The sequence below is a fragment of the Telmatherina bonti genome (genome assembly GCF_933228915.1).
Source record: "Telmatherina bonti genome assembly, chromosome: 13".
In the NCBI taxonomy this organism is placed as follows: domain Eukaryota; kingdom Metazoa; phylum Chordata; class Actinopteri; order Atheriniformes; family Telmatherinidae; genus Telmatherina; species Telmatherina bonti.
The window spans coordinates 10825629-10897717 of NC_136611.1; the positions used below are offsets into that span (position 1 = coordinate 10825629).

Here is a 72089-nt window from a genome sequence, read left to right on the forward strand (position 1 = left end):
CATTAAACTCTTACTGGTCTTATATAATACAGTCTTAATAATAACATGTCTTAAATCATTTAATTTCCTCCAGGTGGACAAACACAAGGCGAGCCTGGCCGCCATGATGATCACCTACCCTTCCACATTTGGCGTGTTTGAGGAAAATATCAGAGACGTGTGTGATCTGATTCATAATAACGGCGGTCAGGTGTATCTGGACGGAGCAAACATGAACGCCCAGGTGAGGAAAAAAAAAATGTCACTTTTGTTTTACGAAGCCCAAATCTGAACATTGTTAGTGGAAAGTAGTTGTGACAACCAAAGGCAGTAGGGTAAAGTTTATAGATGTCCGTTATCACTCAGTAAATGGATAACCGTTGGGCATTATAGCTTTTGTGCTGTCATCTGCAGTATTTCTAGCTAATCCAGTGATTTTTTTCAGAAAGATTACAGGATGTTTTTCTGACACTGCCTGTCATCACAAGCAGAATTTGTTTATTTCTGCAAATGATAAACGAAAGAGTGAGACTTCTTGTGCTGTTTTTTTTCCTTTTCTCCTGACTGATATTTCTGAAAAGAGAAGACAAAACACTTTTTAAAGCCATTAGATAAAGTGATTATTATTATCATTTGATAATTCTCAACGCAACTTTATTTACAAAGCCCTTTAAAACAACCAAAGTTGGGACAAAGTGCTGTACATCAGCAAAAATGACGAGCTAAATAACACAATAAAACAATAGATCCTACAAGGAATAAAATAAACAAAATAAAATAATAAAACAAAAAGAATTAATAGTAAATAATAATAATTTAGAGTAATGACTGTATAGAATTAAAAGCTTTGACTGTCTTCCTTGCTCTATGTTTCAGGTTGGTTTGTGTCGTCCTGGTGATTACGGCTCCGATGTGTCTCATCTGAACCTGCACAAAACATTCTGCATCCCTCACGGTGGAGGAGGACCCGGCATGGGGCCAATCGGAGTGTAAGTCCCAAAATAACCCACTCAAAGTGAGATTCAGTATCAAAATGTTTTACATCAGCTTTAGGCATTACCTTGGTGCTAATCATTGGTTAAATTGTCTTTTGTTTATTTATTTACAAAAACACTGAATTTGACTGTGTTTTCTCATTAGGAAAGCCCATCTTGCCCCCTTCTTGCCAAGCCACCCGGTGGTTGCCATGCAGTCAGTCAACAGCAGCAGCTCACTGGGCACCATCAGCGCCGCTCCCTGGGGCTCCAGCGCCATTCTACCAATCTCGTGGGCTTACATCAAGGTCCGTGCAGGTCATTAGTGAGGCTAACGTAATGGGAAGATTCTGATCTGGCTCCGGTTTTCTTTTCTTTTTTTTTTTTTTTGTAATTAAACAAAAGATAACAACAACAAAAGGTATGAAAAATATTCTTCCATCCAGGTGGGAAACAAAAAACACCAAAAATATACATCTCTATATAAACCCTCACATACACATACCAGACTTTTCATATACAAAAAACTTCCCTCTTGCCCTTTCCTTCTACACACATTTTCCCCTTTAGCTTTACATTTATTAAAAGTTAAGACTACTTATACATCCAAATCCACATATCTCCTATTCCCACTATCCCAAATATACAAAACTGTTATTATATCCCCCTACCCTTATGGTTAAGGACTCCAAACATATATAGAAAAAACCCTATACCCACATATACAGATACATATTTATATATTATGCACAATTGGATAATATATTTAGTAATTTATAAATGATAAATTCTCTTTTCATTGGTAAAACAAAACTAACCCAGTTTTTTTTTTTTTTTTTTTTTTTAAAGTTTTCTTAATGTTTGTATTTGTAGTCTATTTATGAAAGTAATCTTTTCCATTATAAAAATATTATACATTTCTGTAATCTACCGTTTTAGGCACCTCTATTTCCAACCTTTTCTTAGTTATTGCTTTTTTTTTTTTTTTAAGCCGGAGTTGGCTCCAGTTTTCGTCGTTTTAAGATTACCTAGTTGTCATGTCATCTTCATGCAAAAGTCACATGAAAGGAGTTAAATAGGTCAGATTGTTTTTGTGAAACTTGAGTTGCAGTTAGACTCATTGTCTCCTGCCTGATTTCAGATGATGGGATCAAGGGGACTGGTTCATGCTACAGAGGTTGCCATCCTTAATGCCAACTACATGGCCAAGAGGCTGGAAGGTCATTACAAAATCCTCTTCAGAGGCACAAAAGGTAAAGCGTTTCTTCAAGTAGTTTAACACAATTCATTTAAAGATGTGTAAGATTTTGGTAGTGACCTTGTTTATTTTTTTTTTTTCCTGAGCAGGTTTTGTTGCTCATGAGTTCATTCTTGACGTGAGGCCGTTCAAGAAGTCGGCTAATATTGAGGCTGTTGATGTGGCAAAGAGGCTGCAGGATTATGGTGGGTGGAGTTGAACACGTCTCTTCTCCACTGTAGCAAAAACTGTATTTGTTCCAGTATATGATGGACTTTTTTGTGTTTGTGCTGGTGTTTAGGTTTCCATGCTCCCACAATGTCATGGCCGGTGTCTGGAACACTCATGATTGAGCCGACAGAGTCTGAGGACAAAGCTGAGATGGATCGGTTCTGTGATGCCCTGCTTGCAATCCGCCAGGAGATCTCCGACATTGAGGAGGGGAGGATGGACTCCCGCATCAACCCGCTCAAGGTAATATGTGTAGCTTTATTTGAGTGAGGTGTAAAGATGCTTTACAGTGACAGAAAAGCCAAGCTGTGACTTTTGGCCTTTTGGGTTCCATCTTCGATCGTCATGCTTCTGTTTCTGTGCACAGATGGCTCCTCATTCTCTGGCCTGCATCTCATCATCAAACTGGGACAGGCCCTACTCCAGGGAATACGCTGCTTTCCCCTTGGTAAGTGTCTCATTCACACACTGATAGCGGTGGAGCAGTCACACAGGAGTTTTGAGCTTAGTATCTCATCCACAGACACTTAGGCATAATTAGTAAACAGGAATCAAATCACCAACCTGATCCTCCTGAGTCTGCAGCCCAAGCTGGAAAGTAGCCTAGTTAAATAAAACTTTGACTCTGTCGCCATCTAGTGTTCAAAAGGGGGAAATTAATCCATCGTGCGTTCAATGTAACGTGAAAAAAGAACACTTCCAAATACCACAATTATTCTGGTTTTATTACGGGAAAAATGTTAAAATGTATGAATACTGCACAGCCAATATCTGACAGTATAAAAAGTTTTTTTTTGGTATTTAAATCACAGTGATCAGCTTTAAACAAACCAAAAACAACTAGAGTACATTTTTTTCCTCCAGTTTATTCAGGATGTAATGCCAGGATGAATAGGGTTACATTTATTCAGTCAGTAAAGGGGGAAAAAACAAAACCTATTCATAAAACCTTTTCCTGATGAAGATGGATTGCTTGTTAACAGGACTGCATGGTATGCAATATTACTGAGTATTGTAATGATGTTTGATTTAGTACAGTGGTTCCTAAACTGGGGGGTGGGCCCCACAGGGGGTAGCCCAGAGTTATCACAGGGGGAGCGCGGCAAGGCCAAATAAAACTTAGTAGTTTTTACACTAGATGAATTTGTAAAAGTACTCATAGGAAATTATGTTAAATCAAATTGAAAAAAAGAGAACAAACTATGATGGAACCAATCTGTCCCTGCTTGATCAGTAAAAATATTAATCAATGGTGGGTAATAATGAGAATGCAGTCTTTTGCATGGACCAAAATATTATCATCTAATATAGTGAAGTATGAAGCCAAACAAGTTACAACACCACTTGGATACATTTCATCCTGAACACAAAGAAAAGCCTGCAGGTTACTTTAGAAATAAACTATCATATATGGAAAAGTTGTTTTACAAAAGCAGCATTGTCTCATAGTAAACTTCACTCACCTAAAGTTGTTTGCAGAGATTCGTAGTTTAAAATGTTTTATACTTATGCATAAGAATGGATAATAGTACTGACACGGTTTTAATTATAGATGCCTACAATAAAGGGGGCCCTGCAGAAAAAGTTTGGGAACCACTGAAAGATCAAATATCTCCAGAGAATAATGTCTTTAGTATCCCATTTATTGTTGTCCATTTAATCTTTTGCAATATTGATAATGTGCATATTTTGGGATGACGACAGTTTTCGATATATCGTGTAGCTCTTTTTGAAAAGGATCTTAAAGTATGTGCTCACTTTTAAATTGGAAGGAGATGAAAACAAAAGGTTTAGTCATGCTGGGGGATGTGGCCCAGTGGTTAAACAGTGAACTTGGGCCCGGAAGATGCAGGTTTAGTCACTGGATGGCAACAGAGGTGGTTATTTAAGGGATTAAGGCTTTTTAAGGTCTTATTAGGGTCCTCTCTTCTTACCCCACAGCCCTTCATAAGGCCTGAGACCAAATTCTGGCCAACCATCTCAAGGATCGACGACATCTACGGAGACCAGCATCTCGTGTGCACCTGCCCACCCATGGAGGTCTATGAGTCTCCATATGAAGAGAAAAGAGCATCCTCATAGACAGTTTGTAGCTCTGTCCCAATGCCCAGCCTCTCCTTTAGACATCAGCGGAGCGCTGAGCTGTCTCTCGTGTTCATGATTGTCTGAGGGGTGGACGTTGGGACCTGGCTTGCTACACCTGAAACTATTAAAACGGACCAAAAGGTGCAAATTCCCACTTCCATAAACAAGTGCACTCTCCAGCACAAAGGCAGCTCCATAACACACCTGCCCTTAGAGCTGAGTGCGGTTCATATAAACTCCCAACACTGATAAAACTGCCCTTTGTGCCTGTGTTTATTTTTATGTTTATTTTCTGTAATATAGCCAACTTTATTTTTGTTTGCAATTCCTGACAAATATAAGTGTTGTAGCTCTTTTAGGTTTTTGTTAATATGCATTTCTTATGTTTTAATGGATGTTGCTTGTAAACCTAGAAGGCTGTGGTGATTTGAAGTTTTCTAATCCAGTTTCCTTTGTAGGAAAAAAAATGTCTGCAATAAACATGTTTGTGTTAGAATCTGTGTTTGGTATGAAAATATTGGAGATGCACAAGTATAATAAGAGTCGGCGACACTGAAATTGAACATTTATTTCATAGATAGCTCCTTGAAATGCAACATTTTGTTTTCATGGCGGTCTACTGCCCCCTGGTGAGTTTATGCAGAACTACATATTACTTTTTTTTTCCTTTTTCACTTGATAGTGGTGAGGAAAATTTATGTTTAATATTTGCTCAAATGACATTTCTTCACAAGTTAAGAGTGTAAAGTCGATACAAATAAAGTGATCAGTCGGGAGTCTATTAAACTTCAGAGAATTATTCAAAGCCCACTTATCAAAAAAAAAAAAAAAAAAAAAAGAAAAACAAAGAATTGGTGCCTTTTATAAACCCTCCTAAAAAAGTTAGAGATGATCCAGAGAATAAATATGTAATTTTCTGACTGCATTGTAAATACAAGCAGACTTCTTTCTGTAGGCTTAGAAACCTACAGAAACCCATCGTCACGTCACTGGAGAATCTTTCTTTAAAAATAAAGGATGCTGTCATCTAAACCAAGTTTTGAGGTCACATGCTGTCACACCTTTTGCATATTTTCAGTGAAAACCAGTCAGCCGGAAAATGTTGAATCCCATTCTGCCGCAGGAGCCTGAATGCTGAACTGGTCCGACTAAAGTCAGTCACACTGAATACATGTCTCAGTATTTTTTAATGGACTGGTATGACTTTTCAAAAACTACCTTCATCAGAAATACATTAACTGTTGCTGTACCAGGTGGGGCTGTCTGAAGTATGCGAGTTGTGGTTTTCCTGATTCAACCTGCACTGCTGCCCTCCAAAATTCATTGACATAGCAGAAAAAAAATCTCAGGACTGCTGAAAGTCTTTTCAGACTCTATTGGAGCTCGGGGAAAGAAGTTAAAGACAGGCATCACCATCTGGCAGATCAGTGCTGACATGTCATAACATAACATAACTGTTTAAGAAAACACTTTTTTTTTAATCTATAAAAACTGAAAGAAAAAAAAAGTTTTCCTTAAGGCATTAATTTGCCTTTCATAGACTTGTTTGAGCTTCAGTTCAAAGTCTTCAGTCACATAAAACTTGCTGAGCTGTTTGCCCAACGCCACAGCTAACATTTGAGTAATTTGTACAGCACACACCACATTCTAAATATCCACATCCTGGTGTCAGTTTCACACTGGGGTGGGCAGTCCCCGAGGGGCCCCAGCAGGCTGCGTGTTACATACAGAAAGTACTCACAGTAAAACGTTTAAAACTAGTGCAAGGATTTAGTTTTGAAGACGGTGCATCCGACAGCAAGTTGAAAACGTTTCATATAATAAAACTTGAAGACTTCATTAGTGAATTCCATCTATAACAAACACAAAACTTAAATCCGATTCAGTAAAGTAGCACTGAATGCTTCAAGTATCACACAGATCTGAAGTTAACTTCAACAGTTTTAAGACCGTTTACGTTTCAATAGATAAAAATAGAAACCACAGGAGACAAGAGGAGCCAAATCAGCTGCAGCAAACAAAACAACCTGCTGGAAACCTTGAGGTGGAGGTGCAACACCCCTGCTTGAACAACACTAACCAAGACAGTCCTCATTACCCCCTCTGCTGGAATTCACTGACTAAGACATTAGGCTCTAACACACAGGTGTCAAACTCTAGTCCTCGAGGGCAGGTATCCTACAGGTTTTTGTTGTCTCCATCCTCCAACACACCTGACCAACATTCATGAATAGGTTGATGAGAAGCTGCTGGATCCATTTGATTTGAATCAGCTGTGTTGGTAGAGAGAAACAACAAAAACCTGCTGGAAACCGGCCCTCGAGGACTGGAGTTTGACACCCCTGCTCTAACTCCTCGCTCTTCTCCCATTTCTGCATGTATAAAACATCATGTCTCTTCCACACCTCCAAGGAGACATCAAAACCCTCCTCCTCCATTTTACTCCCCCTTCTGCTTTGATGTTCTCCGAGTCCTTCTGCAATGATGAGCGAATACTTCCTCCCACAAGAAGCCGAGGTTAGGATGTCTATAGCGGTCTCAATTCCTGTCTTCCTCTATAACAGGAGAAGATTGACACACTCCGATCAAGCATTGCATGAATCAGCCAATCATACCAGCTTAGTTATCAATTCCCTTACAGCCACGGAAAAACTGTGTTACAAAAAGTCTTGAAAAGGTACATCATATAATCTTAAATTATCCTAACCGCTTAGTTCAGTGAAAGGTCGCATGGAAGCTGGAGCCTATCCCAGCTGTCTTCGGGCAAAAGGCACAATCCTATTATCAACTTTTATTAAATTTCATATCATTGGCAGGTCAATACAGTTCTTTTATAAATGATTTTATCAGCAGGTTTGATACTGTTTGGGAAGCAAAATTTATTTGGACAGCACATTTAATGTACAAGGCAACTCAAAGTGCTTTACATAAAACATGAAGAGCATTGCAGCAGGGTGTAGAAGAAGGATTAAAAGCTATATAAAAATATAAATAGAAACAAAATAACAGTAAGTCATAATTAAACGTGTGCAAAAATCATAATAAAATAATGTAAAGTAAGTAAATGGGATATAAACCATTAAAAGGAAACAACAGTCTGGTGAAGCTGAGAAATACCGAGCAGATTTAATGCATAAGCACAAGAAAAAACTTTTAATTACGGTAAGACCGGTAGAAAAAGGTTTAGTTGATTCAGCCCTTTGTTCACTAAAACAGAGATGTTCTGCAAATCTTACAACCATTAAAGGCATCGGAAGTACAGCACATGAAAATAAGCAGCTACTGTCTCATGCTGTGATGATTGGGACATGACGGTTAAAGCTGGTTTTCCTGCATCTCGACTTTAAATGACTGATAGAAAAATACATTCTGAGTTACAGCAGTAAATAATGAGATCAACCTGAATTATCAGTTAATAAAAAACAGAAGAATCCCACAGTAAAAGAAGTCATTCTGTGGACAAATGATTAAATAAAGATAAAGCTGATGTTTTGGAACAGCTGGGTCAAAGTTCTGACTATAATCCCGTGAGGAAACTGACCGACATCCCAGAGCTGAAGCTAGTCGCAAAGGAACCAAAACTCCTCCAAGATGATGTGAAAGACTGATGTAGTGTTGGAGGGGGAAGTCAGTCATCAGAAGACGATGAAAGCAATCGCTCGAGTACTTTTATCCCTAACAGAAGCGTAATCGGATACTTTTCCTTATTAAATAAACGACAATACATAATTATTAACATTATGTCATCTGCTTTTAATTAATGTAAAAATCTGGTGAGCTTTTTGTCATACATTTATGCAGAAATATAAAAAAAGCTTCTAAACATTTCAAGTACCACTATGAAACATGCACTCAGCAGCCCAAACATGCCCCAAGAGTCAATGACAGCCAAATCATCCCGCTCCTGGCATTAAACCAAACACCACACAAACACACAACAGTCTAACCGCGTCTTACATAACAGTGTCTCATTCAACTTTTCCCGTTTCCCGCTCTTCTTGTTGGTCGACGGGCTCATGACTGTCAGCGTCCACCGATTTCCTCCTTTGCACCAGGTGGTCGACCAGGAGGACAAACACTGCTGATGAAAGAAGGCAGAAGCCTGCGAGGTAGAAGGCAGAGCTGTAGTCATCGGTCTTGTCCACAAGCCAACCTGCAGAAAATAAAGGAAAATATCACACAAAGTGCAGCATCAATGATTATTGTTCTTATTTAAACAGCAAAGTGTGAACACTTTTAATGAATGTGCATAAAAAGGATTTTTATGACTTCTGAGACTTTGCTTCCCATTAACATACATCGACAGGTATCCTACTGATGATGAAAAGCACATTTTTATTGTGGTGCAAAGAGCTGCAGTCAGCCAAACAACCTTTAAATGTGAGTTTCAAATGTGCAGATACCATTCACCTGACTGATATCAATCATTCATTTGGGTTATTATGTGACTCTTCTGGTCATTTTTCCTCCCATTAAACACAATGCAGCATCTCTTATGATATCACAATTATCACTAGGATATGCTGAGCTGTTAAGTGAATTGCTGGGTGACCAAAAAGAAGCTTTTTGAGAAGTGTCCTGCTGAAATGTGTGAGAAAGGAAAAACACATCCAATGTATTTATGCAACCATGAATGCAGATGTGGAAAAACAGCATACCATCAGCGCGTGACGTGATGTGTCCTTCCAGGTTCCCTTTCCCCTACAGCGTTCATACAAAGATGTAAACAAAAAGCTTTGCTCTGGAGAATGAGCTCTAAACAAGCCTTTCCCAAACTGAGGGTCCCAATCCCCACAAGCGGTAGATCATTTCAGGGAGTCACCAGATCAGTGCGTAAAGATCAGACTGTGAAATTAACTACTTAGTTTAGTGAATCAAATCCACAAAGAAGCATTTCTTTCTCCTTTTTTATGAAGTTCCTGAATTTCTATTATTGGGTGTCAAGAATTTTTTTCTGACAGGAGCTTTTAAAAAAAGAAACAAACAAAGTGGCCACATTTCGACAAGAGAAGCTGATTTTCAGCACATAGGTGCTCTGTCACAGCTGCTAACACAATCCACCAAAAACCACTTCATCCTTATTTATGAAGATTCTGACATCAACAACTCAGCCGCGCGTGACCAGCATATGTTATCTTGGGAATCATGGCTGAACGACGGCTCTGGATTGACAGGAACTGGCAACAAAAAGTCTTCTATTATATGAATATCACCTGTTTCAGGCGTCTAAAAGATCTTCAACCAACTAAAATACATCAAAACATGACCTTTGACATCAATATGTGAGTCCAAGTGAACTTTTCTTGAAAGAAATTCCCTCAAGGCATTCATGAAAATGGGAGGGTTGAATAAACAACCCAAAGTCATAACAATCTAGTCACAGCTGTGGCCGACATGAAGGCATTCTAAACAAAACATGTTATACAGAACAACCTCCAGTAATTCAACAATTCATGCTTTAATCATATCTAGATATATATATATTTTTTCCTCATGGCCGTGTCTAAGATCTGTCCTTTTACTTCAGTTTTTAATTCAGCTGTTTGCATTCATTTTAATAAAAGCGACACACCACATGATCCCACTTCATGGCTCCTTGTTTAGACACTATAATTTGTGATGTCATATTGATCATCATTTATAATAAACCAGTCATTGAAATGTTTAACATCAAATAACTGCAAGTCAGAGTGTACGTCCTTATTTATAATCATGTAATATAAACAACCTTCTGGATAATGGTTTCACATTATTTCACAGAAAAACAAACAATAAAACACAACAAAACAAATGACACATTTTTGCAAAACTATTGTATCTGAGTAAATCTTAAAACATTTAAACTCGATTAGGCTGCTGAATTCATGCAAAAGATGCTGGGAAGCTCCGCCCACCTGTCTTCAACACACTAAAAGTGTGTGTTGGCTTTTTTATTCTTTTTCTGCCTCTTAATCAACCACATCAGTTCCATATTAACTCAAATATTCCATGTTTTTACTTGTCTGGTGTGTTTCTTGTTGTTATTTGGACTATAAAGCAAAAACATGCAATTTAATAATTGTTCTTTGCATGTGCATTGATGAGAGGAGATGAGGTGTCTCTGAAGCTCCAGTTCCAAGTCATTTATTAATGAAAGATGCGAGGGAGCACGCATGCAAATAGAATCATACATCCTAGTATTTTTGGGCCATCAGTAATTTTGTTTGGTCATACGCCATCTTTCAGTATGAAATTCACACAAGTCTTTTGACCAGTAGGCTGCACACCTAAACAAACAAGCAAATCTGTTTTAATAATCTAAAATTTTGTAAATGATTCAGTAGCTAGATGAGTAAATGCTTGTAAAACCTGTTGGTGCAGTGGTTTTATCCACTGTAGATTTGGGTGTGTAGGGCTGCAAACCTTCAAGCTAGTATGTGGCAACGTTCGGGTTAAAATTTGTAAAGAGAAAGATTTTGTGACAACACATTTAAATATTCTTGATAAATTTTCCTTTAAACTGGGCGGTTTGGAGGGACAAAAAGGTATCCTGATGTGACATCATGCAAGCGACTGAAACTCAAGCCCCTCTGTAGGACGACAGTTTGTTCTCCAAATACAGCATCACATTTTCTCGTCCACGTGCCTCAAACACAAAGTCACCCCTTCCAGTATGATGAAATATGCATAAATAAATACAGGAGATGGGGTTTAGGTTTAGTCAAGCAGCTCATGAAGAGATAAAGCAGTTTTTTAATGTCTCTGCATGTGAAAGGCTTTAATCTTTGTACCCAGTTGTATCAATAACTGGACATTAAATGTCAAAACTCCTTTTCTTTTTTCTTCCTTTTCAGAAATTGTCAAATATAAAAAAATGAAAAAGATTTCACTGTATTCACCTTACTGTACAGGACTGTAAATCCTTTACAATTTAATAATTGCTAAACAAATTTTCACTCCCTATTGCACTTTTGCTAGTCAAGCAATCCACATAAACAAGGTGTCTCTGGGGAAAAAAAAGCCTGTAGAGAGCAGGAACTCAGACTTTCCAGTCTACCAAGTGTCGGCCATACTTGTTATTGTTTTCATCTGCTTCCTTCTTCCCCAGTCAGCTCGCTCTCTTTAGTGGCAACATATTGCTCCACGTCACAATCCGCAAAGCCACGACTCGGGAGTCGTCAGCTTTCCCCACACGCATGAAGATTTTTGGACATAAATATTGAACAAGTATAATACTTGCAATTGTCAGCCCTGACACGTTTTAACCCTTCACAGGGCACTCAATGAAATACCTTGAAATTAGACATTTTAACCTAAAATTGTCCTTCTTGTATGTAACAAGACTCCCATTCTGTTGTTACATTAACAAAAAAAAAAAAAAAAGTTTCATGTTCAATATGAAAGAAAACAAAGTGATTAAAAATCGTCACTTGCCCCATAAAGGCTTAAAGTGGATTGTCAGGACCAATTCACTCTTAACACACCTCAGATCGAAGGATCCTTATACTGAACAATCTAACAAGACTTCAGATAATCTGGTGTTTGCTGTCCATTGGTTAGGAAGGGAGAAAATTAGCACAAAAACTGCCAATAAGCCTTGTGTGTACCCAGCGTAAGCTTCCACTTGAGATAATAATGATACCTACAACCCTTCTAGCTGTGAAGATACAGCATATTTCATCATCATCATCATTTAAAATGGATTTGCTTTGGAATTTTACACAATGGGCCGACACAGCCTTTCCCAATACGTAAAGTGAAATCACTTTGCTGCAAATCCCTAAAGGCTTTGCAGCAAAGAGACTCGTGATCTGATTCTGCCAGTGTCACATGATCTTAGTACATGTGTCTGTTGTTAAAAGCCTCGGTCTGCAGTATCACTATGAAAGCTGAATTCTGACCAGAACAACAGAAAGTTGTTATTTTAGCCTCACTTAAGAGCAACACAGTAAAAAAAAAAAAAAAAAAAAAAAAGCAGCACCAACTACTTACCTCCAGCAGGTGGACCAACGAAGCCTCCGATGCTCCTGAACAGCATAAAGAGCCCCAATCCACTGTCGAATCCGTTCAGGGTCACGATGTCCACAATGGAGGTGACATGAATGGCCACCACACAGCCAAACAGGAAGCCATAGAGCGAAGCAAAAACTAGGATGGCCCAGTAGCTGTGGCTGATGGGTAGCAGAAGCAACACCACCCCGAGCAGAGTGGTGACAATGCAGAGCAGCTGCAGGTTCCTCAGAAACCTCATGTTGGCAAGCCACCCACAGAATAACCTCCCTACCAGGTCAGCTACCGCCAGCGCAGACAGGATAAAAGCCGGCCAGTACTTGTCTATCCCCAAGCTGTTGGCAAAGGGCACCAGAAAGAGAACGGGGATGAAAAACCCTGCTGCTGCAAAGATTGCAAACAGAATATAGATGAGAAATTCAGGCTTTTTCAGAAGGGAACACTGGAAGATCGCCTTGCTCTTTGATGCGAGCACCGCATCGCCATCCTCCGAGCTGTCTTTGTTTTCTCGTGATGGACCGTGGGACATCTGCAGGGGTCTCATGAGTGCACCACACACGCAAACATTAAACTGAAGGCCTGCAATGATGAGCAAAGCACCCCGCCAGCTGTACATCTCAATGAGCCACTTCAGGAGGGGGCTGAACATAACAGCGAAGACACACTCCCCTGAGCTGGCAATGGCGTGGGCAATGGGACGCCACCGTGCAAAGTAGTGGCTCACCATACTCATGGCTGGAACAAATGAGAAGGAGTAGCCTGTTCCTGGAAAAGAAGGTGAAAAAAGAATCAGTCAATTATATATTTTTTTATATATATATATATATATATATATATATATATATATATATATATATATATATATATATATATATATATATATATATATATTTAGGGCTGAGGTTTAATTAATTAATTTTGGATTTAATGGAGGCAAAGGAGGTGACAAAAGTAAGTCAGATTTATTTGTATAGCACCTTTAAACTCGTAAAATCACAATAAAATCCATAAAAATAAAAGCAGAGCACGTTATGACAGCAAACTGACAAGATAAATTTAATCTCTTTTAAAAGGATTTACTCCAGCAACACCATATTAACGAGCGTGTCAGAGCTGAGAATGATAGTTTTACACTATCAGTAGATCTAAAACTGGCCGGGAGAGCATTCCTATGTCTAGGAGCAGTAGAAAAAAAAAGAAAGCTCTGTCCCAGCAAGCCTACAGGTGGTGGGTGCAGGGGATAGATGACAGTAAATGGTACAAAAAAAAAAAAAAAACAGCTGGAGGAGCAGAATGCATCTGATCTGGTTCATCTTTCCGCAGGTCAGTAACATGACTGTGTTTACAAAAATCCCTGTTGAGGAGTTTTTTTTTTTTTTTTTAAAACAAAAATGGCAAGAGACTCAGCAATTTGCAAAAACAGAAAACAAAACAAAAAACAAACAGAAAAAAAAAAATCTTCTAGGAACTGGCAGCAATTTCACACAACTGCAAAATGGTGAAGACTTTGACTGTTTCCCCAGTTTCCCCTACAGTGTATAATATCATCAAAACATTCAGATCATTTGGTGACATCTACACAAGGCACAAAGCTATAATCCAACATTGAATGTTGATGATCCTCAGGATCCTTAATTGCATTAAAAATGGCCACCGTTCTGTGGCATGATCATGCTTCAGAAGGACACGGCTAAAACAAATAGGACATCTGGAATAACAGCGTGAACTCAGAGTAAATGAGTCCAAGTGCAGTAATGATTGAGCTGCAGTCGAGACTTTTCACCAGCTGAAAACATTTAGTGCATTATAACACTAAATAAAACAAGAACGACTCAGAACTCGTGAGTAAGTAGAGTTCTGTCAGACAAAAATCTGTCCAGCAACTTCTTTTCTCGGCGACTAGACATATACAGGCTGTAGTTAAAGAGCAAGGGATGCTATGCAGTGGTATAAATGACCCCCCCTACATTTCTGAGATGCTTTCTCGCCATTAAAACTGAAATGTGAACATATTTTCCATCACATTGTGTTTCACTTTCAACATTAGACATTTTCTATGTTGCATTTCAAGTCTTGGATTATATGATGTTTCCCACTTCCCAGTGGCCATCTTTTTCTGTTGTCTGAATTCATGTTAAATGGAAATATTTGGCTTTACTGATTAAACTGGTGGGCATCTGTGGGTTCAGGTTTTTCTAAGGGATTGACCTACATTTTTATAGTACAGCTGTAAAATGTCAGGAAAAAAAGCACTTTTCCTCAGACATTTAAAACAAATACCTAATATCAGTTATTTGACATGTTTATAATCTTGTTTCTTTATAAAATATTGTTTTAATCTATGCTATGAACTTCATTTTCCATTTTGTTTTGCTTTTGTTTCTTTTCTCTTCATTGAATCTGCAGACAAGTGCAGCTGCTTTCGATTATTTAACTAATGGGATTCAATTAAAAGAAAAAAAAACTTGTTTTGTGTGTAAGAAAGAATTGCATCATTCTTTCCAAAGCACTGCATGTTCCAAACTGCTGGTGATATGTCACAAAGAGCACATATGAATCATTCACACTTTAGAAATCTGGGAAAACAGAAACAATAACGATATTATATTGTATCAGTGTTGTGAAACCAAAATAAATACCTTAGAAAACTGTCAATGGGAACCATTTTATATTTACATTTAACACTACATTTTACATTTTCTCCTATTTATTTATTTATTTTATCATTTATTCTATATTGATTTGAAAACGAAAGAGAAATAAACATTTTCTTTACACATCTATAGCTTGTAATTTTTTTCTTGGATACTTTTTTTTTTTTTGTATCATTCAGAAATGTGTTGTTACTTAAAAACTGTATCCATTGACCAATAAAACAAACAAAATTAGACAGGGCAGATGAAAATAAGAGGACTGGTGCTACCTTCCAGGACGCCCATTGTGAGGTAGAGCCAAGGCAGACTGAGGTTGAGAGATGCCAACATCATCCCTGTGGTACACAGCAGACCTCCAATCATGATGACCACTCTCTGAGAAAACCGTAAAGTCAGAGCACTGGCAGCTGGAGCTGAAAGAAAAAAAAAAGCACTGGAAAAACTCCCTTCAATTTAAAACTGATAAGGTCTTTAAAGTGGATAATAACATCTTTACCTCCAATGTGAAACATGGCAATGGTTGTAGACGACACCCAGGAGGTAGTGCTGGCCTGGACTCCAAAATGACTTTGAATATCCAGGAAGAAGTGGCCGTAGTTTTTGAGGACAGCAGCTGTAAGGCCCATGGTGACAAAGGCTGATGCGACCACCACCCAGCCATAACCCCCGTCAGGAGGTCCGGCTCTCCTGGACTTCATCTTCAACTAACTCAGCAGACTGCTCTCCTGCCTGTACTGAGAAGCTGTTATGTAATAACCCCCAATGTGGGTAGGACTCGTGAAAATGCAATGCACACATGCACAGCAGCTGGAAAAGCCAATAATGCAAATATAGTTTTAAGGACATATTCCCTCATGAATGTTATTGGAGGAAGAAAAAAAACCCCAAAACAAAACAAAACACGTGCACAGAATTTCCACTTGTTTAAAGGAGCATTTTCCAGTAAAAGCTGTGCAGGCAGCATGTCATACAACATATAATACAACATTCATTGACTCGGCTTCCAGGGTGGTAGGAGGTAGACACACAGAGTGAGAAAAAGAAAAGAAACCCCGCATAAAATAAAGTGAACATTTCAGCTGAAGTTTAAACATTATTGACATTTGACTAAACGTTAAACACTTACACGCAGCTTCAGAAGGGGGGTATTTCAGGCTCACATCTTCTCTTATCGCAGCCAGCCCAGTTTTCTGATGCCTTCTTATAGTAAGCTTCTTGTATATTCCGCAAACTCCTTTCGTTTTCCAGCGCTGTCAAATTTAGATGACAATCTGAGTGCGCGCGGCGCGCTAAGTAGTGCGCGTGCCACGCGGACGTTTTAAGGTCGAAGCGCCTCAGAGAAGCTAGCATCACCATCAAGTGCAATACATGCCTTTAATTTCGCAAGTTCCGAAGGTCATTTAGACAAATGTTGGAGGATTCAATTATTGTTATTAATTAAAGCAACAGCAAACAATTTGTTTGGGAATATCTCAGCTAAACATCACGAGCTTGATGAAGCTCAAGCTGTTTCGCGCGACCGCAACTTCCGGATTTTAAAAATCATCGTTGTTCAATTATTAAAAAAAAAAAAAAAAAAAAAAAAAAAAAAAATCAGATTTGAAGTTTAATGAAAGAGGATAGGTAAAGATTTTGTAAAAGAACAAATGCCTACAGTCTTTTAATGTAACACACAGGTTGTTATTTATATATGCTCAAGTTAAATGTCCCAAAAAAGACGAAAATCTGTTGCAGTATGAAGATTAAATACTGACTTAAGTAGGCAGCAAAATATGGCAACATGTATAAGACAAAAAAAAAAAAATTCAAATAAAAAAATGATTTTGTAGCATTTTACTGTTCTGACAAAGATCATTTTTAGTTGCACTGAAAATGTCAAGAAGTAATTAAAAAAATAACCGTGTCTTTATTAGGCTGTAAAACTAAGCAAAAATAACCAGAAATGTCACACAACTAATATTATATTGATTTATGACCAATTTATGCCTTTACTTGCCACACTTGCTGATGTTTTTCATGTGATCAAGTAGATTAGATAGACACCTGCACGCTTCTTACACCTCATCTTCTTTAATAAATGTCTTTTAGTTTTCTTACACAGTATATGCATTTTGGCTAAATAAATATATAAATAATTCATGTTTTGTTGCCCATCTCAAGATGTGTTAACATAATTTGAAGACCTATAGCACGTTGATTATTTTTTTGAACTGTTGTGCAGCATTTATGAATGCATAGAAATCTCAAATGCTTCCAAAGCATGTTAACAAATTGCATTGACAGATTATTGTGCTCATGTTAAAAAGAATTTAAGACTCCATTCACAACATGGGCGTTGCACCCTGGGGATGAGGGTGTCTTAACACCCGCTATTTTCCTGCTGAGACGCACAGGCGCCACTTGTCAACGGCAAGCGAGTCAAATGTTTGAGTCCCTAGCCAGAAGGAGGCCCTCGAGGGCTGACCAGTCTTGAATCACTGCAGTGCAGTGTAGAGAATATGCAATGAAAGTGGTGGGCCAACGCAGAACTTCCTCAAAGCACCCCAACTCTGGTTCTTGCTGCAAGTAGTTGTGCATCTTGCAAAAACCAACAGGTGAAAGCAGATTTATCAAAATTAGGAGAAGTTATCTTTCTGGCAGGGGGAAAAGAAAGAACAAAAAGCAGGAAGGACCAAAAGACAACAAGATAGTGGTAAGTCATGCAGATAATACAGAATACAGCTCAGAGCAGCTTGATCAGTCATGCTACCATAGAATACATGGGTGTGTGATCCTGGGTATCACAAAGCTGAAAATAAAAACAGATGGAACAACAGTCTGTTTATTCATCGAATTCCAGTTGTGTCCAGAAAAGCTAAACCATCAAGCTAAGAATGTTAAGGTACAGAACTTATTGGCAAGAAATCTGGACAGACCTACGGTCAATGGATGAACGTTATTGTGTGTTGTGTGCAAATGGTGTTTATATTTTATCTTCCAATGAATGCAGATAAGCTTTATGTTTCTGAAAACTACATGCATTTATCATGTTGCTAATATAATACTAGTCATATGCTAATAAAAGATTCAGCATATGGTTTCATCTGATGCACTGGAATCATATTGCCACTGTTTAATGGAAGTTGGTTTATAATGCATTTTGAATAAATAAATAGATTAACAGTGAAAACTGCCAAAGATCTTTGAAAGGTTACATTTGAAAATTTAATGCTACTGTAACAACTGTAATAATATTTTAGTCAGGGGAAGCCTGGAATCGATCCCCAGTTGAAGGACGACTGCTCTTCCTCCTGAGCTACAGCCTATTATTTGTTGTGTAAAAATACACATACGTTTTGTAATACTTTCATTCACTTGTTAAAGCATTTTGACAGTTTAACATGAATGTTTTTCAGTTCTTCAGACACCTACCATGCTGACAGGAAGAGACAGAACAAACACCGTATTTGACTTTCCTTCAAGATTAGACACAATGTATTAAAGCCCTTAACACACATGACAGCATTCATTCATATACAAAATGTTTGCTTTTCTAGTTGGACATGTCCACAGTCCATATGGGATATATGTGTACTGTGCAATACTGCACCAATTCTGAAGTGTGTTTTACAGTCTGCACAGTTAGTTTCCTCTCAACCATATGCCATATTACCACTACAGTGACTATTAGCGGGCTAAGCATGGTGTGCCTGTGTAAAGCATAGAGGTTATACGTAGATGGCAATCTCCTTTCTACACATCTAAGCTTGTTGATCAGTTGTTGTGATACACGTGAAGGTGGTCCTGTTCTAAAGTAGGAGTACAGTACGTGATGTCTACATCCAAACAAACATCGCTTCCACACAGTGGAAGATCTCATAGCTACTGTATGGTTTACGAACCCAGGTTGGAGTGGCCCCCCTGTGAAATTTGACCTAAACCCCGAAGAGACTAGAATTGCCTCTTGGTGACATGGTTCAACAACACCCACATTTTTTAAATGGTTTTCCCGCCGTAAGTACTGTCTGTCTTGTTGAGTATTTTACACACCTGTAAAATCTACGAGTCACAAAATCAGTCTTGCACACATCTATGAAGATGGATCAAGTTCAAATATCTATTGAAAACAGCTAAATGAAGCGAGGGGAGGTCTTCTCTAAATCATAGGTGCTGTGCAAATGTTCGATACACAGGACTGATCATTTACGGTGTTTAGAGAAATTACAAACAGGTTCTGAGGTCCAAGTCAGGAGCAGGACACATCCCTTACAAAGTAATTTACAAGTGGTAGAAAGGATTTATGGCCCGTCTTGGCCGGGTCTAGAAATGTTTTGATGGGGGTAAGACCTTGGCACTGACCAGGAAAACGGTGACACAAATGAGACATTGTTTTTAAAGGCCAGATCGGGAATGTCCAGCTTCAGTCAGACACACCAGACTTAAATTAATGAATCATTATGCAGAACTTCGCAGTCTGTCGGAGCCATTTAGTTTGAGTCATGTGTGTTGATACAGTGAAAACCTGCAGGAGAGCAGCCCTCGAGGACTGACTAGGGCACCTCTGGGCTGGATTTTATTTATTTTAAATTAGCAGTTGTTTACTTTGGTTGATCCTGCATTATATCACTGCTCAAAGATGTACACACCAATGACTGATTGATTTCTGGAGTCAAGTGATAACAAGGCAATCCAAGGGATAGCACGGTAAAGTCTACGACTAGTTTCCAGCATGGTCCTTGGGGTTAAAACAAAAATATATCAAGTGACGAAAAGAAAAATATGTTTTCAGTTAGATTATTGGTTTGATCAGAATTAATCAATATTTGGTGTTTAACTTCAGTCATCACATCTAGTGGTTTTATGACAAATATTACTATATATGTTTGATGAAATGAAGCTGTATAAATTCTGCATTTTGATCTAGAACATGGTAGAGATGATGCAGAAAAACAGATATGCTGCATTTACTGACCCATGGACATCTTGGCTTTTTCCCAAGTTTAACATGTAATTTGTTCGCATTTGTACGGTAAAGGAAAAAAAAAAAATCGACAGCATTTTCTTTTGTTCAATAAAACATTATGAGGAAAGCGATGATGCACCACAAGAACGGGCTTCACAGATATGTTCTTTAATTTTTACACCATCTCTCACATTTAAAACAATGACAAATTTTCAGTGATCTTTTTACGTACTTAATTTACAACTCCTTGGTGCTGTTTCAAATATCGTATTTACCATATTTAAAATGTTTATAAAATTAGAAAATTTTTCTGAACATATGTACACAAAATACTGTAGTAGTGTTGTCCATTTCTCCCCAGGTAAAAGCACATCGGGAATGGCAAAAGCTAGCCCAGCTAGCTATTTGTATGGACACACATTTTTACACACACACACACACACACACACACACACACACACACACACACACACACACACACACACACACACACACACACACACACACACACACACACACACACACACAACTTGTTTACCACAAGCTTCTTTAGCTTCAGGTCTGGCAACAATCTTATCACAGTTACTACAAAAGTCTTCAAGTCTTCAGTAAAACGTTGACCAAACATTACAACAACATAACCTTCAACAGTTTGACCATCCAAACATTTCCTATCTGCTCCAGGCCACTAGACTGCATTGGAAATGTGCCTTGCTGAAAGGCACCTCGGCAGTAGTTTTTGAGCAGATCCTCATTTCTAAATGACCACGTTTCCAGTCACGCTGCTTTTCCACATGCCGGCATCCAGTAGGGAGAGGGACCTCGCTTTTCCCTTTGCCACAATCAGGGCAAAAACCTTTAGAGTGTCTTGGCTGGACTGGAGCAGGGCACTTCAGGCAATTTTAAAACTCCTTACTGTCCCTGAACAGGTCGATACGCAGCGCCAGCTCCTTGAAAGAAGGACGCAAAGTGGGGTCTTTATCCCAGCACTCCTCCATGATTTCTTGTATCTGAGGGGGGAAAAAAATGTCAGTAAGAACAGACTTATAAAAGGTTACTGCACAGGACTGGATTCTGTAGAATCTGGAAACATTTAAAGCAACATCTCAGCTTGTGTAAGGTGACAAAACACAGACCCCCTTTGAAGAGCCTCTCGGTTGATGAATTCTTAAGCAGAGCCAACAAAATTTTTCTCATTCCTGGTGGTTACAAAAGCTTTTAAAATCCGACGTTCCATGAACCGCACAAGCAAGCCAGCCGGGTTACAGCTGCCGTACGCCACAAAAATAGCAACTGAACCGTCAATTTAGAATAATTCCACCTGATTTTAACCCCCAAAATATATATTTTTTTGTTAAATTGTCAATTTATGAACCGACCAGAAAAAAACATTTAATTTGATCAAACTTTTTTTCTTTTTTTTCTTTTTTCTTAGAAAAGCACTTTTATACGAAAGCAGCGTAAAGTAAGAGATCTGAGTTTTGTCAGAGAACAGTTTTGGTTTGTTACAGTTCACCTTTGTGACAGTTAACCAAGCAGTTTACGGATCTGATCAATTCACTGTGATCCAATCAAAGTAAATCCAAACAAGTCAAATTTATGAGGCAAGTTTATCTGTATGGCACATGTCATGTACAAAACAAGATGTGTAATCTTTTCAATATGAGCAAATCCATAAAAGATAAATGCCTAGCTTTAGTGGCTACTTCGAACTCATCTCAGTGTGGAAATGCAAAAAAAAAAAAAAAAATAGCAACCTTAAGAAAAAAGCAAGGACAACTTTATTTGTGTAGCACATTTCATGTACAAGACAGTTCAATGTGCTGAATAATAAACACTGAAAGCACAGTGTGGTGCAGAATAAGCATTAAAAGTATGTTAAAAACCAATTTAAATGAATTGCAAGAAATAAAAGTTCAATTTTCAGAGATAACCAGTAGTTTTGATAACGATAAGAAACAAATAGCAAAATTTTTTTAGCCTTCACTTCAAACTTCAAGAGTTTCAACAGACCTGCCCTTTTCAGGGAATTTGCATATTAGTAAATTACCCAAATTTATATTTGTTTATACTGAATTTATAGTGTAATTTGTGTTACATATATGAATGTATTATAAACTAAACATTGAACAGAAAGCAGCAATGACCCTGATGACCTGAGGGATCTGTTTGGCTTATAATGAACCAGAAGGTCCTGAATGTATTTAATCCATGAACAATTTAGTTCTTTTTAAACTAACAGATGGATTTTTTTTTTTATATCAATTCTTTGACAATCAGGAAGGCAGAGTATAAATCTGAAGAATCCACTTTCTTGGTCTTAATAAGGATTCTGGCAACAGCTTAGTGTACAAGCTGCAGCTGTCTGATGGACCTGTAAGAACCAGTGGCCAACAAACCAGGGCTGTCTGCGGTAGTTCCTGACTAATATAAAAAACAAAAAAAAAAAACAAAATCAAGGGACTGTGCATTCATTTCCTGTTTCCCATCCAGGGATCATAGCTTTATTGTAGACAGCAGTAGGAGAATTATGACGACTTCACAGAGGGAGCAGAGGAAGCATCAGGCAAGCAACTGCACTTCAGCAAACAAGCTACTAAAACTAAAAAAATGCACAGACAAGTTTTTCTAAATCCTGCTGAAACATCAGCTACCGGATCTTTGATATGTACTTTAAGACTAAACAGGCTGACTTCACATCTGTCTTAACACAACTGCTGAAATTCAGGTCTGAGTGTGTGACTGCTCCCAGATCTCTGGCACGCCAACACCACACAACTCCCCAAAATTACAACATAGATAAAATAAAAAAAAAAAAAAAAAAGAAAACCAAAAGGAACAACAGATGAAAAACAAACAGGACAGGACAGATAGATGTTTTTACCTCCGTTGGACAGCCAAGAGGTTGAGGCAGCCTGCTGCCTGACTTGAGGAGCTCGACGAGGTGATAAACAATCAGTTGTCCCTGCTTGTCGTTGCCCATCATTGACATAAAAACCTGAACAGGACATAAAGGTTTAGCAAAAAAAACCCCAAAACACATCATTAAGCCATAGACAGATGAAAGCATTGGAAGCAAAGTGGAAGCATTTCCACTTTACTGAGCTCTGAATGTCCCAACTGGGACAAACACAAATGATTATTTGTTGTGTAAAAATACACATATGTTTAGTAATATTAGTAGTTTCATTCACTTGTTAAAACTGTGAAATTCTGACAGTCAAATGACTTTTACATGAATGTTTTTCAGTTCTTCAGACACCTACCATGCTGACAGGAAGAGACAGAACACACACAGTATTTGCTTTTCCTTCAAGATTAGACACAATGTATTAAAGCCCTTAACACACACATGACAGCATTCATTGAGACACACAATGTTTACTTTTCTAGTCGGACATGTCTGTGAAAGTGACAGAAACAGCAACAGTCCATATGGGATATATGTGTACTGTGCAACACTGCACTAATTCTGAAGTGTGTTTTACAGTCTGTTAGTTTTCTCTCAACTATATGCCATACTTGACTATTAGCGGGCTAAACATGGTGTGCCTGTGTAAAGCATAGAGGTTGTACGTAGATGACAATCTCCTTTCCACACGTTTAAGCTTGTTGATCAGTCGTGATACACGTGAACACGGTCCTGCTCTACAGCAGGAGTACAGCCCAAGCAAAAACCTGATGTCTACATCTAAACCAAACACCGCTTCCACACAGTGGAAGATCTCATAGCTACAATATTCTTAAAAACATTGATTTTCATTAAGATTTGTTTTGTACTGTGTGAATTGTTTTAAGGTCAGAAAGAAACTTTTTTTTGGATTAGACACAGAAAAAAAGAACAGAAACAAAGAAACGTTATTGGTGATTCAGCTAAATATTGTTCCTAAAAGCACGGCAGAGAAAAGCTTGAACATCTGCTCGATCACATCAGAAAAACCATGGCGGCTGACCACATCTGTCTGTTCATGTGACGAATGTTTCCACTGAATTTCATAACAGGCTAACGTGCACAGCAGTTGCACCGCATACACCAACTGTGGATGCTGTTAAAAAAAAAAAAAAAAAAGAAAGTATTTCTCCACATTTAAACCCACAGAATAGATTAAGTGAATAGATTTCCCACTTCCTGTTAAAGTTTTACTGTCAGATCTCAATAAAATCTAATCTTTAACCTCTTTGGGTTCAACATTTGCAAACATGGAACCCCTGTCTCTGACGGCTTTTACATTTTTTATTTATGTTGCTAAATGACTTGAGTCAAACATGTTTCCAGTTAAATGCATTTGGAAGACGGGGAACAGTCTGTGCTTTACAACATGTTCAGTTGCTGTCAGAAAAATGGAAAGGAGTGCATGTCTGGAAGGGGCTTATGGTTAATGGTCAAGTCAAAACTGATTCAGACTGAAACATGGGTTCAACAAAGTGTTCTCAAGCAAACATGCTTGAAATGTGCACATGCAGTCAGAAATACTGAAGAAATACATCATGCACTCAGGTGAACATCATGAATTAGGACGTACCAGTAAAGTGTGTTTGTGTGTGTGTTGGGGCAAAGGATGCTGCCTCCCCCAAGGCAGTCAAACAGTCTTCTAACTGCATGGTTCATGTGTCAGGGCTTGTTTCTCCGCCTTACAGAACATGACTCATAAACTCATGCGAAATACAAATACTGTCTACACTGACAAGTCAAAGAGACAAATTTCTGATTAATGTATTTGCTCAGCTCTTTTCATGTCATGAGCTGCTTTAAAGAACCTCACTGAGTTGGTTTGCTTTGATAGACTTCTCTGTTTAATCAGTTCACACAAGAGTTATATCAATAAATCATTAAATATAACAGTCCAGAAGCAAACAGGTGATACTAGTAAAATCACCACTAGATTTTCTGTCCTGTTTAGGCCAATTCAGGGTTGTGCTGGGGTGGAGCTTATCCCAGGAATTACCAGGAAAGAGGCAGGGTACAACCTGGACAGGTCTCCAGTCCATCACAGACAAACTACCAATCTCAGTCACATCTAGATTCATGTTTTAAGTAATTTCTGACGGTGACGGTCTCATTCACTCTCAGATTCAGGGCAACACGGGGGATTTACACAGACTTGAGACTTAATCCAGGGTTAAGTTGTAATGTGATTTGGGCTGACTTGTAATTAAACAGTATCGTGCTCCTGGGCAGCTGCAGTGTGCATTATCCTTAGGAAAGCTAATTGCCATCAGCAAATCTGAAAAGGTGCTTGATCCTGAAAAAACTGCAGAGTTTGTGCTTCTTGATGCTTTATTTACTATTAAAAAGCTCCATCAAACACACACGTGGAGTAAATAGCTGCTCTTGTAGTCCCCACGTGACACAGCTGTCTGTATGGTAACCCTAATGTACCGAAAGGCTTTCACAGAAGTAGTAAATCAGTTGTGGCAGTGCGTACAGTCAAAACTCTTAAGTCTCTGTACATAACTGCTTCAGGCTTTGTGTGTAACTATAACACAGATTTATAGACCCAGGTTAGAGGTCATCGGCAGAGTTAAATGTTACAGCAAAGCCATTTTGAAGCTGTTTCGATTAATGAATGGGTTTCTATTTCGTTTGCATGGAGGCATTGCAACACTTTATACTGACACACACTGACAGTACTTCAACTGTTGTATCAGACACTAGTAATTATTACCGAAGTGTCTTATTGCATGTTTTTCATCGTCCTCTTTATTAAATGCACTGAAAATGGCAGTGAAAGAAAAACATCATTTTCTGTTTGACAGAGCTGCAGATGGCACCCTTATAATGATGAGATCTTTTGTGCACCTGTGATCTTCACATCACGAGAAGCTCTACAGCCAGCCAATGTTTATTTAGAGAGGTTTCAGTAACATTAAAACAAGTGCATCCAAGTAGGGATTTGATATTAGAAAGCCTAAATGTCCCAGCATCCTGGTGAAAACATTTTGATTCGTAAGCTCAATGAAAAGGTGCTGAAATAGCTCTTAAAGAGCTCATTGCTTCTATTTGAAAGATTTACATCAAATAGGTGGTGGCCAGTCACAAAAAAAAAAAAAATCTCTAAACTCATCATTATTCTTTATTAGTGTATTACATTATAAGAAGGCTTAAACTATCACAGTAAAGTAAAAATAAAGATCAGCTATGAAATTGTTAAAGTGGAACTATTATGTGCATTTCAGGCCAATTTATTTTTATTTCTGAGACCAGAAGGGCTGGGATTGATGGAGTTATAGTCACAAATCGCTTTATTTACTTCAGACCGACCCTCTCCGTAGGCTGTCAGATCAGCCTGTGGGCAAAACGAGTGGATTGAGACTCTTCCGCATTAAGCCCCGCCTCCCGCCACTGCACTACATCGGGAGCGCGCACCGCACCTGCTTTCACCGTCATTGTAACATCTCATAAACAGAAGGATTAGGCTCATATGAACTCAATAAAAAAACAAAATACAATGTCAACACATAGCATACAGCCCTACATGTTGGAACCTGAATCAGACCCTGAAAACGAAGTGGAAAACAGCAACCCACAGCAACGAATGCAGCAGGATGTCTCCCTTTGGTAAACTCACCAGCCATCGTTGGAAATAACTTTATCCCACGTTTTCCACCCACCTGATGTATTTGTACACGCCCTTGTTAACCAGTAGAAGGTAACCAATCACCGAACCTTATTCCCTGGAATGTCACAAGAATTCCAAGTAGAAAAAACTCTTTAAAACGAGCGTTTTTCGTTGCCATGGAAACCGAACGGAGAGAGTGCTGGAACTCAAACTCAAACATGCGTTTAGGTGATAAAAAACAGTGCTGTTCACATGTCTGATGAGGATTCAGCACTGTAACACTGTAGAAAGCTCAGAAAACTTGAAATACCACAATAGCACCCCTTTAAACACAATGATATGTACTAGAAATAATTGTCTGTTAAAACTTTATAACCATGACAACCATAATGACAGTGGTAAAGTTTAAAATAATGCAGTGATTTGCCCACAGAAACACTAAGATATCTGCAGGCTAGTAAACAGATTAAAACAATGCAAATCTCACTTCTTCTTTGACACATGTTTATTGACAGTTAAGTCTCGCATGGAGGCACTGAAAGCAACTCGTGGAAAAAATGGATTTTACAGGTCTGCTACTTGCCACCACTAGCAATTGTGGTAAGGTTATTTGATTGGTTCGTTGTAGCATGTGAACCACACTTTTACAAACACTCCTGGTGTAAAACTGCACGTGTGTGTCTTTTTTATTATGACTATTTTCAAAATATGCCAGGAAGCTTGGTCACCCAGGAGGTGCTCAGAGCAGAGTTACTGTGGATTGAGAAGAGCCAGATGAGGTAGCTTGGGAATTTGGTTAGGATGTTCCCTGGATACTTTCCTGGTGAGGTATTCCAGGCATGTTCCACCTTGGGCTGGGCAATATGACCTTGTAGTAATATCCCAATATTTTTATGGCATGTCACAATATATGATATATATATATCTCGATACTTACCTTAGCCTTGAATGAATGCTTTGGTGCATACAATCACATCAGTAAGATGATTTTGTGTCTACATTAAAACATAATCGTTCATACTGCATTAAGATATGCTGATTTTAAACATTCATGCCAAAAGGGTGAAATTGTAATGAAGCAAAATTGATCAAACCGTATTTATTGAACAGTTGAAGCATGGCAGAAACATGCCATTTTATATTTGTGGTACTAATATCTTTTGTGGCAACACTTTTGCGACATACTTTGCATACGGCAATTGTTTGGTCAACATCCTCTCTCCGGTATCCAAACCACCGCCAGGTGATGGCTCCTGTACTATTTTTCTTTGGAACAAATTCTTCCTTCAATTTTTGTAACTCATGCTGCTACCGCTACTGCTACCAGAGTTCTCTGTTAGAAAAAGCTGCTACAGGCTGCCTCTCATGACGTAGCTCACGTTATGTACGTAACTAGGTGTGCTTGATTTAACTCTCTGTGCAAAGCGGTGCAGAGAGTGAAGGAGGAGTGAGAAAATCCCGCCCACAGCTAAAAACAACAGCGTGACAACAGGGCTACTTGAATATGACGAATATAGACATTTTCTATATCCCACAGGGGACTAGCTATGATATCTCAAGTATATTCGATATATCGCCCAGCCCTAGTTCCACCGTGTTCCCGAGGGAAGACCCAGAACACGCTAGAGGGACTATATCTCTAAGCTGGCCTGGTAATACTTTGGGATCCTCTTGGATGAGCTGAACAACGCTGGGAGAGGGAAGTCTGGGCTTTCCTACTTAGGCAGCTGCTCCCATTGAGCCGACCCCGGATAAGCAGCAAGATAATAAAGGGATTTTTTTAAAAATGATTTCTTCTAATTACCCAAATCTGTTACATGTGAAGGATGCTCACAACTTATCATGGATAGGTACTGTCTTACAAGTGTTATGTGTGTCATATGGGCTCGATGTTTTGCCATCACTCCTCAAGACGTTTACACACAGTTGTTAAACGAAGTAAACATCACTCTGTAACAGCTATAACGAGATGCATTGCTGCCATCAAATTCAAAATGGAGCTAATATTTTCCATGAAATGGTGAATGTTTGTTTCAACATCTTGTTTATCTTTTATGGGGAATAAAATCTGGCTTTAGGAGACGTGCAGATCAATGCATTGTGTTTTTATTTACAGTTTACCCTTTCTTTTTGGTATCCAGGTTGTAAATTTCATGTATTTCCCCTGTGTATTCTACATTTAGTTTTGATAGCAGTGCAATTCAGTTAAACATTTAAAGCTAGTGCATGCATCCCAGAGGGTTTGTTACTTACTGCAGGAGGACTGCAGTTCTTGTCGCTGTGGGTAAAGAGCTCATATAGCACCACTGCAAAGCTCCAGATGTCTGAGGCCACAGAGAACTTGCTTTCAGTCAACGACTCGGGGGCATACCTACAAAACACACATCATATGACTTCCGGTGCAAGCTCTACTTCTCTATGGTGGGTCTATCATGTAGGTATCACAGTTTTAACTACAGAGCAATATCAAAAAAGCAAACTTAAAATAGAAGGAGTATGTCACTAAATAATTCTTAATTACATTTTGGGAATGACATGATAGCTGCATTTTTGTTATTAAAACGCCACTCCAGGGGCAATGATTCTTATTTATTACTGATCATACAGAGGTTAGTATAGTATTCTTAATTTGTATCGATTTAAATAGAAAAGCAAAGTTTTTATACTAAAACAAAACTTTCACTTTGAACTCGCTTGATTTAAGTACATTTTAAGAGAATAAATTACTACAATAAGAAAAATGTCTTAATTTTATAACAGACTGGAATTCTTACCAGAATATGGGACTTTCTCCCGGCTCTTTGACCATGTAGTACTCTTTGTCCTGAGGCAGAACTTTGGTGAGACCAAAATCACCAATCTTCACTCTCAACTCGCTCTCTACAAGGATATTACGTGTTGCCAGGTCTCTGTGGATATACCGCCTACTCGATAGGTACTCCATTCCCTTTGAAAACATAAAATATACAAAATATTTTAATCAGTGGTCAGAAGCTCCAGATAGCATTTAGTGAGAGGGCAAGCCGCAGTACCTTGCAGATCTGAGAGGCATAATGGACAAGCATTTTGTGGTCAATCCGCTCCTTGTTTTTCATCAGATAATCTCGCAAGCTTCCAAAGGGAAGATATTCCATGATGAGACGGAGATTTCGTCGACCTGAGAGAAAACAAAAACTGTTAAGTACTCTATATATAAATATATATCTATATATCTATATCTATATATATATCTATATCTATCTATCTATATCTATATCTATATATATATATCTATATCTATCTATCTATATCTATATCTATATCTATATATATATATATATATACACACACACACACACACACACACAGGATTTTAAGGACTTTAAGGGATGGCATTAGAAAGTTGACCTTGTCTGAAATTTAAAAAAAAAAAAGAAAAGAAAAAAAAAAAAAAAAAAGGCTAAAATCCACCAAAGCTGATATACAGTAAAAAAAATAAAATAAAAAAAAGTTGAAAAAAAAAAAAAGAAAAAAAAAAGGATTTTTGCCATTTCTTTTGAGGATTTTAAGGAAGTTTAAATAAAATAAAATAAAAAAAAAGTTTTTCTGGTTTACAAAAAACTTGGATATTCTCGGAAATTGATACATGTACTAGAAAATACACTCCAACCACTAAACACCGGGACAGAGACAGGGTTAGGTTTAATACAGTAGACCTCATCACATTTTGTCCTGCCAGCAAATTAATCATGCCAATGGGATTTATCAAAGAGGAAAAGCTTGTGATTTTAGCTCAGCTCTATCACACCTTTATACTTAAAGGATTTAGATTTTAATTAAAAAAGGAAGCTGCTATGCCCCATTTTGCAGTTGTTTCCTACTGGTTGTGTACTGTTGTACAGAGTCCCCTACTGGTCATCATGCCAAAACACTCTCCACCTTAAACTAAGTCAGGGGTGGCCAAGTCCAGAGATGCAACCCATGTCCAGCACAGCTGAGTCAAAGAGCTGAATTCCTTTTCTGTAGGTCATTCAGCTCTGCAGAGGCCTGCTAACGAGTCACTTATTTGATTCAGGTGTATTGGAGAAGGGTTGCACGTAAAAACAGTAGATCTCGAGGAGCGGACTTGGGCACCCCTGAACTAAGTGAACTGCTATTCTCTTCCACTTAGCAGAGCCAAACGCCCCCTTTGTACTGATAGTCAATCTCTAATCAGAATCAGACATGACTTCTATTGAGTTTTGACCTCCAGCACAGTAATGCTACAATGCCTTTATATGAGACTATGGTGAACCTTTTGCTGTTGTCAAAGTCACATCCCAATCCTCAAACTAAAATATCTTATTGCAATTTGATTAATTTTCACCACTGAACTCTTAAACACAATTAGATTTAGATCAATATCAATTTCAATTTAACAAAACTGTGAGTCTTAAATCCAACAAACATGGGTTTGGTTCAGTGTCACTATTTATAAATTAATAGGGTTATTTTTGGACAAATATCTGTTTCGTTTGAATATTCACGAAAAGGTCATTTTTTAATATTGTTGGGTGAAACTGGATGAGCAGGTGTGTGATTGTGCTACTGCTGTCATTAGTGGAACTAAAGTGAGGCTGGATCAAGCCTCTTTTGGTGCTTGGGGGGTGTTAAATGTTCAAAATGACAGCATATTGTAGTCAGTTTTTTCAAGCAACCTATCAGCTATGTGGCCCCATAATTTAAAATGCAAAGAGATTTTCTACTTGGAGCTTTAAACAACAGGCCAAAGGGCCGTTGCTGGTCTCATTGGCCTGACAGTATAAACATAGCTAATGTGTTGCCTCTCTGATTTGAACTTTTTAAAAACAAAAACAAATAATAAAGAAAATAACAAAAACAAAAACAAACAAACAAAAAAACCCCACAAATGAAACCTGGAAGTGGAGTTACATAGACCAAGCAGCCAGATTACTAATTTACAGAGGTCAAACTTCATAATAAAAGCACATAATATCTAGTGTTTCTATGAAGATGGTGTTTACTGTTACGGTCCAGATGCATCAAAGCCATAAACACCTGCTTTTGCTCAAAAGGGAATGTCTAAAACAAAATGACCCATCATTTGGATCCGCCCTGATCTACATACACTGGCTCATTGGAATCAAAGTGAGAAATTAATTGGAACAGCAGAGGGCTTTCATTCCTGACCTTTCTGAAGAACACTAAAGCTAAATACATCATTTGGCAAAAACAAATACATAAGGAAGTGTAAAAACTACTCTGGTTTGCAGGATTCAGAAGGAAAACAGTCATCAAAACAATATAGCTAAAATAACAGTGAGAATCACCTGCGCTGTAACAAACACCCTTGTACTTCACGATGTTTTCATGCTGTAGAGATTTTAGAATCTCGATCTCTCGCTCAAAGTCTCGAATGTGCTCTGCAGTGCTGTGCTGGAGTTTCTTCACAGCGACGACCTCTCCTGTGTTGTCCTGAAGCGGGTCGTAACGGCACAACTCCACACTGCCAAAGTTTCCCTTGAAGAGAAAACCAACCTAAGTTAGCCAGCATTCCTTTCTCATTGTTCGATATTATATATATAATTTGATTACTTTACATTTTTCTGATAATTCACTGGAAAGTATTAAAAACACCCATGATGGCTGACATACTGAGAACATGATAAACAAATACTTACGTTTCTGTACAGTATTTGATACAGACTGTAAGTGTTAACTGATCTTTCTATCTCACAAAGCTGTGAGAAATTAAAGCAATTCCATAAATTTTTTTAATGCTCCACAATTTGTTTTATACCTTTCCCAGGAGTTGTAAGAAAATGAGGTGTCTCTCTTCAAACTGAACTGGATCCTGGTTCTCAAGTCCCCCAGTTGTCCAACCAGAGCCCACAGTCCTGTTTGGCAGGATGTCACTATCAATAATCAACTCATAATCTGGAAACACAAAGTGAAAAATATCATGTTTGTTAATGAGGTCATTGAATATCTCAAGTAAACCAACATTGTATTAGCAAACTTTTGAATTTAGGTTGACATTAAAAACAGTGCATTACACAATTCATGATTTTCATACATATTACAATGAAAAACATCTGTCCATTTCCAGGGTGGAAAAATGAACTGAATAATGAATAACAAAAATCCCCCAAATTGTATCCCTATTCCACTAATGACTACATTTTTATAATTTGTAAATAACATCACAAAAACAGGAGTTAATACCACTTTTTTCCAAACAACATCATGATGAGTTGGAATTTCATTTGAGTGGGTGTGTCTGAAGTAATCTGATCTCAGACTTATGATCAAAACATCACAAAAATAATCTGACTGGTTAGGGGGGAAATACCAACCTGGTGTGAAGAGGCTGTGAAGATCACGTATAACTGCGCGAAACGTGGGCCTGAATGTGGGCTCGTAGTCCATGCAGCTGGTAATCAGATTAGCCAGTTCAGTCCACTTTGGTGCAGGAAGATGTTGACCGTCTTCATAGAACAGAATTTTCTGTTGATGAGATCATTAATGAATTCTTGTGTATGTAAACTCACTTTATAGCATGTCAACACCACCCTGACACCAAAAGTTGAAATCTGAGAATATGTAAAAATGGGCTTACACGAAGAGGGCTCAGCAATTAAAACATTATTACACTTTTAATTAGTTTAATTATAGTTTAAAGTGAAGAAACTCACATTTATTGTTTTTTGAGTAGCTTGCTTTTTCCTAGTCAAACAGTAATTATCAATTAATAATCATACTGTGATTACAACTGTTACATTGTGTTTTAATAAAAAAGAAAAAAAAAAAAAGAAATCAAGAAAACAGATCTAGTATTTCACTTGAAATAAACTAAAAACCAAAAGATTCCCACCCCTTCTTCATCTCTTATGACATCACACCAAAATACTATACGCAAAAATAGTAAATTAAACATACACATTATATACACACACACATCCTTGTGGCCATATTGCACAATAATACCTTAGAGCTGTCGAGTGTTGCTAGAGGTTTTTCTCCACTGCTGCAGATTTCCCATAATGTGGTGCCAAAGCTCCACTTATCTGCCGCCAGGCTCAGTTTGACAGAGTCTTTGATATATTCAGGGGGCACCCAAGGGATCCTTTCAATCAGAACTGATTATGAAATATAATGAGAAATGCTTTACTTATCCCATAGGGAAATTTCAACACAGAGGGAAATTTAAAAAAAACACTGAGATTATAAAACAATACAACAAACAAAAACATTTCAAAATGAATTCTTTAATTTTCATGATTTTTTTTTTTTTTGAGCCCAAAGACTTTAAGCACAACATAAACAGTCAAATAATTCACCTTGCCTCATGATGCAGTAAGTAGTAACCTACTGATCCCTGCTGATTAAAGGGGGTTATAACCTTTTCAGTAAAGCTTAGACATAAACTCACTTTCTTTTGGCAGGACAGTGACGCTGATACCAGGGTCACTGAGTTTGATGAAAGGGGGGTTTCCAGCCCTGCGGTCCTCCTCTCTGATCAGCAGAACATTCTTGGCACATACATTCCCATGAACAAGATGCTTTTCTTCCTGCAGGCACAAAAAAAGTAGATTAAATCCCTTTCCAACACTGAAACATTATTAATGTTCCCAATGATTCCATTTAGTGTTCTTTATCATGAAATTCTGTATACTCAGATAATGAAATGCGTTGACTTAAAGGGACCATTACTGTACATATATGCAATAAAGACATTGCTATTGATCTGATTTGACAGAATAGGGATATGCACCAGGAAGTTCATGGCCCAGGCCAGCTGCTTTGCCACTTCAAGCTTCCACAGAATGTTAATAGAGTTCTTGTTCTTTTTCAAGTAGGTGTCCAGTGAGCCAAGCTTCACATATTCCTGCACCATGATGTCTGAAAAAGAAAAAGAAAAAAAAAAAAGCAGTTTTTAGATTAAAAAACAAAAACGTTTTACAATACAAAGCTTGAAATGCATTAATGTAGTATCAAGCACAATGTTAGACTGAATGTTATTTTTTAAATTATTTTCTGCATCATATATGTGCAATTTATCATCTTTGCATTTTATTCAAAACTCGTCAAAAATTCTGAATGACAAATGCAAACATTACATATTAAAAAAGAAGAAAGTCTAAGTGACACATGCACGTCAGCTGGGGCAGATGTCAACATTATGCCGTGCAGCAGCAGAAGTCTGAAAGTGTGTAGGCAGTGGTGCATGTGAAGGAGAAGGGGACACTGGTAAAGGGTATTATAATCCTTCTAAGAATAGCCCACTACACAAACAAACTAAGCACTGCTTTCAGCTCTGGGTTACAGAGGATGGTGAAGATTACAGAAGAACATGGTGAACTGCTAACACCATGAGATCACAATTACTACTGCGCCTATTTACTGAAAATGAACTATACAAGGACATACAGTATAACACACTGCTGTGTGTCTCTCTGCAGCAGACTTACTTTCTTCCCCACATACACACACACCATAGTTGAGGATCAGATGCTTATGGGACAACTGGCTCATCATGCTGGCGGCTTCAAAGAAAGACTGCAGGACAAGAGAAATAAAACAGATTATAACCTAAATTACTTTAACTCAAGAAAAAAAAAAAAAAGAAAAGAAAAATAATTAAAAAAGCAATGTTATTACTTCAAAGATGGAATAAATGAATATGCAAAGAACTATGAGACTAACAGAAAAGCACAAGGACCCTTTCACTGACCCCAACTTTTTTCAGTTAAATTCACTTCCTGCTTTTTAACACTAGCAGCTGTTCCCAAACTTAACACACACTCTTGTTTGTTACCTGTGTGTGCGAGAACATTGCTGTCTTAACAGTTTCAGTTTCTCCACCTTTATAATTTCCAGTTCTTTTAAAATCTAAAGCAAAGCATTTCTTATTAAATATGTACCACATAATGACCCTGCACTTGGATAGATGGGTGGATGCCTGTTTGCCGTTTTCATATAAACTTTATGAAGTAAAATGTGCAATACATGCATGAAGTGTGGAATTATGTTGCTGTATGGCAGATGTAACAAGCATGGACAGCAAGGCATGAGAGTTTTCTTATCTAAGCCCTGACTTTATACTTGTTTGACCACATGTGTTGTTGTCAAGTTTTATACTTTAAACGCCCAATAAAATTAAATAAAACATCAAATCAATAGAGGTGTTAGATATATCAAAATATTGCAATATTTTGAGTGAAAATATTAAATCAATATTCAAAAGCACTGTATTGATTTTATCAAACAACCAACATTTACTGATACGGCAGGTTTTTTATTTCTTTATTTATCTTGTACATAAATATCAGTGTTGTTATTTATTCTGCAGTGAAATGAAGATCCTCTGTTCTTATTCAGTAAGTTGATGTCAAGCATGCAACAGGATTCAGCGTTTACTATCAGTAAAGAAAAATAGCAATATATTGTCTTGCTCATATTATCCTGATGTATTGCAATATATCATATTGTTGGCCTGTATTGTGATACATATTGTATTGCCAGATTCTTACCAATACACACCCTTAGAAATCAAAGATAATTTCCACCTAGTTTTGGAATTTGTGTTACTGTCACATCAGGGATGTTGAGTCATTCATTCAGCACTTCTGATATCCATTTTGACATTTCTACACACCAGTTATACTATTCTAGCAACAACTGAAATATCAAATCAACATGGAACTGAATTGGGATTTAGTCAGATGTTAGCAGCTGGAGAGATTCTGACCAGTCTAAAATGGGCTTACGCCAGGTTTGATCTGTTTTCCAGCTGCAGCATGGCTTTTAGGTCTGTTTATTATTCCAATCTGCAGTAGAAATGCAAACAAGACAAAAAGCTTCTAATAGTAACTCTTCATGGAGCTACTCAGTTTACCTCTAGAACTGTTTTGTCCCAATGTGGGTATTAAAAAAAATAGTGAAGGAGTTACACAAGTGATACATAAAATTCATTATGACTATAAGGGGAAATCTTTCAAACCACCATGAGTCAAATGTCATTAGAATAAGTGGGTAGATCTGTGGATTGCCTATCTTCTAAAATCCCTTACAATAAAACATTTGCATACAAGTAAAAAAAAAGTATCACACACCTCAGAGTAATTCCTGTGTGCTAGGTCCAAAACTTTCATGACAACTTCTGTTTGGTGCACACGTCCGTAGTCTCCAAGCTCCTTTCGGACCCCTTTGAATATCTTTGTAAATGTCCCTTGACCAAGACTCTCCATCTGGGAGATAGATCACAAGTGCATGAAGTTTAGAATAACTTGGAAGTAACAGCCTTAATTCAAAGCTTTATTTATACCAAACTGTATACAGATGGTACACTTAAATGTTACATCAATCATGATTTGTAAAAACAATACAAAATTTATTGAACCTGAATATAAATACAATTTACAGACATCACTGATGAACATAAAACTAAGCTTACAAATTCCAGATCATCTTTCTTGATCTTGTGGAACACCATCTGGCTGATGTTGTGCCGTTGTGGTGACGGAGACAGAGGCACTTCTGAGCCCTTGTTGCTCCTGCACACCAGAAGGCCGGACTTTTCTGTTGGTAGAAAGAGAATGTTATCTGTCTCAATATGTGCCGATTCACATTCATGTTAAAGAAAACAAAACAAAAACGTAAGTATCACATAGAAAGAAAAGTGTAAGAAATGATGATGACACAGTATGAGTTAAGAGTTTAGAAAAAAAAAAATTGTGCAGTTATTTTGTCATCAACAACATTTGGTATTTTCCTTTTACAGAATACTAAGGTTTTAAATTAACCCAAAGTGGAGAGGATAACATTTGTAGGGACAGAGGTGAAGCAAATAAATAAAATATCTTTAAATAATATTTTTAAAAAAAGCAACTAAAGACAACAGAAAGACTCATATGATGGATGCCAGTAAGGTTTGTTTTATGCTGAAATGAAGGTTCAATAACAACATGCACGAAAACACAAAAACACTGACAAATCCTGGAAAAGCCAAACAGTAGAAAAAAGCTGCAAGTTCAGAAAGAAATTATAGAACTGAAGATCATTTCAACTGTGATGTAACCTCGGAGTTTCAGGGGAAAAAAAAAAAAAACAGACTGCAGGTGATCATGAATCTTTTGGCCTCACTTAACTTGCATAATTTCATGTTATTTCAATATTTGTTCAGGTTAATACCCGATCAAGTAGTAAAAGGCTGTTTTACCAGCACTAGTTTGATTGCTCCACCTGAACAATCATCCATTTTGCATGTCCCATTTTTACAGTTGTGTTAAAAAAAACCATTGTAAATAGAAGATAAATCACATGAATTGGAAGTGATTGAATCAATAAATGGAGATTGACACTGGAGTTATTTAAATATTCATTTGTGACATTCACAAACCTAATGCCACCAAAAGCACTTGTGTAATGCCTGCCCTGTACGTGCTTTCATCTAATGCTAACAAACACTTGCAGGTCTAGTGTAATGCCAAGGTTGGTTTTTTTTCTCCTTACCTTTGGACAGAGGAGGACAGCATTTGCTGAACTGGAAAATAATACTGTCTGAGCGAACGGTTTCCTTTTGGTAGCAGCTGAGTAGTTCCTGCAAGCTGCTGAAGTTTCTTTTAGTTCCACTGAGATTAAATTCTCCAGCTGCCGACCTGGTAATCTGGCAATGCTTGTAATCTACTGCATCATACACCTAGGAGAAAGAAAGAGTTCAGGCAGTGGAAATGTACGCTAATTCAGGTTCAGTGTGGAAATGAACAATATCAGGCCTACAACAAGTCTCATTTAAATATTAAAAAACATCTCTGAATGTTGAATCATACAAGAAAATAGTTATATTTGCAACTAAAAAACCTTGTGCAGCAGAAACAACTGGTCACTTCACTTGGTACTACTTCAACAGTGACAAAATTCAGTACTTTTAAAGAGGCAACAGCAGACATATTCCTCTGATATACTAAAAGAAAAACAGGCCAAAAACTCAGCTGAAGTACAAATTTTATGACTACTGAGGGTCTCAATCAGCTACGGCCACAAATGACAGAAAAATGTATTCGAAAATTTATTGGCATCATATTGACAGCAATACAGAGAGGCAATAATGCAGATTCCCTAAACGGCTGCCCTCCCTGAGCCGGGTTCTGCTGGAGGTTTTTCCCTTCCAGTTGAAATGGAATGATTTTGTCTTTCCAGTGTTGCCCGCCACCGGTGCATGCTTGGGATAGGGAACTGAATTCATCACAATCCACTGGTTTCCTTTCATGAACTATTATTTGTAAACATTTGCTTGTGTGAACACAGTTGTTATAAACTGGACAAATGTGGATTTGCTTTTATCGAGTCTCAACAAATTGGCTTGAATTGATTATATCTGTAAAATGCCTCGAGATGATTGAGGAATTGGTGTTACATAAAGATCAAATGAGTTGAACTGAATTTAAATGAAAGTTAAAGCATTGTAAATCTTTAATGATAAAAAAAAAAAAGATACAATTAAAGAAAAATATTTATTTTTTTAGTTATATTGATTAAAAGATGAAATAACTCCACATCAGCGAATGATACTCACCTCCACCGGGAAAGTCAGAAAATATTTATCAAAGTCTTTGGGGCTGCATCTCAAAATGTACAACCCCCGTTTGTTTCCACACTTTTGAAGGCGGTTGATGGCAAACTCCATTCTGAAAACAAAAAAAGAAGCTATTATTTTCAGAAGAAATAAAGTATTAACTAGTAGCAGAGGACCTGTGTGAAAACCACAACAGGACTGCTTGTTAGCAAGGCTGCATTTTGAAAAATAATGATGCATTCCTAAAAAACAACCATCTGCTCAAAGCTGTGTTTCATAGAACTGTAGACTGCAGGGTCACAGTGAGGAAGCATGACATATCCATCCACTTTCATCTGTAGCAATAAGCAAAGTGAAATGCTTTTCTATACCTACTGTATTCACAGGAAACTTTTTCTGTGGCTACATGGTGGGTCATCTGTTACACCCTGGGAGAGACTCGCTTCCCACAACATACACAGAGATTGGACACAAGGCCACCTCAGACCAGGCAGTCGCCTGAAGCTTTCTGCTTACACATATCAGACTGTAGGTTCTGTTCATTTAGGATCCTCTTGTGTATGTATCATCACAAGAGTTTTACTTGTATGCAAGCTCCTGTTTCCAGCTCTATTTGTGTCTATCATGTTTGTAGTTCTTGTTATTATGCTATGTGTTTATTTAAGTTTTAAACAGATACAGGAAGTTGATTTGAAACACATATATGCAATTTAACAGTGAAAGAGCTCAACAAAGCTGTAAGTATAAAAATAAAGACAAGTAACACCCCCATCCCATATTGGATTCAAGTCATTCTCAGGTTTGTAACGTTATCGTCCCTCAACACAGCAAACCTTGCAGGTTTACAACTTAGTTTAAACAACTTTAACCAGATAATCCAAGCAGAATAAGTTTACAGTCATCAAAAATAAAATAATGCATATTAAGTCTTCAGATCTCATCTTCTGTCTACGTTTAGGTTCACTTCTGGAGCCAACAAAGGTTAAGCAGGAGCTTTCTGCATGTGTCTAAGAAAGCTTGGTGTTGATAGAATAGGTTCTAGTGAGGAATAAAACTGGCAGACTTAAAGGGAGCTGCTCTTTTTGGCACAAATAATGCAGTCGGTTTCCAGAAACATAACTTCACTCTCACTTTGCTATTTGTGTAAAGGCTCTCATACATCAAGCTTTGGGTGTCTGGAATGCCATTAAACATCAGCTGACCATCTCTTTATGGAGCGACACCTTCAGCAGTGTCAAAGTTAGTCCATCTTTCTCCCCAGCTGATTAAATGTGTGGATTAAACAGTAAAACTGACTGGATCTATAGCATGCTTTCACACAACAAGCCACACTCTGCATTCAGAGCTTTTTTTTTTTTAGTCTATGCAGTGTTTGTTCTCATAAACACACTCATACACTAACGCTTTGGAAATAATGTGGGGATCTTCTTGCCCAAGGACACTCTGACATGGTATTTTGATTGGGGAAGCAAAAGGATCAAACTACCGACCTACTGACTGAGAAAATCTCCACTACTTTCTGTGCTGTGAGAGGAGAATTAACTGTGTTTTCTCTTCTGCCATCTTTATCTCTAAAACAAGCAACATTTTGCACAACCACATGACATCGCAGACTTAAGAAACTGAATACGAGAAATCTACAACTCCGTAGACCAACTTTGAACCACTTACCAATGCAGTCTTCTAGATACACCTCACAATATCTAAAACTAGCACCAATTCTGTGATGGCTGGTTATGTTCTCATGTTCATACACAGGCCAAGACTTTATGTCCAAACTGCTAGTTGGACACAGTTCACGCATTTATGTTTTTCAAATGCAGGAGTTGTGCATCTGTCCTCAAACGGCCATCAGCTGAGGTGAATTATACATGTTACTTATTTTGACTTCCTACCGCTCAGAGAATGAGAACTGTTAAAATCTTAATGATGCTCTCAACCAGAATGTGCATCTTTCATTGTTCTTGCTGTATCTCAGAAAGAACTGGCTATCTTTTAAAAACCAACGTTCAGACACTTAACATAAACATTCTGCTCCATCTATTAAATGCATTTGTAAACTGACAAACTCTCCTCATATCTTTGAGCTTTTTGTTACAACTATAAAATTAGGAGAAACTGTCACAGTTTCTGTGGTTTTATTCCAGCGCCATGACTCATTGCAATGACACAGTACATGTTAGATGGATGCAAGTATCAAACAAACAAAACTAATGGGGTTTGGAGCTGGTTAAAGCCTTGCACAAGCAAGATTAGTTTACTATAAAAACATGGAAACATGGTGTGGAAAGACAATATGCATTTCAAATCTATCAAAGAAACGTTTAACAAAACTTTAAGATATTTTATACCATGTCAACTAATTAAGTAAATGAGTAACATTTTACTAAAACTTACGAAATGGGGCCGTGGCAATGAGAGTTTAAAGCCTCAACAAGTCTAGGAGGAGCCACTTCTTTACAAAGGTAGTGATGTGCATCTGTGGTGAGCCGATAGTAGCCATCGATCAGGGAAACAAAGGACAGGGCTTCAGACAGCTTGGGAAACTCAAGCTCCTAAGCATGAACAAAGAAAGAGCAAAACAATTAGAATCTCCACATTTTCTGTTAGATGTGATCAAGTGAGACTAATGTTTCAAAGTGACACGTGAAAGACGTTATTTTGGAAAAATTACCAGATTTTTGCCATCTTGCTTACTGATGGTGACCATCCGGCTTTCTGCAGCATCCTCTTTGCTTGCCTGTTTGATGTTGATGTCAGTGACATCAGGGAAGTCGCACAAAGTCTGCAGCTCCTGGACAAATAACAAAAGTAAGTTTTTCTTTTTATAATAAAGAGCAGTAATAGATAATTTCATTTTCCAATCCAATCCACTTTCTTTATTCAGCAGATTTTATAAATGTAAACGGTTTTTTAAAGTGCTGCACGAGTAAAAGAAAAACAATGTTAAAATACTAAAATACAAGCAATAGATACAAATAAGCATAAAATAAATCACAATAAACAGGCAATAAATAATTTAATAACATTAAATTAAAAAAGACACAGAGGACCACACAACTCACGCAGTGTTAAAAGCCAGAGAATAAAAGTTAGTGTTACGACGAGACTTAAAACACTCCAGGGTGGCAGCCGTATTGACATGGAGGGGAGGAAGGGCATTCCACAGTTTAGGTCCTGCCTCCTCTTCAGGACGATAAGCTAGCGGTGCTCTTCTGACCTCAGAGCGTGCGGCGGAGTGTACATTTGGATGAGGTTAGAAATGTATTTAGGGGCCAGTCCATTCAGGAGAGATGTGCTCATGGTTTTTGTTTCCTGTTAAAAGGCGTACATTGACATTTTGGACGAACTGCAGTCGATAAAGTGCGCTGTGATTAATTCCAGAATAAAGTGCGTTGCAGTCGTCCAGATGCGAGGAAATAAAAACATACATGACGCACTCAAAATCAGAGGATAAAAAAAAAAAAAGGTTTAATTTTAACTAAAAAGCGAAGATGAGAAAAAACTACTTGTCACAACCTCATTAACTTGTCTATCAAGTTTAAGTTCCGAGTCCATCATCACGCAGTGGCCTTGCTGTACTGACTGACGGCCCACGTCTGACAAAGAGCTGGCACTGACACTGGGCCCAAACGTTATTTCCTCAGTCTTGATCTCATTCAGATTTTAAAAATTTTAGGCCAACCAGACCATGACATCATTTTGAGTATAATTACTTGGGTATGAAAGGCTCCCAGCTGAGTTACAATGATCCGTATGAAAATCAGCTTAATATGATACAATGCATCACAAAAACTAAATGACAGGTACCAACCTGGTCAGAATCTTTCAATTTTTCTCGACACCACTGTATTCCAGTGTCCGCTGCAACCAGGACGATGAGCTGTTCGCTGGATGGATCCTTGACTTCAAAGGTTTCTGTATAGAAGGCTGTATCCAGCGACTCTATACTGATGAGGTATTTAAGCTTCAGATCACGGACTGTGGTTCGACACTGACTGAACTGCTGGATGAAGCGCTTGAAGCGGAAGCGGATTCGTTTACGTGTTAAGAAATTGCAGTCCTGGATCTGAGTTCTCATGTCCTTTGGCAAGAAGGACTTGTAACTGAAAGAGACAAGCAGATTCCTTTGTCAGCACATATCCATATGCCTAAAATTCCTGAAATATTTCAGATTATGGCATTCGTACACCAAAAAGCATAGGATGAATGGGTTTGTTCTCTTCCATTTCTTTGTTCAAAAGATATGTTGACTATAACAAGGTTAAAGAATACAGGGTCTATGCTCCTCCACATAAACAGACAGAGAATTAATCTGGTAATTGCACTCAACAATAAACACAACATTTAGTGTAGAGCTTGTGCAGATGAACAAACCACCCATCCCACCATTTATTTTAGAGTTTAGACTGTAGACAATTCAATTACTTTCCAACTAATTAAATGAAGTACATTGAAGTTTTTTTTCCTGTTTGTAAGTACCTTATAGTGTGATAAATGTCCAGAGGGGACATCTGTCTCTCCTTAGCCGTTCTTGTCATGTCTAGCACAGCCATACCAAGGCACTCTTCTTGTGTTTCATGAGAGTTGGGAATCTTCACCAAACCATTCACAAAGTCATTCCTCCACTGGACAAAAAAAAATTAGAGGAACAAAATGGAGTTAACAAAAACAATCAATGTAACTTGTCAGAGTAGACATACACCAATCTGCTTTTTTGGGTTCCATTCTGATTATCATATCTGTAATTTGGATATTGGCCAATATTAAAATAATTTTACATCAACATAATTGTGATTATTGTCAGTATAGCTGTGATTGCATAATGTTTTATTAGACTGGAGTAAAACACAACACTTCCTAGTAAGAGACTGAAACAGAACACGTCAGCAAGTGTTTCCTGCACTCTTTTCTCTTCCCTTATTATCTGAACAACTTTTTATCCTGGAAACCTTGGCTGCAAATACAATTTAATTTACTGCCTTGATTTGTTATTTTTCCAGACAAAAAAAAAAGTATCATTTTTGACTTGCTAAATTAGCAAAGGCAGCTCATTCCCCATCACACTCACAAGTGCAGGTATTTGGCAATGCTGTGTCCTAACTAGAAACTCAGAGCTAAAAAACTAAATTACATGTAATTATTTATCTACACAAGTTCTAAAGTAAATATTTTATGAACCAATTCTGCATCAACATATCTTGTTTGGCTTAAACCTGCATACTACTTTTAATTTCTAAACACAAAACAATGAGAGGTCCATCTGTACAATGCAAGGTGGATCAGGGATCAGCAGGATGTATGATCAATGAATCACGTCAATATCGGAACTCAATACAGACACTGGATGGAATCGGCCCCAACTCTAAATTAAAGTTCGAGAAAATGTCAGTCAGCATTTATGTTGAAACATGCCTTAACAAAACTTTGTCTGAAGTCTTGGGCTTCCATGTGATTTAGGCCAATTTTAATAAAGCGTGCATGGATAAGATGTTTAGCTCACCCACAGTTACAGGATAAATCTACAACCAAAAGGATTTTCATTCATTTGTAAGCATGTAGAATTTTTGAGCTACAACCAGAAAAGGAATATCATTAGGTTTCCAAGTAAACCAGCATGGATTTGTTATGGTTAGTGCAAAGCAGGTTGCTTGACTATGTGACACTTACTGTATACAGATACAATTTAAATGTATTTAAATTCATTGTTTATATCTTTCCTCACACTTTCACTTATTCCTTCTCAAATAGGGCAGATGCTCATGTAAATTCAATGTTTTCTCAAACTCTTTGCAGCCTCAAGTGTGACTAAATAACAGCCTAAAGGAAGTTAAACATGACAAGCTCGCAGTAACATATTTTTCTTTTCTTGCAGGCCCACATATGTATAATGATGCACGATAGAAGATCACAAATAAGCAATCAATGACCTTTCTATCTTGCAAACCTGACGTGAATCTGACGTCAGGTCTGCAACTCTTGTTTTGACTTTAATAAGTCAGTGTGAACACAAAACACAACTGATTTACAAGGCAACGCTGGGTCTTTTTTATTTTCGCTTTATTTATTCATTCACTTATTTAGTCTTGCCATGAATGTAAGCTTGCACAAACAAAAATAACTACAGTGTATTATTTATTTAAAATAATTACAGTGTATTATTTATTTAACTTTGTCTTTGACAGATTTCTTGAATAATGGACATTTCTAAAAAATATGGAGCATACTTAAATACGAGCAAATACCCTATAATTTCTTACTGAAAATGGAGACTTTGAATTTCCTTTAGCTCCTATTGCTTAGTGTCCTCAAAAGATGCAGAAATAAACTCCTGGCAAGAACACACAGTGACTCAGTCCGTGATTAAACTATAGTTTATTCCAAAGCTTCCTTCAAAAAGTAAAAACAACATCTGCCCAGCATGAATGTTAGCATGTGCACTGGCTCAATAGCTGCAAATACAACGTACTTAAATGACCCCCTTGGCACCGCTTTCTTTCTCGCTTCTAGGTCCAAGCCACAGGCATAAATCCCCATAATCCTTCAGTTCATGAAAAGGTCAATTCAAGTCTTAGTTTAGAGTCAAATACACTGCTAACGTTTCTATGGCAATGAAATTCAGTTTATTTTTGCTAATTTGTGTCATGCCAAACCTTAATGATTTATTTAAAGGGGTGCTATTATGGTATTTGGAGTTTTCTGAGCTTTCTACAGTGTTACAGTGTTGAATCCTCATCAGACATGTGAACAGCACTGTTTTTTCTCACCTAAACACATGTTTGAGTTTGAGTTCCAGCACGCTCTCCGTTCGGTTTCCATGGCAACGAAAAACGCGTCGTTTTAGAAAGTTTTTTCTACTTCGAAATCCTTGTGATGTCCCGGGGGATAAGATTCGGTGATTGGTTACCTTCTACTGGTTAACAAGGGCATGTACAAATAAATCAGGCGGGTGGAAAACGTTGGATAAAGTTATTTCCAACGATGGCTGGTGAGTTTACCAAAGAGAGACATCCGGCTGCATTCGTTGCTGTGGGTTGCTGTTTTCCACTTTGTTTTCAGGGTCTGATTCAGGTTCCAACATGTAGGGCTGTATGCTATGTGTTGACATTGTATTTTGTATTTTTCATTGAGTTCATATGAGCAATGACGGCAAAAGCAGTTGTGTTGCAAGCTCCCAATGGAATTCAGTGGCGGGAGGCAGAGTTTAATGCGGAAGAATCTCAATCCACTCGTTTTGCCCACAGGCTGATCTGACAGCCTATGGAGAGGGTCGGTCTGAAGTAAATAAAGCGATTTGTGACAATAACTCGATCAATCTCAGCCCTTCTGGGCTCAGAAATAAAAATAAATTAGCCTGAAATGCACATAATAGTTCCACTTTAAACAAGCTGGTATCTTCCTTCACCTTTTTATCCTGTGCAGTTATTTTATCACTAGTACAACAAGGAAAACACTCTAAACTGAACACATTGCTTTGAGCAAAAACACAGGGACACATACTAAAGTCGAGTAGGGAAAGGCAATTTTTAAAATTTATTGACTTTTAGGCTTTCCATGAGATGGGGTAGATTCCCAAAAGCTTACTTCCACATAATCCCTTTGTTCAAAAAGAGGTCTTTACTGGCTTGAGTTGCATTATACATGTATAATTCTACTGCAAGTAGTAGCCATTATTAAGTTCTGACACCTAAGTGAAGGGAGCTCTGATGATTTGTCTGAAAAGGTTTCTGGTGTAGTTTCTTTGTCCATACTAAATGTTAGTACGTTTTAAAACATGTTAACCTGGCAACACTGTGGGGCTAAGAAGACAGTCACTTCCATCCTCTGTATCCAGTCTATATATGGGGAATGAAAAATAAAAAAACCTGACTAAACGAAAGAGAAAAAAAAAACAAAAACAAAAAAACATAGCTTCACTATCTATATGACACTGACTATTTTAGGTGCTCAGAACTCTACATAAAAGTTTACATCTGTTCAATACTACCAAACAATGACATACTCCTGAGGCTTCCTAAAGTCTGAAGAAGCTTCCTGCTTTGCCATGTCAGTTACTGAGCCTTGCAGGCATGCACAGTGGACTATTTTTATATGACAAAAATCTGTGTTGCAGCTTTGAATGTGTCAGACAAAGACAGGAACTACAGGCGTTTATGGACAATGGCCACAGAGAAGTTTACGAAAGTACACAAGAAGGCTGAGATTTCATTTCTTCGTTGCTACTAAAAGAGTCTCAAACTTTTGTGCACACAACTTTCTATTTTGCATCCAAGTAGCAACATTTTTTCAAGCGGAAATAAGTTCCTTGTATCCAGCTAAACCAAGTGAAAATGCCAGCTCCACTTGCATGTATGGGTACGTAATGTATGGAATAGAGAGGAAAACAATAAACATTGCAGTTGTCACATTTCTATTTTAATCTGCTTTGTCAATGTGTAAATCTGAACCAGTACACCAAATCATAACTTAAAAACTGCTGATGTAATGTGGTTGGTTTTCTACAACAGTGGGGTGTAAGGCTACACACAGAGCTGTATTATATATAGTTTTTTTTTTAACCAACACACATACTATGTTATTTAAATAACATAAAGAGGGTTACATATAGATGCTTACCTGAGAGAAGAGGTAGGACATTACAAAATCATCAAGAACAGGACTTTCTGACCCCTTTTTGATCCCGTATCGATAAGCCCTGGATGCTCCACTACTATACCACCCAGGGAAGTAATACCTGCCAATGTGAGGAACAAAGAATTTAAGTAAAAGGGATGTTTAAGTTCTAATATGTAAAAACATTTATGGGACATGCAGAGGTAAAAATAATGTATGCTACCGTATTCTAAAAAACACATCTTCCGAGGCCGAATCATCAAGCTGGAAGATGTGGTTGGGGGAAAACCACAAGCGATCTCGCTCTCGGAAGAGACCAAAGAGGCTGTAGTACAGAGGTGATATACCTGCAGAGTTTTTGGAGAAAGGGATGAAAAATAAGCAAATTATGTTCTGGAACCTAGTATTAGATTATATATACACATACTATAATAGGCCACAATGCAGGACATGCATAAGAAAAAATTGTTTTAAGTACCCACACAGGTGAATATAAGGTCAATAAATATTGTCTAAAATGTCAGTTGTGCTTTGGTTTATCACCAAACACATAACATGCAGGTGAGTGTAGTCTCACCCCCTTGCATGGCCCTGTCATAGACTACTAAAGTCATATTAGAACTGCACAGTTTGAGTACTCACTGCATGCTTTGGCTGCATTTACACACAGCTCTTCAGCCACATAATCCCCAGGTGGGTAGCTGAGAAAGCTGCAGTTGGCTGCTTCCTGGCTGCTCTGATACAAATGAAGCCTCAGAACGGCAGTAGCTGGTCTTGTGTCTGAAGATTCCCGATGGGCGGTACCATTTTGGTGCACTGCAGGGCACGAGTTTGTCACAGTGTCCATAACTGGCAGGGAAGCCATAAGCAACATCCAACCTTAAGTCAATTGTAAGCAAAATGTTAGCAGGAATGATGGCAGCGGCTTCATTTCCATACAAATGTAATATCACGGTCAGGGTACGTGATATGAACTGCTGCATAGAGTAACAAAGTGTTACATAAAGATGCAGTACAGAAGAACCATTGTCAGGAAAAGGGTTACAAAATCTGTAAATCTAATTCTGTGAGTGACAGTTACGAAACAGTCAGATGTTTCTTTGTGAATTGAATATAGAGATATCGATCCCATCTTTGTCATTCTGTTACATTTTAAACAATCCCCTTTACAGTCTTATATCACACTTTCTGCACATACCATCTTCAGTTGGGCTTAATCCATTATTCTTTCTGACTTGGTAGAAGCACAAAGCATCTGTTCTTTGGAACAGCAGCCTTTTTACATTAGTGTTGTTTCCCCTTGTCCCAAATACAGACACAGGGTTTCTATTAAGGCTTTTATGGACATTTTAAACACAGAAATAGGTTGACGGATGCAGCAAGTTGACCCCATGTTCAGAAAACACTGATTTGTGTTGTTTAAGTCCAGACCAATTAATGTAAACCTAACCATGTACACTAAATTTGCAATTTGTAATTAAAGGAAACACCACACTACTATTATAGCAGATTGAGGGCTGAAATATCAATCAAACCTGGGTGAATTCTTTCCACAACCTATGCAGGTTATGTTGTTACTGTGGTCCTGTAGCAGCTTTTAAATGCAACACACTGAGCACCTAAACATAAAAAGATATTTTCACTCCTTAACATTGGAGATTTACAAGAGAATGCAGAAGGTTTGGTCCAGACTTTTTATATTATTCTACTAGAAATGCACAATGGCAGGTAGAACTGTGAGGGATGCAGCATGAAGGCGAATTCATTGTAGACAGAGTCCAAAGAATACAAGGTATGATATAAATAAGAACAGTGTGGAAATTGCTTTGATTTGTGTACAACATGCAAAGTTTTTTTTTTTATCACTACAGTGCATATAAAATGCATCCACTACAGAACAGTGTACAAACCCTGAACATTTTGCAACATGCACTGGCAGAAAATACACTACGAGATATTCATTTACTACCACTCTCCCTCATCTTCTGGATGTTTTAGATGGCTATACATTGCTCCCCAAGCAGTATAGACAAAACGCTGCACTTCTGTTTTCATATGCTACTCTGGACTATCTCTGAAAAAGTTCATGATTGCATCACATGGGAATTCACCATTACATATAAAACTGCTTAGTCTCTTTCATTTCTTCCCACCTGGTAGGAACCGCAGATCAGGACTAACAGGTACTCAAACAGCTTTACTCCCACTATCCATCCATCCTCTACTGCTTATCCAGGGCTTTGCCCCCACTACAGTCGCTTAGCTGAACAGTTTAACAGATAACCAGTAGATCAATGCAAATCACGTTCCTCTTTTTTATGCTGCTGCAATATTCTATATAGTGCATATTTGCATATATGTAAGTCGCTCTGTAAACATAAGGCAACTAGTTTTCAAACTATTTATTTAAATACTTTTTTACTTATTAATCATTTTATTTATTGTATTGCTCCTTACCAGAGAGAAAACATCTGCTGGCAGCTTAGATATGCTCTAATGGCAAGTAAATGGTTACTTTTTTCCCCCCCTTACATACTGTTTGTACTCAGAAAGAAGGTTCTGAAAGGTTCTCCAACTCAATCTGTTGAGGCTATTATGAATTGGCTTTCATAATGTTTTTTTTTCCTGTCTGTAAAGCGTCTTAAGATTGCATTGCCGTGATTTGACTCTATATAAATAGTTGATAGTTGGTTAAAAAAAAAAAAGAAGAAGAAGAAGAATGGTTTCCTAACTGCAGCACACATCTTAAATACTGTTTTGTTCAAGACATCGGCTTTAAAACAATGTAGCCAGGTTTTACATTTCTCATAGATCTCAGAAACTGTGCTAAAATAACAGTTCCACACTGCTCACATGGACTGCATCCATATTTGTAATTTGATTAAGTCAATTCAGATTAAATATAACACGGAGGGATTGAATAGTACTAAACTACTTATGCTTTTCTAATTTTACCATAGTAAGGGTTTATTTTTAAAGCTGGATACCAACTAGTTCTAGGGTATTTTTGCCCTGCTGTACTCTTATATCAACCAATGTAAAAGACCTGAATACTTCTGCAAAGTCAGTGCATTTTCTGCACAATTTCTCTTAGTGTGACAGGTGTAAAGCTCACTCGGAGGTTTGTTGTATCCCATTACATGCAACTGGTTCGATTGTAACATTGCAAATACCATGCCAAATGTTTTTAACTCGTGAACAGGGTCACTGCATTAAGGCCTGGATCTTTTGAGCAATGGTTAGCTGTAGCGTCAATAAATAACGTAACGCTAGCAACCTCACACCCATCAATGTATGTTTAACACTAGATTACATGAAGATTGCACACATAAGTGCATTGGAGAAAACATACTAAGGTGAGAGGTTTTAAATTGTATATTCTACACGCACAGAGGATAAAGGCTGTCAATGAAATATTAGAGAAGATAAATACTTACTCTGGTAGATGATCCAGACGTGCAGCTAATAGCCTTCTGCTAACTTCTAAGGCCAGCGAGCAGCCAGGAGCAGAGTTTTACAGCTGCTGCTTTGTGATTTTGATAACAAATAGTCAAACTGTTGACTGGATAAATTGTAATTTCAGAATCCTTATGGAAATATTCATATGAATATGAATATTTCCATGTCTTAGTCAGCTGACTAGCTGACTAAACTGCTGTATGAGCTACCTCTAGCCAGTATAGCATTAGCCATCTCTCTCCGCAGGAACTTCTGTCGTTTGTCTTGTCAATCGTCTAACTTGCGCAAATGCTGGCTAAAAACAGGGTTTTTAAATATCTAGCATGATAATACGGAACTCCTTTTATAACTAAACACATCCTTAAATTATAACACTGGTCATATTTTAAAAAGAAAAGCTACATAAGTGAGAAATTGTCACCTGAACTGTGACCGAATGCTAGCTACTTTGCCAGTAACTGCGCCGCCGCTCTGACTGAGTCAACAAACCAGCCTCTCCCACCATACTAATGCTGCATTTACTGACAGTCGGAAATCTCATAAACATGTTAGAAATGATGCCCCCACCCCCCTCTTCCCACATACTAATAAGTGTCAGTTACCATTCAGTCAGCCTTTGAGGTTAAAAACTTGGTTATTGGGTCAGTAAATAAGCTAATGCCTCATAAAAAAAGAGAAAGGACAAATGTTTGGATAATTTTTTGGTTATGACTCCTTTGTGACAAATCAGTTTTATCCAACTGAATGCAGGTTGCATTTGGAAAATTCTGATAATAAAAAGAAGTCCTTATGTTGTAATATAACTTTACAAGTTTTCATATTTGGAGTTGACATCTTCATTTTTGTTCTGGCTAGATATATTTATCACCTTGTCCTTTGCAAAATTGACCAACTCAACAGACGTCAAACATTACATGTTCTATAAAGGTAGCATGAAAAGAAAAGTAAAGAGAATTGTGTTTGGTCAATTATTTCTCCTCTTTAGTAATAATTTTTGGTGTTGTCTGATTTGTCAAGGACTGTGCATTTGTGAAAAAAAATAGCAAAGGTCAACTTGTGGGTATTGTTTCTACAAAATGTGTAAAAATCCCATGCAATACTCTCCTGTTGATATGCCAGGTGTGTATCAGAGACAGATGTATGACTGGTTTACTTGAATAACAGAGAGACATATCTGAATAAGATTCTGGGGCCTGTCTCTGGGATCTTGGCACTACTTCATCTTCCAGGATGACAACATTTTATTCAATAGAACTGGGTTTATAAGAGACTCCCTTTCAGAATTCGGGATTGGAGAGGGAAAACTGGCCAGTCAGGACACCAGAACTCAACCACACTGAGCCCTTGTGGGATCAGCTTAGGCATTCTGTATGTGCATGAGTGACCATTACAAATATGTTGGTTGCCGTTTAACAATTCCTGGTTAAAGAATAGGATGCAGTCCCACATCGGTTTGTGACCAAACTGTTGAGAATGAGGGGGGAAGTTGCAGGATGTTCTGACTTTATATGGTTCTGCCATATGCTACTGAGACAATGTAGAATGAATAAAGTCTAAAAATGCCAAGTATTTGTTGGTTTTTTTCTGTGTCATCACTGCAGTAAAGTGCAATCATCCAATCCACCAAGCAGCTCAAAACATGAATGAAAACAATGGAGATAATATTGCAGTGGATTTGGCATACATTTTGAGTGGCTATGCATATACTTCTGGCATATTGTTCATTTTACTGAAGCATTGTTCTTACAAGTTACACCTCATATTAAAGCTGACTAACCAGACTTCCTGACAATTTCTAATCCATCACTATTAGATATCACGTATAAAATTAATGTAGGACTATGATTTAGGGTGGAAATCACAACACTGCAGAGGTCATCACTCTCTGAGATGATTAAAATGCCACCTGACAAATTGTAATACCTAAATGGATAATTTAAATGTCATATTTAAAGTATTTGGAAGTTGTGAAGAAATGTTGAAACAAACGTCCCTGGGAAAACAAATAACTACTTTACATCTTAGATGTTCTTATTTCTTGTCACTTTATTTGCTATTGTTACTTATTGTGGTTTTTGAATGCAGTTGCAAAGAATTTCCGTTTGGAGATGAATAAAGTATTTCTGAATCTGAATCTGACGTTCCCGTGAATACATGAGATATTCAACAACAGAACACTTACTGTTTAGAGATTTGAGTGTTTTGTTTTCTTAAATTGTCTAACTTTAAGTGTGAAAAATGGTAAAAATAAATAAATAAATAAAATACTTGATACTATCAGCATTGGCACTTGATGCTATGTTGAGCAGTGTCAATGTACAGACCTGCATACTTGTTCATTATAATGTTCAACAAACAAAATAGCCCTGAAAGTCTTTTATGCAAATATTTTTAAAAGTCATATTCTCCTCACATATATTTATAGCTGGTAGTACAAAAAGAAGGGTGATGAGTGAGTTTTTCACCCCCTCAGAGAGATTTTCAATTGTAAAAAACAAAGACAGTTGTTCAGAACTTTATTAGAAAAAGAGACAAACGCTCACAAACTTATTAATGTGAATAACATTAATAGAAAGAGTCAAATGCTCACAAATACAGCAATTTTTATTTTTCTAAAAGAAAAAAATAGATGATCGCCCTTTTAAGTCAGTACTTTCATTCAAGGCTTTGCTTTGAAGGTGCCTGAAGATGGGCTGAGTCGTAATGTCAGTCGGGGTCACATTGCTGGTGATAATTGAACAATATATATATTTTTTAGTTCCCAGCAGATTTATCAAAAGGTTGCCCAATTTACCTGATGTCACCATACAGACATAATCTATAACGGCTTCAAAGCCCTTTCAACTTCACCTCATCAGTGTGTGAAATAAAGTGTGAACTTACACTACAAAGGAACTCAATTTTATAAACACATTTCTGGTGCAGTGGGTTTTGAGAGTATTTGTACATATTTTCATAATTATTAATTACAATCAATATGTGAACACATTTCTATGTCTGTATACCTACATGTTTGTGCTGTAAATGCAGATTTTTCTTTTTTCAAATGTGAGCAATTGTCTGTTTTTCTTTTAGTGTTTTGAGCAACCGTCTTGTGAGCATTTGCCATGGAGTCAAATGTGAGGAAAGCAGCATCTTTACACTGGATGAGTCTCCAACTTCTTTTCCTGTATGAAAGGAAACCAAAAAGTTGCCCCCACCCATTTACTGAAAATATATCATATGAGGTGCACAAATCACAACACAACAATGATACATGGAAAAAAAAAACAAGCAAGATGTGTCCATGCTAAAGCTGTGTGCACGTTTGAAACATGAAAAACATGACTGTGGTTTTGGTTGAATTTTGGGAGTTATATTAATCTTCATTAAAGTAGTTGACCACATGTGAAAATACAAGACTAATGAGAATTTGCAAGGTCTTTCTTATTTTCTTACAAGCTAAATAATTTTGAGATATGGGTGAGTCTGTATTGTTTGTAAGGTTGACAGTTATTAGGCTAGCTATGGCAGCAAAGGGAAGGAGCAGATAATGACCCACTGCTGGTTGATTCATTGTACAATTCTCAGTATTTTTGGAATAATCAGATTTTGCCTTAAAAGATTACTTGAATAAGGTACTAATTTACATCAAAAGTTGGGTGAACCTATTGATTCAAAAAGAAAAAGAGCTGCCATAATCAAAATTTCTAGCATCAAAGAGTAATTTATTGTCCTTTATCAATTCTATTTTAATGAATTTGCCCTGAAATCTTATCTTAATTCCCCAGGAACAAGCTAGAAGGATCAATCAGAAGCATAATCGTTAGAGACAGAAGCATCCAATGACCTGAAATAGTTTGACTTTGCCCACCAGCTCCCTTTAATCTATAAAGAGGTGACTTATTAAAACTCCACATAACATAGAACAAAAGCTTCAAGAACTTTCTAAAACATTAGATTTTAGTGACCAAAAATGAATTTGAAGAAAGACCAAATAATCTTATATTTGCATTATGCACTACAATTGTTGTGTTCTTGTAACTATAGAGTATATTTTCGATTTTTTTTTTTTTTTTAATTTGTTGCTATATCATGGAGAAGAGAAGAAAATAAAAAAATGTTGAAATGAAATGTTACAAGACAAAACCTTAAATAAACTTAAAATATTTAGGTGTAGCCCTGCGATGGACTGGCGAGCTGTCCAGGGTGTACCCTGCCTGTCGCCCAAAGCCGGCTGGGATAGGCTCCAGCTTCCCCGCGACCCTGAATTGGAATAAGCGGTTCGGAAAATGAATGAATGAATGAATATATAGGTGTACTTTTTCCAGGACTAGTTGAATCTTCAGACATCTATGGTTTCTGATAGAGGTCAGAAAAGATACAAAAAGTCAAACTTATGTTAAGTTTCATAGTGGTGTAGTGGTTAGTACTGCACACCATGACCACTGGGTACTCCGGCTTCTGTCCACCAACAAGACATGCACGTTAGGTTTATTGCAACAGTTAATTGTTCACTTCTCGCATGCAAGTCGCTTTGGATAAAAGCTTCTGCCAAATGACTGTGGAATAGTAAAGTTGGTATTTATGTTAAAATCAGAGTGAATGTATGAGACAAATCTAACAAAACAGACACAACATTAAAAAAATGCAAGTAATCTACCTGTCAGTGGCATCTGATACTTTTGAGATATTTCAGCATGGGCTAAATGATAAACACTTCCATCCCTACAGCACAGCAAAAAAAAAGAAAAAAGAAAAAAAAGGAAAAATCTATGTGAATAAGGCAGTCCAGGGTATACGGGGGTATATGGAGAATTCCCACTTCTAAACCCCCTGTGATGCTGCTCTTACAATTACAAATGTCCCTATACCTGTATCTACATCAACCAGCAGCTCAGCTAAGGTTACCTATGCCACTCCGGTGCCGTTAACCATCAGCTGCATTAACTTTAGCCTGAACATAATAAAGATATGTGTATATATTTCTATCTGCCTGTCTCTGACCAGTCTGTGTGCCAGGATTGGTTTAGTCATTTCATCATTCTTACTCCTTTAAACCGAAGAGCAGAAGTTATGTGATATATACTGAGGGATTACTAAATAGAGTAGTTTTAAATGTCACTTTTTCTGAGCTACTTTACTGAGCAAAGAATTGAGAGTATACCCTGTGCTTGAAGGACCATCACACCACTGGTCATAACTATTAGGCTGAAAGCCTGTAAGATATGGAACCATAACTATGTAGCAACCTGAAGACAGTAGATGTTTGAGTGGACAGAAAGACAGCTCCACACAGGCATGCATGCATGAAGATCTGCAAAACCCAGTGGCAAGCACCTCACACAAAAGCACACACACACTTGGATGAACTGGAAACTCCTGGGGCATTGAGGTGACACACACAAACATAGACACACATGTACAATAAGAGGACAATCTGCTCTGCTTTAACACTTATTCCTGCAATAGCTCTAAAACAGCGTTACAGACAACTGGCCCCCGGCAGGCAAAGGAGGCGGAGGGAGAAAAATGAGACCAAAACAGAATGGGAGGTTAGAAAGGAAGGAAATGAAAGTAAGGGAGGGATAAAGAGGAAGAACAAGATGGGGAACTGAAAGATAAAGACAAGGAGAAAACAAGGGTGGGGTGGTGGAAGAAAGGGAAGTAAAGAAGAGAGGACATAGAAAAGGATTTCAAGTAGAGTGGTGGAGAAAGCTGCTGTTTAAATATCATTCATCGTGATTTTCACTCAACGTAGTTACGATTGAAATCTAAAATGTTGCTCTTGCTACACTGCTTCTATAAACTTTCTTACTCTACGGGCCTGTTTCTGGGCATCTGAAATAAGATTTGACTTAGTAGTTCAACTTCCTTTTATTATTTGGAAAAAAAACCCAAAACATATTCACGATTTTACAACTATGAAAATGATACTAATTTAAATCTCATTGCAGAGTTCACTTTTTAAGAAGGTTTGCAAGATCATTTTAGATTAAAGAAAAGAAATAGGGCTCATAATGTTGTTTTTCAATTTCTGTATGTTTTTCAGTTGAGCAAATCAATTTAAATGAGATATTTGGCAAGATTTAGGCACTCTGGACAGATTATAAATTAAGGCAGAGCAAGGCTGACCAAAATTTTTATCCTCACAAAGACCAAGTTTCACTGTAAACATTGCACAATGTAAACAATTACTGATGCAATCATTAGAGACTTCCTTGCCAAGAGTATGGTGAGAAGGCTGATGCCACTCATAGTTTTAGGGAATTATGGATGTACTGAAAGTAAGACCAGTTTAAAAAACAGGATTCAGCACTCAGAAACAGTCATAACAGCTTTTTGAAAAAGTTTCTAAATGTTCTACCTTCACCTCCACAGTTTAATTTCTTAGCAAAATGTAAAGATGCCATGTTGTAGCATCTTGATCCACTCTGATTCCATACATTTTGCAATGATTTCAAAGGTCTTAACTTTTATTAGTTTCAAATTAAAGATGCACTACGTAACTTTCTGACCTTAAAACACAACGTTCTGCCCTTATTTGTTGGCACAGTCACATATATTATGTGCATCTCTGGAGCCGTTGCTGCCCAGCAGCATCTCAAGGCTGAGGAACGTCACTTGGCAGCTTTTTCTGTGTGCTGCTGCAGCTGAGTTTCACATTTTGTGCCACATTGCACAGTGACAAGCAGATACTGGTCATTTTGAATATGCATTGTGGGTGATTCAGCAAAGAGAAGCAAGAAGACATTATGGGAGGAGATACGAAAAGAAAGAGAGGGATGGTGCAAGAGATAAGAAAAGAATCAAGATAAGACGGTCTTTTAGGGTGCATTCACACCAGAATGGTCCGCTAGACTCATATGACTGACCTACTTGGTTCAGCTTGGTTCTTCCTTACTGAGTTTGCTTTATGCTACACGACTCAAATAAGTGGGATCTTTAAATAACGTATGCTTGTCTCTGCAAGAGGAGACACTGCATCAAGAATTCCTGAAGAAGACAAAAACGACACATGCAAAAAAGAGACAAATCCTTCATCTGTTTGGACAATTAGAGTGAAACAGGAATCAACCATCTTGTGTTGATTGTATCTCTAACAGAACCTTTACCTCGTTCTACCATATCTGACCATGAGCCATATTTCCAAACCACACACACACACACACACACACACACACACACACACACACACACACACACACACACACACACACACACACACACACACACACACACACACATATATTTTGAATGTTTTTACCCACAATGCTGTGTGTTGAACCCACAATGCACTTTGCTTTATGGTGTAATTAGTCCACATGAAGCTGGCTGAGATTTGCATTTATTGGTGGAGTGTATCAGAATTACTTTTTCATTTACTAAACAAACGGGACAAAGATCTGAATCAAAAAGACCTGGTGTGAAAGCTGGCTGAAGGCAGCTCACAATACAAGTACGATGCGAAATGGATTAAGAAGCAGCTGTCTGTAGGCGGAAGGTAACTGAACATATATATATATATATATATATATATATATATATATATATATATATATATATATATATATATATATATATATATATATATATATAAAAGACCGTCTTATCTTGATTCTTATCTTGATTCTTATCTCTTGCACCATCCCTCTCTTTCTTTTCGTATCTCCTCCCATAATGTCTTCTTGCTTCTCTTTGCTGAATCACCCACAATGCATGTTCAAAATGACCAGTATCTGCTTGTCACTGTGCAATGTGGCACAAAATGTGAAACTCAGCTGCAGCAGCACACAGAAAAAGCTGCCAAGTGACGTTCCTCAGCCTTGAGATGCTGCTGGGCAGCAACGGCTCCAGAGATGCACATAATATATGTGACTGTGCCAAATATCTCATTTAAATTGATTTGCTATATATATATATATGAATATATATATATATATATATATATATATATATATATATATATATATATATATATATATATATATATATACATATATATGGCAACAACTAGATGCATTAAACATGGTCAAGACCTTCTGAAGTTCAAACCCAGTATCAGAATGGTGCAGAATCGGGATTTCAGGGAATTTCTGCGTGGTGTAGGTGCTAGGTGAAATGGTCTGAGTAGTTTAAAAGTTAAAAGGTCCAGTGGGTAGTATTTGTCTTGATAAAAGTATTTTTTTTATTGATATCAGAGAAAATGAGTGGTAAAATGGGAGCTTCTCGTCATGGATGCACAGCTACCAAATATGTCCAGTTATTCTCTATGACTTTATGTGTGTTAAATGGCTACGTAGCTAAATATGGAATAAATGTATATCTAACTGTGGAAAAAAAAAATTAAAATGAATTGAATTAAACGTAAAATACAAATGATATGAAACAGAAGCAGGACCAGGAAAAATTACAAACAGGTTTTAATGGACACTGATGAGGACTAAGACAGTACCTTCATAAAAAAAAGTTCACTTCATAAATACAATCAAAATGACTCACCATCACATTGAATTGAATTAAATTACTTCATTTACAAACCACATGAACATCAAATATCTATCTTATACCGTTTACACATAATTTAGGTTTAAAAGGGTTTAACTATTTTTAAGATTTTTTAAAATTTCTATCAGAAGCATTTGATGAAATCACAGTGATTTACATTAATTTCTTTAATATAATGATCTATATTGATTAAATTATTATACGTATGTGACTGAAGTTATCTGAAGTTACAGCATCTGCCACTAGATGGAGACAAATTTACACAATTTGTGCGGAGATGTGAACGAAGCAGCACAAACAATAAATGTAGAAAAAGAAAACCTGACAAAGTCAGGAACAGGGGTGAAACCAAGTCAAAAGCATCAAAATAGAAAAATAGCAAAAGTAGAAATAAAATGTCCCACTTTTTTGTCCCTGCTGGTTTGAAATGAGCCTCCGAAGGCCTCCCGTCCCTCCAGGCGACCACCTGCGCCTCTTTCTCTTTAGGGCCAACACACACACACACACACACACACACACACACACACACACACACACACACACACACACACACACACACACACACACACACACACACACACACACACACAAACAAACAAACAAACAAACACACACACTGCCATAGACGGAGACCATACCTACTGCCTGAAAGTCCTCAGCTGGGCCGAGCTGGGATGCAGAATTATCATTACCTGCTTTCTTGACCTTCAATCTGCCAGCCAATCAAATTGAATGATGTTTATCATAGAAGCAATAAGCTCCTTAAAGCATTTTCCAATAAAATTCTGCAATAAAATTTGCAGCTGTTTGGCTTTTTCATTTCAGTACTTCAGTATCTTTTTTTTGTGCTTCACCTGAATCTCCTGCCGCTTTTCTTTCTCACATAGTTTACCTTCATCTCCCTTTTCATCTCTCATTTGCTCTTTCCGTCCTCACTGGAAAAGGGCGCTGATGTATCTTCTGCATTTTGGATTTTACTTGGAAATGTCATATCGTCGCTGATCTTATCTATCACAGTCCTGCATGCCAGAGGCACATTTAGATAGTTTTCTATAAAAGTCATGTGATACCTCAGTCTGAACATACACCAGCCTACCTACCAGCAAGCTGGGCACTGCCTATGTATCTCAGACCTTTTTTCTATGTTAAGACTTTTCTGTTAAGTCAGCGCATGATTCAATCACAAACATATGAGATGTCCAGAAAACAAAACAGTGATATAAATACTACTCTAGTTGCCTTGAATGAGGTCGATACCTACTGTGTTATTCCACTTTCACCAAAATGTATCTTCCCTGAATGCTAGTGTCTGCAAAATATTTGTAGCTGTTCATTTAGATTTCCTTTTAATATGACGAAAAAGAGAAATATAATTATTTTTGGGAAGAAGCATGCTGAACTAGGGCTCAGTAAATGTTAGTGGGCTACAGAGAGTAGAACTATTTAATATTGCATGTATCAAAGGGCTAACATCTATTGAAAAGAAGCACAGTGTAAGTCGCAGGACTACACAACATACACGATAAATATTACAGGTCCATGTAACTCAGGGAACAGCACACTGACAATACAATCTACCTTTGGGTCTGCCAAAGGACGCATTTAAAGTATTTTGTAGAACATACCGACGGCAAAAAGTCACTTTGCAAAACTACTTGTCAGTTATGTTTTAGTTTTTAGTTTATTAGTTTATTTGTCAGAGACCATGTGTAAAAATATTATCACTAGATGCCTTACACCAGATTTAGCCTTGGCAGGTTTCCATCTGCAGTCCCTGTGCAATTTACAACAGCCACACTTATAATTTAATGTTGCTGGTACCAAGAAACCACAACATAAAAAAGAAATATTTTGCATCAGCAATGTGAAATTATATGATAAACAATCATTTTTAACTATATATGCAGGGAGTATAGTTTAAATTAACAATGAGAAACAGCTAATATAGAAAATATTACCTCAGTACATTTAGAGTTATGTAGTGAAAATGTGACAAATAATCATGTGATTGATATTATAGATTAACAGTCTGATGAAATCAAAGAAGTCCTGAAGTGCTCATTCCTGCAGGGTGCAGTCTATGCTGCTACTGAGTGACTGCAGTTTCATACAGGGAGGTAAGATGGTGTCCATTGAAGTCAGCTTGATCAGTTGTCCCAGCTGCAACACATCTGATTCAAATCAATGTGTATTTAAGAGGCATGAGCAGCGCTTGTCTGTGTCTGAGACAGGAGTTTTCCTGCAGGATCACTTGAAAAACCTGTAGGACACTGGCCCTCGAGGACCACGATTGGTGATCTCTGCTCTACAGAGTCAAATAGACAGTCCAGGACACAACTACCCCATATGATCAGCTAGCTTAGCCTGTTTCTGTCCCTCTCAGTGCTGTCAAAGACCCAGCAGACCACTGTGTAGAACACCACAGTAGCCAATAATTTCTGAGAATGTCCTCAACAGTGTCCTGCACAAACAAAAGGTACTAATTATCCTGAGCAGATGGAGCTGTCACAATGTTAGTTTAAAGCCACAACACCGGCCATAAAAAGTTTGAGTTGCACTTATGGTTTTGGAAACTTCTGACAAATTTGTTTTCAGATTTTCTGAATGGCAAAAGCTGTTTATCAGACCTTCCACTCCCATATAGTTAGGCTTTTTTTTTTTTAAGAACATGCAGTTTGCTGAAAGGCTGTATCAAAGCCTATGTATTTTCCTACTCCACTCTGAATAGCTGTTGTTCATAAAGCTGACCTTTAAGCTGTTTTTTATAAACCAAAGGGGTGAGCAAGAACAATGAAAAGATAGAAAGAAAAGATCCCCAGTGGATTTAACAGAGCAGAATATTAGTAAATGTTATTGCATCTGTTATCTCCAGATATTTGTCCTGGATTTCTTTTCTTCTTTAGTTATTATTTTTAAGAAGATTAAGTGTAATAATAAAATAGTAAGGTAATTTATTACCTGCATTATAAACACGAGTAGACACCAGAAGACTTGTTGGTCAAACACACCCAGAGTTTTGAAAATGCCTTTGCTGAAATTATTATGATGAAGTTATTGGTTATTTTCATTATAACACAAAAAGAAATTGCAATCATAGAATGAGCAATTTTTCCAGAAATGTTCACATGTCTGCAACTGAATAAAAACTAATTGTCCATTTGATTAAAAGAACTGATTAAGTCTTACAGAAGAAAAGCCATGTGTGTCCTTTGACAGCACAGCTACTATGATAATACTTGTTTGTCGTTGAGAGTAAGCTTCCTATTTTACTTGGATGATGCATCTGAAATGAGGCACCCCAGCATGAAAGATCATGTTTAAGCCACTTCATTAGCTTTCAGTGAAGCAAAATGAAAAACAAAAAGGTCTGCGAGAGCTGGCACAAAACTGAGTTGTCTGTGAGAAAGATGGGATTTCTGGCAGTACGATGAAATGTTTGTGTGTGTTTGTGTATGTGGGTACAAAGTTTTATTTCCACACTCACATTCTGTGAACTCAACTCCAATACCAGGTCATAATTTGGTCCATAAAAGATTGGAGTTTGGACCAGGTGAAAGGTTAAATAAATATAGAAAGTTGGGAACCAAAGTAAACAATAAATTCAATCTTCCCTTGTGTGTGTGTTGAGCTTCTGTTGTTTGTTTTGGCTCATGGATTTACTGTGCATGTAAGAGCAAACTAATTTACAGATTAGTGATCACAGGGTTCAAAGCTGGTCTTTAAGAGAAGGCAAAACCAGATTCCACATTGTTCCAGTGTGTCTGGGAAAGTGAGATTGTAATACAGTTTTCAAGTATTACCATCAGTGCACCTCACCTTTGGCGTAAGGGCAAAACCTTCTGATTTATTTGGAAAAAACAAGTGTTTGTTTTTAGTTGATTTAGACTTCAGACATCTTCAATGAATATTTGTCAGCGGTGTGTGTATCACGGCCTCAAACTTAAAGGTTTATGTTTTTAAAGAATATGTTTGATACTGTAACCGTCATGTTTGTGTGCTTATAGATTACATGTGAAACAATTTTGCTTATTTAAGTTTGCTTACATGTTCAGTGCAAATGCAAGAAGTAATGTGGAATCCAGTGTTGATAAAGTTATGCATTTGGAAGACGGTCACTAGAAAATTGCTTTAACTTGAGGATTTGTTCCTGTACTAATGGATTAAGAAAAGATAAGAAAGAATTAGTTTTACAGAGGGGGTCCTGAAAGTGTGAGCTTTAATGTGGACATGCAAAGAGTAGAGTTGGCCTGACTGACTTTGAAAAGTGCACCCTAAACACGTGTTTGTGCTTAATTAAAAAGTGAATGCATAAACATATTAGATGAAAGATGCAAAGCTGAAATGATTGCATGTTTTAATTAAAGGGCTATGGCTGTGCTCTTAATTGCTCCTGTGAAATGGCACAGTGTTTTCAGCCACATTAAGTAAATTGTACACAAGAAATACAAGCAGCTTTTAGTTAAAAAAAAAAAGTATATATATGTATATATATATATATATATATATATATATATATATATATATATATATATATATATATATATATATATATATATATATATATATATATATATATATATATATACACACACACACACACACACACTATTCACAAAAAGTTAGGGATATTCAGCTTTTGGGTGAAATTTCACAACAAGCCTAAAATGCATTCAAACCTGTACAGGTGAACTTAATGTGATCTTCTCTAAGCTTTTAAATGCACATGTCCAACTGTTAAATGTTTCAATAAATTTTGCACAAGTTGCTGTTCTCTAACAAGGAGCTTAATGGCAAAAATCACGGCAGGTGTGTGATCCTTGAATTGACCAATAAATGTCCTGGTTCAATTAGAGCTGGTGTTTAAACAGTTGTCCTCATCATGCTGTTTACATTTTGACATCATGAGACCAAGACGACATCTAACAATGGAACAACAGTCCCTTGCCATTGCGACGCTTCAAACAGGACGTTCTCAGACAGAAGTGGCCACTGAGCTTGGAGTGTCACAGAGTGTCATCAGCAGGTTGCAACAGAGATATGGAGAGACTGGAAGAGTCACAGAAAGGCCTAGAAGTGGACGTCCTTTGGCCACATCCCGTGCTGATGACCGCTACATTGTGAACACTGCCCTGAGAAACCGGATGATGAATGCCACTCAACTCCAGGCACGTTTAAGAGAGGTGAGAGGCACCCAAGTGTCACGTCGGACCATTCGAAACCGTTTCCATCAGCGTGGTCTGCGTGCTAGACGACCTGCACGGGTACCTGACCACACCACCAGGCACAGGCATCATCGTCTTGCATGGGCCAGGGAGCATTTACGCTGGACGAGGAACCAGTGGGCCTCAGTGCTGTTCTCTGATGAAAGTCGATTCACACTGAGCAGAAATGATGGCCGGCAACGATGTTGGAGACGTCAGGGAGAGCGCTATGCATCAGCCACTGTTGTCAGCAGGCCAGCTTTTGGTGGTGGCGGTGTTACAGTGTGGGCAGGGGTGTCCACTTGGTACAGAACCGCCCTACACTTTGTGAATGGTACAGTGACAAGCCCATACTACCTGAATAACATAATTAATCCAGTGATTGTGCCCCTACATGAACAGCACAGACCTAATTTCATCTTCATGGACGACAATGCTCCTGCTCATCGAGGCCGCATCATCAGGGAACGGCTGGAGAGAGTGGCCTGCACTCTCTCCAGACCTGAATCCCATTGAAAACCTGTGGGATCAGCTGAGCCGTCGTGTAGAGGCTCGAGACCCTGCACCCCAGAACCTCAATGACCTGAGGGCTGCCCTTCAAGAAGAGTGGGATGCCATGCCTCAGCAGGTAATAAGTTGCCTTGTGAACAACATGAGATGTCGTTGTCAAGCTGCAATTGATGCTCAAGGGCACATGACGAGATATTGAGACGTTCTAATTTTTTGTTGTGGTGTAACTACATTGTTGTTATCTTTTGTGTTGAATGAATTTTTTGAGATGAGGAAATCAGTAGTGCATCCTTCTACTTAAATGTCTTACTTTTATATTATATCACTGTAGCATGAACATATTGCATTTTCCATAAATTTCACCTGAAAGCCAAATATCTCTAACTTTTTGTGAGTAGTGTGTATATATATATATATATATATATATATATATATATATATATATATATATATATATATATATATATATATATATATATATATATATACATATACATACACACATATAGACAGAAACAGAGAAAGAGAGAGAGAGAGGGATGGACTGAAGGACAGCACTAATTATGGCAGCACAGGAGCAGACCCTGAGCACCACAGCGGCTGAGGCCCAGATCTACCATACCAGGCAGGATCCCAGGTGCAGACTATTCAAAGGTGCCCCTGTAACAATCCAGCACCTCACAGCAGGGTGCAAGACACTGGCAGGCAAAGAATACATGGAGCGCCATAAGCAAGTAGCCGGCATAGTGTACAGGAACATCTGTGCAGAATATGGACTGGAGACCCCTAAGTCCAAGTGGGAAATTCCCCCAAAGGTGGTGGAGAGTGAGAGGGCTAAGATCCTCTGGGACTTCCAGATCCAGACAGATAAAGTGGTGGAGGCCAACCAACTGGACATAGCGATCATGGATAAGCAGCAGAGGAAAGCCGTAGTGATCAATGTATCCATCCCCAATGATGGAAAAATCAGGAAAAAGGAGCATGAAAAACTGGAGAAGTACCAAGGCCTCAAGGAAGAACTGGAGAAGGCCTGGAGAGTGAAAGCAACAGTAGTACCCATAGTGATCGGAGCACTGGGGGCCGTGTCCCCCACACTGGAGAAGTGGCTCCAACAGATACCTGGTGAAACATCTCTGTCCAGAAAAGCACAGTCCTAGTAACAGCTAAGATACTGCGTAGGACCCTCAAACTCCCAGGACTCTGGTAGAGAACCCGAGCTTGAAGAGATAAACAGCCACCCGCCCTGCCCTGGTGAGATTGGAGGGGTGAGCGAGGGAGGAGTTTTTTTTTATACACACTCATAAGTATAAAGCATAATGCATGCATCATCTTGTGCTTTTACTCATTGTCATGACAAAGAAATGGGCAACTAAATGGTAAATGGGCAACTAAAATGCAGCATATAAACTACAATTATTGAATAATAGAGGTGTAAATAGTCATATTTGACAACATTAAATGATTAAACACCCATGTAAAGTGACAGCAGCAGTAAGATGGGGGTGTCTGAAGGAAACTGGTGAGTCTCTGATGCAAAGGGATGGTTGAAGTTTATCACAATGTGAGTCATACTGACTGAAGGATCTAAAAAGTCTAAATTAGGCACATTACCCCTCATATGCAATTTGAATAAATCAAGCTGCATGGGTGTAAAAGACACTTGTCAATCTTTTATTCATGGGAATGATGGAAGAAAACAGAAGGACATGCTGGCTGATTATTCTTGCCCATACGCCTGTCATGTACATGTTCACACCTAAACCACCCACCCCCACTAAGCCTGTCTCATTAGTTCTTCCCTCTAACATGCTTGTGCGCTCACAAGCAGGTTTGTGTATTCTTCATGTGTGTCCATGTGCGTGTATGTCTGGCTTGGAAAGTTAATTCACTCTGCCAGAAAAAGTCCTGCAGCAAGAATCTGGAGTTGAGAAAGTGTTCACGACGCTGTCGATATGTGACATGGTGCCAAAACTGGGGTGCAGCCACTTTCGATTGACATGGTCTAACACTGCCTAATAACAGTTATAGCACTGGCAGAAACTGGTGGAGAGTGATGAGGAATGACTACACACTGCCAAAAATAAGTTGAAGATGCTGCGAACATCCCCTTTTCGCTGCCAAAAACGTGTCCAAGATTCTGTAAACATTCAGAAAATAGCCTTTGGAATTGATACAGCTCATGTTGCAAATTTCCAGAAATAATTTGATTTATTATTGGAATAAAAGAGGTCACTTAATTTTACAAACCATTTCAGGTATACATGAGTGGTTTTATTATTATATATTTTATCCATAAATGTTTGCATTCTGTTGCTCAGAATGATCATTTCAGGCACTTCTTGAGTAGCAGACCTAGTTATTGCGTGATCAACTTACTGCCTACTATCTTGGCTTGGCTGAAAAACACTGACAAATGTTGTCAAGCTATTAATACTAAATTGGTGGTTTTAAAAGATTCGGTTTTGGCAAAGAAATCTTAAATCTCGGTTATGAATGAGCCAAATAGATTATAAATGCATTAATCAGACAAAAACCAAAACTCAGAAAGTGGATGATTTGAGGAGGACAAGAGCATACCAACAACTAAAACAAAATAATTTTACGACTCAAACCTAGAAAAAAAAGGTGGTGGTATAAGTGTCCATCATCATTCATGTAATGCACCTTGTAGTTGACACTTTAATATCGGACACTTAATATTAATTTCATCAGTGAAATTCTGTCATTCAGACATACCATGCAAGCCGCTTTCATGTGATCATATTCAAACATTATAATATAAATGTGTGTATAATTAAATGCATTGTGTGCAGGAAGTCAACATTTTCTCACTGCATGACATGTAAACATGATAATCTGAATATTTTTATTATTATGATAATTATTTTATTTTATTTATTTATTTATTTATTTTCATTTTTATCATTTTGCAATCATCGTCAGTCTTGATATGGCCGAGCTGGACCTGGCAGGGAAAGAAGAAAAAAAAGAAGAAATGAAAGGAGGAAAAAGAGAGACAGAAAAGAAAGGCGTGTCTAAGCTGCTAAAGTTACAGTATTTGCAAAGCAATATAAATTACTGAAAAAATACAACAAGACATAAGTAGGATAGTGACAATATTCAAAAACAGACAAAAAAATGAAAAATAAAAGTAAAAAAAGAAAATGAATGAATAAAATAACAATTACAATCCCAACCGTTATTAAACATACCTACAGAGAGTCATCAGCAACATTTAGTAGGAAGCAGATGGGAAGATGAGCGCTGTGTGGGCGTGCACGTGTGAGTGTTCAACCTGTGATCATGCAATCAAAGCTCAGCTGAGTGCTTGTAGGGGAGCACGACCACGACCCGAGGCGTGGGGGAGGAAGCCAAGGCCCCCAGGGCCCGGCAAGCCCACCACGCACAGAGCCCGGGCAGGCAAAGCAGAGAGAGCCGCCGTCCCCCGAGTCCAGAGCAGTGGAAGCCCCCAGGCAGGCGCCACCCGGCGTGACGAGGCAGGGGCACCGGGTAGCACAGGGCGATGGCAAGGCGGCCCGCCGGGCGCCGGGCGCTGAAGCGCGGGCCGCACAGAGAGCCGGCAGCCCACAGGTCCCAGGACCACCCGTACCCCCCGGCAGAGCCCCGGCCAAGACTCAGCGGGCCCCGCCCACCCAGAGCAAAACCATCGCGGGCCGGCGCCACCATGATACCAGGGGCGGGATCCCCAAGGACAAGGACACGTCCGTAGACCATCCCCCCAACAACCCCTCCCCACAACCCTCCCGCTGCTTCCTATCCCCCCTCTCCAGCACCCTCCCCATCCCTCTCCCTCCCAAGCCCTGCCGTCCCCAACACTCCCCCCCCCTTCCTCCAACCCCCTCCCCCCCTCCCCGCCCCACCCCTCCCTCCCATTCCACACACCCCCCTTCCTCCCTCCCACACACCTCCTCCCATTCAATCCTCCCTCTCCCTCCCAATCCCCCCCCCCCCCCCCCCAGCGACAGCCGGAGCTGGAGGACTGCAGGCCCCAGACCTGAACTCCCCACATTCACACACCCACACACACACACACACACTTATGCAGCCAACCAGAGACCCTGCCGGCCCCCTCATGCGCCCCAGGCATTGCCCAGGACAGAGGGCCCCCCGCAGCACCTCGTCCCCAACCCCCAGGCCAGCACCAAGCCCGCCTCCCGTACCCTGAGTGCTCCCCATGAAGAGGGGACATAGGAAGACCCCTGCCCCCCCCCCCCCCCACCCGCCCGCCTCTGTGGTGTGTGCATGGGTGGGTCGTGGTTGTAGTGCAAGTAAAAAAAGGGGTGGCCGTGGGGGGTGGGACCAGCTGCTGCCAGACAGCCAGACCCACCCTCCCCAGCATTCCCTTGTTTATGTGAGTGTCTGTGTGTGTGTGTTAAGTGTGTGTGCTGCTTGTGTAAATGTAATAGTGTCTAAGTTGTGAGTAAAATCGAGGGGAGAAAGACCCCAATGGGAGGGGATGGGCAAGGGCCACCGCTGTAGCTCCTGTCCACCCCCCATGGCCAAGGCGCCTGTTCCCTCGAAACCCTAAATGTATATTGGACAGCCCCAGGGCAGAAGGGCAGTTCCGGCCCGCCAAGTGGAGCAGGAGGCAGCACCCCGGTTGTCCCCCCATCCCCGGCGGCCCAGCGCCAGCACTCCAGGGGCCGGAGAGTCCCCGGCTCCAACCCAGACATCCATCCAGGTCCGGGGCCCGGTGCCACCAGCAACGCCAAGACTGCCGCCGACGGGAGGAGACAGAGCCAGAGGGAGGATCCCCTCCGCCATGGACCCTATTCGCCCCCCCCCCCCCCCCCCCCCCCCCCCCCGTCCACCCCCTCCTCTGCTGCCACCCCCCCTCCTACACCGCCCCCCCCCTCCCACGTCGCCCTCCTCCCCCTACCTCCTTCGCACCCCCCATGCCCCACCCCCTCCTACGCCCCCCTCCCCCTAGCCCCTCCCTCTACCAACCCGCACCAAACCCCCATCCCTCTACGGACACATCACAATCCCCAGGGAACCCGCCAGGTACCATAGCAGTGCGACCCCGAGGGCATGCCCCAGGCGACCAAGGCCCCCCAGGTCCAGGCCAGGCCAGAGGGATGGGGGGACCCCCAGCCCGAGAGCCGCCCCGCCCCAAGGACCCCAAGCCCCCCCAATCCACCCCCCAGGGCCGCCAAGGTCCCAGCCCCCAGTCCTACTAAGTGATGTGATTAATTAGCAGGGTCCAGGGAGCGCGAGCATTGGCCGATTCATTTTTGATGGAAGCACATGTGATCTCGAGACTTATGTGTTCCAACAGGAGATTTTTGTAGTGATTAATACTTAGACTTCTTTTGGACTTCCAGTTTAATAGGATAGGTTTTTTTTTGCTATACATAGGGCCACAAGGATAGTGTGTGTGTGTTGTTGGGGTCCATGTTGATGTCACTAAGGTCTCCCAGTAAGCAAAGCTTGGGGCATGCAGGAATGTTGCATCTGAGCCATGTTGATAATTCCCCACAAACCTTATTCCAAAAATTTTGAACAGGTGGACAGAGCCATAGAGCATGTAAATAATTATCAACTGCGTTACATGTGTACTGTGTGCAGATCTCTGAGTGATTTAGACCCATCTTGAGCATTCTTTGTCCTGTGTAATGTGTTCTATGAAGAATTTTGTATTGGATGAGTTGTAGATTTGAACTGTCTGTCATATTAAAAGCATTTAGACATATTTGCAGTCAAGAAGGTTGACTGAGACTGATAGATAGGTCTGCCTCCCATTTGGAAGTTGGCAAGGAATTTGAATCATCTATTTTTGACATCGACCTGTATATTTTTGAAAGTAACTTTGGGCTACGAAGTTCCATAAATTCTGCTACTGTGGGAGGAAGTTCCAAGTCTATTTGATGAGGGGGGAATTTCGTAAGTATAATGGATTTGAGTTGCTGATATTCTAGAAATCTGCTACTATTAATTCCATATTGTGATGATAGTGTGTCAAAAGATAAAATTCTTCTGTTATGTAGTTGTACCTTTTTACAAGAAAATGGATGATTACAGGTTTTTTTTTTTTTTTTTTTTTTTTTTTTTAATCACATTAAAGGACAGTTTGTGTGAGAAGGCCAAATGCTTTCCCCAGTGCAGCATTAAGGGATGTTCGGGTTATAAGTGGTCAGCTGCCTTGCAGTGTTGATAAACTGCATTTTCAATCTCATCATCAGATGTTATATAAAACGTCAAATTAGTGATGATAAATGCTTTTACTTGAACCCAAAGGTTTCTACTGCAGCGTGTGTGCTCACAAGAGACAAAGTTTGACAAAAGTGACACAAACTTGCGTGCTGAAGATACCAGAAATCTGTGGCAATTTTTCTTGCTCTGTACGTATGCTCATCCTCTTTCCATCCTCTTACTGATCTGACTTTCTCCCTCCCACACAATCTTTACTCTTTCTGTCAGTATTTAGAGTTTTTCTCCATCTGTTTCCATCGTGCTGGTAATATTTGACCTGCTATTGCAGCCCCATCTTCTCCATAATCACACACGTCAATACTTGTAGCCTACATTGTTGCTACTTACGCTCATGCATTAAAGCTGTCAGTCCCACTCTTCTTTCTTCTTCCCACTCCT

The 72089-nt window shown here is 38.5% G+C and overlaps 3 protein-coding genes across 3 annotated transcripts in view; 1 reads left to right on the plus strand and 2 right to left on the minus strand.

Annotated features, from left to right (window-relative positions):
• Positions 1-4503, plus strand: part of gldc (glycine dehydrogenase (decarboxylating)) — a gene marked incomplete at both ends in the record, with an annotated part of 18617 nt that extends 14114 nt beyond the window's left edge. The window contains 8 exons of the mRNA XM_079251230.1: positions 74-223; positions 856-968; positions 1120-1261; positions 2095-2206; positions 2301-2396; positions 2492-2664; positions 2789-2869; positions 4363-4503. Of these exons, the coding sequence (XP_079107356.1) occupies positions 74-223; positions 856-968; positions 1120-1261; positions 2095-2206; positions 2301-2396; positions 2492-2664; positions 2789-2869; positions 4363-4503 (1008 nt within the window). The remainder of the gene's footprint in view (positions 1-73; positions 224-855; positions 969-1119; positions 1262-2094; positions 2207-2300; positions 2397-2491; positions 2665-2788; positions 2870-4362) is intronic.
• A 3971-nt stretch (positions 4504-8474) lies between these two features.
• On the minus strand, positions 8475-15869 carry LOC306764192 (monocarboxylate transporter 13; the record flags this gene model as incomplete). Its single annotated transcript, XM_079251231.1, has 4 exons — positions 15646-15869; positions 15419-15562; positions 12478-13260; positions 8475-8659 (listed from the first exon to the last, which is right to left on the minus strand). Exons 1-4 carry the CDS (start codon positions 15845-15847, stop codon positions 8475-8477), a joined length of 1314 nt encoding a protein of 437 aa, XP_079107357.1. The 5' UTR covers positions 15848-15869.
• A 4448-nt stretch (positions 15870-20317) lies between these two features.
• Positions 20318-51699, minus strand: jak2b (Janus kinase 2b). The gene is made up of 24 exons (XM_079251352.1): positions 51258-51699; positions 48463-48699; positions 48044-48167; positions 47824-47941; positions 43690-43835; positions 43022-43313; positions 41882-42001; positions 41605-41762; positions 39208-39319; positions 38145-38331; positions 37087-37211; positions 36746-36880; positions 35102-35189; positions 34405-34532; positions 34063-34201; positions 33618-33769; positions 32987-33137; positions 32431-32567; positions 31961-32150; positions 29684-29808; positions 29426-29598; positions 28905-29022; positions 22976-23089; positions 20318-21101 (listed from the first exon to the last, which is right to left on the minus strand). Exons 2-24 carry the CDS (start codon positions 48692-48694, stop codon positions 20994-20996), a joined length of 3372 nt encoding a protein of 1123 aa, XP_079107478.1. The 5' UTR covers positions 48695-48699; positions 51258-51699; the 3' UTR covers positions 20318-20993.
• Between the last annotated feature and the right edge of the window lie 20390 nt (positions 51700-72089).

Coding starts and splice junctions, on each gene's coding strand:
- jak2b (XM_079251352.1), bottom strand. CDS start 48,694: ATGTTGCTTATGGCTTCCCTGCCAGTTATGGACACTGTGACAAACTCG. Junction 41,763..41,881: donor AGCAAGATGGCAAAAATCTG/GTAATTTTTCCA, acceptor GTTCATGCTTAG/GAGCTTGAGTTTCCCAAGCT. Junction 32,568..32,986: donor TCACAGCCTCTTCACACCAG/GTTGGTATTTCC, acceptor TTGTGTTTCCAG/ATTATGAGTTGATTATTGAT.